The sequence below is a fragment of the Odocoileus virginianus genome, chromosome 17 (assembly GCF_023699985.2).
Source record: "Odocoileus virginianus isolate 20LAN1187 ecotype Illinois chromosome 17, Ovbor_1.2, whole genome shotgun sequence".
Lineage (NCBI taxonomy): Eukaryota > Metazoa > Chordata > Mammalia > Artiodactyla > Cervidae > Odocoileus > Odocoileus virginianus.
In genome coordinates this window covers 23914136-23982700 of record NC_069690.1, presented here as the reverse complement: position 1 = coordinate 23982700, position 68565 = coordinate 23914136, and the positions used below count along the sequence as shown (strand labels likewise).

Sequence of the window (68565 nt, the reverse complement as noted above, 5' to 3'; positions counted from 1 at the left end):
CTGCCCTGGGTTCTTCTCCCGCAGGCCCAGTCACCCACACCGCCGCAGGGCCAGGCCCTGCCATGGGAACCCCTACGGCTGCAAGCACCCCCAAAGACAAAGGCACCCTCGCAGCCTCAGGGACGGCTCTGTCAGGTCTCCTCCATGGGTCTGCAACGCCTTCAGAGCCAGTCTCCCCGTCCACAAGTCCTGAAGCCCTGGCAGCCACAGGCACCTCAGTCACGGGTCTCCTTCCCCATACACCTGAGCCATCCCCAGAAGTAACATCGCCCACCAGCGGCCCAGGGGCCCCGACAGCTGAGGGCACCCCGACAGCTGAGGGCACCCCCACCGTCAGGGAAATGCTGGCAGCCGCCACCGGCACCTCAGCAGTCTGTCTGCTTCCAGATAAGCCCGAAAAATGCCCAGAGAGCATCTCCTCCCCCACAGGCCCTGGCATCCCCATGGCTGTGTGCAGCCCCATGGTCACACATGCTCCCCCAGACTGTCTCCCTCCCGCCAAGCCTGAGATGCCTCCAGGCCCCATCTCTTCACTCATGGGCCCAGGCACTCTGGCAGTGGTGGGCATCCCCATTCTGATGGGATCCATGGCATCCATAGGTCCCCACACTGTCTCTCTCTCCCTGCATAAGCCTGAGACACCTACAGAACAAGCCACCTCCTGCACAGGCCAAGGCGCCCTGAGAGCCACGGGCACCCCAACATCTGCAGACACCCCTGCAGTCAGAGAAACTCCTGCTGTCTGTCTCCCCCCTGGCAAGTGCAAGAACCCTCCAGAGCCAGTCTCCACCCCCAGAGGAGCACACACCCGAGGGGCCCAGGGCACCTCAGCAGGCATGGGCACCCTGGCACTCTGTCTCCTTCCCCACGAGCCAGCATCCTCCCCCGCCAACCCCAGCTCCTGGGGAGCCGTGGGTATCCCTGAAGCCGGGGGTCTCCCGGCAGCATGAACCCCTGCCCACAGGTTCCAGTCCTCCCTGGAGCTGCCTTCCTGACCCACAGAGTCAGACACCCATACAGCGGCGGGCACCCGGGCAGCTTCACCCCCGGGACTTAGCGCACATCTATAGCTGGATATCCCAGCTGTCTCTGGCACCCTCACGTGCTCAGACAGCCCTACAGCCTGGCTCCTCAGGCAGAGACAGGAAGCGTCCCCACAGCCAGTCTCCTGACACACAGACCCAGGACTCCCTACAGCAGCGGGCACTACAGCCTCCTGCTCCCCCAGAGCCTGCCTCCTTTCCAGGAGATTCAAGACATTCCCACCATAGGTCTCTCTGACCACGGCTGGCACTGTCTCAGCCAGAGGCACCCCCAGAGCCTCCTGTCTAGCCCACAGGCCCGGGACACAGCAGCAGCTGGTCTGCACTCCTCCGGTCCCTGATAATCCCACCGCCTGGGACACCCCCAATGGCTGCTGTGTTCCCCACAAACTCAGGACACACCCACAGCCTGTTTCCGTCCTGGGAGCCCAAGGTACCCCTGTAGCCTGTCCTATACCCCAGTGGCCTGGAACACTGCCAGGGCCTGCTTCCTGCTCCTCGGGACCACACACTGCCCAGCCTGCAGTCTGGGCAGCTTCCCAGGATCCTGAGTTTCCCCCAGAGCCTGTCTCTGCCCACCCGGCCTGTCCCCTCTCCCTGAAGCACGGGTCACCCCCATATCGCACTCCCTCTTCAATCGCACAAGGCACCTCCACAGGCTGTCTGGTGCCCCATAGGCCAGGAAGAGCCCTGGGGCCTGTCTCCCCCACAGCGCGTCTCCTCCGCTGCACAACTGGGGCACCCACAGAGGGAGTGTCCCCTTGGGCCGCTCTGTGCACAGCTGTGGTCTGCCCTCTCCCCCACAAGCCTGGGGTGTGCCCACAGATCACCTCCTGTGCCAGAGCCCCAGGTACCTGTGCTGCCCGCTGTCTCCCCCAAGGATCCGGAGCCCCCCCACAGCAGAGCTCTCCCGCCACAGCTCTGGGTACCTCCACAGCCTCAGGCCACCCCGCGGCCCCGGGCACCCGCAGTGTCAGTCCTTTTGCTGAAGAGCTGGGGGCAACCCCATAGCCAATCCCCTCCAAGGGCCCAGGCACCCCCACAGCTTGTCCCCTCCCGGGCAGGTGTGGGGCAATCCCGGAACTTGCCTCTAGAGTCTCAGGCTCAGCCACAGGTGGCATCCTCACAGCCTGGCCCTGCCCACAGCAGCCCATGGCCCTTTCACAGCCCGCCCCTGGGCCCGGAGGGATGGATAGTCCCCGGCCCCGGGGGGCTGCCCCCGCCTGTCCTTTCACCCACGGTCCGGTGAGACCTTCACGGCTGGTCTCTACCCACGAAGCCCGACCAGGAACCCCCCTTTCAACCGGCCCCTCTCCTGCGGGCACAGGATGGAGCTCGACTCTGCTTCGTTGTCCACCACCTGAAGCTGCCCTCATAGCCTGCACTTTCAACCACAGTTCCAGAATGCTCCCATGCCCCACGGATCCCGGACGACCTTTCCTCTCACAGCCCCGGGGGCTCCTGTAAACCGTCTCCTCCTCCCCGGGGCCAGTCACCCACACAGAGCCGACAGGCCCCACCACCTGCGGTTCCCCTACAGCCCCGTTTACCCACACGGTCCCACGGTCTCGTGCAGCCTCCACCGAGCCTGCAGGGCCAGGTGTTCCCGCAGCCTCGTTCTCCGAGGCCTGGGCTCTTCCCGCTGCTTGTCTTCTCCCCCAAGGCCGCCGACGATTCGGCAGCCTGTCCGCACTCACGCAGCGCGTCTCCCGCACGAAGGACCTCGCCCGGCGCCTAGTTCCACGGCCTCGGAACATCTCTGCACCCCATCTCTTTCCCCACGGCCGCCGGACTCCGCGTCCGTACCGGCTGGGTCCCACGCATAGGCCCAGTCTCTCCGCCACGAGCTCGCGCACACCCGGCCCGGGCAAGGCCCCTTGGCCAGCCGCCCCACTCATCGCTTCAGGATGACTCCCGCCTTCCCAACGCAGCCCCGGGGCACTTTCTGTCTCAGCACCAGCTCCGAGGGAGGCTCCACACGCGCTCTCTCACACTCAGCTCCAGCCCTGCAAGCCTTCTTCCCTCCCAGCCCCCTACCCCCGCCCAGTCCCGGACGCCCGCCCCCAACTAAAGCCTCGGCAAAAGAAAAGGTAACTAGTGCCGACAAGCGGCAGGATCCGCCCCGGGTCAAAGTCTCCTCTCCCTCAGATCCCGGACTCCTAACGCAGCTTCCCAGAATCCCCCCAGCTCCAGCCGGAGCCCACCTGGCCTGGGGAGCGGCGCGGCTACCAGGAACCCGGCAGGGGGTGGGTCACGACTAGGCCCCGCTTCCGGCCGCTGGCCCAGTCGCCATAGCAACAGGCGCAGGGCAACTTGGGAGCCGTTAAAGCTCCGGAGCCACCAAAGGACTCAGGGACTGAGCCGCGGCAGGTTTTGCAGCCACTGCATATGGGGCTGGAAGCGGGACCAGACTGGCGCAGAAGCCGGGGTTTCGGAGTGCCACCGGCGCAGAAAGACCTGACAAGACAGAGCAGAGAAACTGTGCGGAGGAGTTTTGGCCCTCAGAGGATCCCGTAGCACCGCAGAGCCGGGCGGGCTCCCCCAGGTCCGGCCCTACCCCCCGCCCATTCGGAAGCTGCTTCGCCCCACCCCGCCCAGAGCCCCACCCCTCAGTGGCGGAACCCGAGACACCGCTAGCGTTCCGAAGCACGCTTTCCCGATGGCCAGCTACGAGGAGGTGAGCGTGTCCGGCTACGAGGATTTCATGCAGGTGGTGGAGCAGCACAGTGGCAAGACCATTTTCGCCTACTTTTCTGGTTCTAAGGACGCCGAAGGGAAAAGCTGGTGCCCCGACTGCGTGCAGGGTGAGGCCAGGATTCGGGAGGCAGTTGCCCAGAGGAAGTGGCTGGAAGGCCGAGGTTATAGCCAGATAGCCGGGTGGAGGGGAAGCGGAGGAAGTCTTGCTCCCGGAGTCCTGCAGGGCGATTTGAGCTTTCCTCTTGCCTTTTCCTACCCTGTTCCGACTCTCCTCAATATATTAAGACCTTCACGCCCCGCCAAAAGTGCTCTTCTAATCATTCGATCCAGGTAATCTTGGAATCTAGTGCTTTAGAACTTTTCACTTCCCCAGTATGACTAGTGTCTTGCAGGACACGTGAGATGGTCTCCTTTCCGTAATTCAGCAAAGATTTATGTCTTTGATTGTGCTGGGCACTTTGGCCTGGGGACAAATCAGGACTGAGGAGGCGGACCTTACCCTTAAAAGATTTCTGATTTCTCCAATCAGGAAAAAAAAGGAAAAGAAAAACCACCTAACTTGTGTTAACCTCAGTTAACTGCACGGTAGTCTAAGTACTTACCAACACTGAGGGAAAGGAGAGGGACGCTGTTTGTCAGCGCCTGATTGTAGAGTTGGTTTGTAATTACTTTCATTTTTATCAACTTTTTAAAAAGCTGAACCAGTCGTACGAGAGGGGCTGAAGCATGTTGGTGAAGGATGTGTGTTCATCTACTGCCAAGTAGGAGAAAAACCTTAGTAAGTGGCAATGGGTTTTCTATTTCTCAGACACACACTAGACTTGCAAACAGGCGAGAAGGGCCTTTGTGATTCAGCTTCTGAGTTCTAAGGTTCAGTCATGGATAAGTCAAGCAAGTAAAAGATATTAAATACAAATTAAAATTTTGAATGTTCAGCCATTTGTATTAGGTAAGGGCAATTCAATAATTTGGCTTGATGTTAGTTCAGAACTTAATTGTCTCTACATTTATTTTATATCTTAGTATATATTCACTTAAATGAAATTTTGCACAGGAGAATAGGTCATAGACGTCAAGGTTTTTTAAATGTTTACAACAAAAATGATTACTAACAGCTAAAGTGGGAATGTATCAAATATCAAGCAGACTTTAAGAAACCAAGTAAATGTTTTTCATGATCACTTTCTCTTTTTGAAATAGTTGGAAAGATCCAAATAATGACTTCAGGAAAAACCTGAAATTAACTGCAGTGCCTACACTACTTAAGTATGGAACAGTGAGTATCCTTCTTTAACTGTTTTGGAGATAGAATTCACCTTATCAAAACTCTTCACTTGTTCTGGATTGGAATTTGAAAAGATCTTGACATTTCATCCCAAACATCACACTGCTCTCCACAGTGCATTCAAAACAGACAACTTGGCCGTTCAACCCTATGGCCAATCCCAATAACGTATTAATAATGCAAATACTGGGGTTTTTTTCGTGACTTTTAAAAGCCACTCTTATTTTAAAATTCTGTAAGCACTGCTGAAGAAAGCTGATTCACATATAATTCCTTAAAACAGCGGCATCAATAGTTGTTTTCAACTTAATTCATAATCCTGGAGGAAATGAAAGGGCACCTCCTCTAGTCATGGCCCTGGGATTCTCAATTAGAGTTAAGGGGAAGGGGAGAAATTGGACTTGCTGTCTGCTGTTTTAGTCCACGGAACCAAGTATTTTAATGATTCACCTTAAAGTAAATAACTATTTCATAAAACTTGTTACAACTAGTTGATAGTTTCTGTATGGGATAATTTCTGTTTCAAGACTTGTGTCATTCAAAGCATAACAACTCATTCCCTTCCTAATAACATTTTTGTAACCGTGGGTTAAGATATGACTGTTCTTCTCTTACAGCCTCAAAAACTGGTAGAATCTGAGTGTCTTCAGGCCAACCTTGTGGAGATGTTGTTTTCTGAAGATTAAGATTTGCTGATGGCAAATTATGTCTATTTCCAAATTTGCTCTACTATAAAAGAAACTGTGTCTGCTTTGAATTCATGTTAACAATAAGTAAATTAATCAAGGATGATGTAAAAGAAATTGGTATATATCTAAATATTAGAGCACTATTAAAATGCTCCTGAACCCTCAAGTTTGCTTTAATATAAAGGTATTTTGGGGCTTCTCCATTGCCTTAGTGGTAAAGAATCTGCCTGCAATGCAGGGGATGTTATGGGTTCGATCCCTGGGATGGGAAGATCCCTTAGAGGAGGAAATGGCAACCCACTCCAGTATTCCTGCCTGGAAAATTCCATGGACAGAGGAGCCTGGCAGGCTATAGTCCATTGGGTCACAAAGAGCCGGACACAACTTAGTAACGAAACAATAACACGGGTATTTTTAAGCTACCATAGGTAAAGTAAGTTTTTAGGAGTGGCAGTAGTAGCACAAAGGTATTAGTGGAGATGACAAATACCTCAAAGACCCTAACAGTCCAGTAGACAGCTTCCAAATCTTGAAGGAGTTAGGATCTTTTACCTTAAATTCCATGAATTTACAAAGAATCGTTATTCCTAAAACACCTTTGGCTTTACAGTGTAGAACTTAACCTAACCACTGAAGGAAAGTCCAGCGCCATCTACTCCAGCCTCTGCCTAATGCTGGCAGTGTTGTTACAGCTCTCTGGATGTGCTTCACTGGGATGAGGTGGGTGGCCAAGAGATCAGAGACTGTATAACCTGGTGGTAGGAAGGACTCCAGGCTATGAGTCAGTCTCAATGATTATGACTAACTGTAACCCTAGGCAAGTTATTTAACCTGTCTAAACCTCAGTTTCCTCCTTTATGAACATGGATCATTCTGAGGATAAAATGAGAATGCAGCTAAGCCTAGGGCCTGGGTTTGTGGTATCTGCCAAATAAATGTCAGCTTTCTCAAATGAGTACAAGTATCTGAGGCTCCTCACCTTTGTTCTAGTCCAAGATCAAGAGTCCAATTAGTAGTTAACCACCAGTATTCTCCCTGCCATTACTAGGTCAGTGACATACCAATGATTCTTCCTTAAAGCTCTCCTGCAAAGCAGCTCATGACACAGGTATGTCTCCGGCCTGTAGAATTTAAAAACCTTAATGCAGTTCCTGGTGTCTGATGTCAAGAGGTCACTATCACTCTGCAGAGGATGGGTGGGGTAGCTGATGTGAGGGACAGCAAGGCTCCAGGAGACAGACCTGTCTCATGCCCCACTGCCTTAAATAGGTCTACAGCACCTAACATTTCTGTTCTTCAGACATTTCTGTGTTAAATACTAATAAAAGCTTACAAATCCACAGGGAAATCAAAGTAAAACAATTCTGGTTTAACAGAAATAATCTAGTAACAATAAAAGTTCAATTAAATAAGCACACTAACAGTTCTGGCTGCTACCATAATAAAGGTACGCAGGAACAGTCTTTTTTTTTTTTCCTTCACTGTACAAAAGCAATATATACATGTCTTAAGAGCCTGGTCGGGATCCAGCTTTTTATTTTCCTGATGTGTTATTCTGCTGTTGCTGCTCCGCCAGGGCTTGCTGAAGGCGCATCCGCTTCCGGGAATAGTGCTGCCAATGCAGAATTTGCTGCTCATCAATAAATTTCGCACACTGAGCATTCACCAGCTCCTTGCGGAAGTGTTCATACTGGAGCAGTTCTAACATGTGTAAACACTGAGGGTACCTGGGGTTAAGTTTATAAGTTAATGATTGACATAATAATACCACGCTCTAGTTAACTCACTTAAACATGCTTTTGCAGTCTGTCATTTCTGTAACATTAACTTGGTATACTTTGGTAATACATTTTTTTTCTGCTTATACAGAAAAGCTAATCATCAAAAGCCAGCAAAATTTTCAAATGTGAGAAAATGTAAGCTTAGAAAGATTAAATAATTTACCTAAGACCACACAGTAACTGGTAAACAGCATAACTGTCAACTGGTAACACAATAACTGGTCAACATCTGGGGGCAAATCACACTATTTTCTTCTGGTGATTTCCAAGGTAAGGAACAGGAACACTATTTTCATAATTATGTGTTTAATACCTATTAGTTTTCCATAAACTATGATAAGAAGACAGCTTTTAAAAGTGGGTCAACTTCAGGAAAAACTATGCTCAGATATTGTATTCCTGTTTTCCACAGGGATATAAAAATTCCAAAATTATGTACATATACTCTGAGGTTGAGCAAATACACTGTAAACAGAAAGCCAAACTTCTGGCTCCCAGAAAAGTAGTTTCAGATTAAGGAAGGGGGAAGGCTAGAATGAATCCTGTTATTAAGTTGGAATCAAAAACATCAGGATGAACTCACGGCTTTATACACACACACAGATATAGAAATAGATACACACAGCACATTTCTAGCTTTATGTGTTGAGAGAGCCTAGAATCAATGACACTACAGGACCAATGAGCACACCGAGTACCCAGATCATGGGTTTTAAATAGTATTATCCAGGGTGGGTTGGAGACGCAGCTGATGCTATGGCTAACACGGGGTAAGTACAAGATGAGCCTGGAGTATTACAGAGTGGCAGAAAGAGAAATGCTCGAAAAATATAGGGATATGTTGAAAGTACACAGGAGCCAATTTGAAGGGGCTCCCACTGGCTATACCCGGGATCTTCAAGAAGATACATAATTATAACCCACAAGATAAAGAATCCAGGAGTCCATACTGATGTAACTTTATAAAATGAATAAACAATCAAGAACAAGGAAACAGTCTGTACTTACAACTGAATTTCAACTAACAAATGAATAAAGAATTATGGAATTAGAAAATCACAAAAAGCTTTCAAGCAAGTATTTTCCATAGATTGCCAAAGTTAGGTGAAAGACTAAAATATGAAACAAGATATTTACATAGCCTCAAAGCATTCCCTCACAAGATAGGTATTAAATACAAAGCGAAAAACAAGTAACTTGATACAGAGAAAACTAGCAGCCACCAGCTGAACCAGGTTATCAAAAGTCTGGGGTGGAGCCTGAGCTCTGCATTTCTAACAAGCTACCAAGTGATACCGATGCTACCGGCCTGAGGACCACAGCAGGGCCCAACACCATGTTTCCTTATTAAATATTTGCTTCCTATACTCCAGAGATACGTGCTGCTGCTGCAGCTGCTAAGTTGCTCTAGTCGTGTCCAACTCTTTGCGACCCCATAGACAGCAGCCCACCAGGCTCTCCTGTCCCTGGGATTCTCCAGGCAAGAACACTGGAGTGGGTGGCCATTTCCTTCTCCAATGCATGAAAGTGAAAAGTGAAAGTGAAGTCGCTCAGTCGTGTCTGACTCTTAGCGACCCCATGGACTGCAGCCTACCAGGCTGCTCCATCCATGGGATTTTCCAGGCAAGAGTACTGGAGTGGGTTGCCATTGCCTTCTCTGCCAGAGATACATAGTTGCTTGTAATTGTCGGCAGCTAAGGCTGGAAAGCCCTACTCACACCTACTCTAGCTATTTCCTTTGCATGAGGATGTTCTATCAACAAAGACCTAGGTTTGAAACCAGCTCTGCCCATTCTCCAGCTGGGTGTCCTTGAACAGGGTACTTAATTAATCTTTCTTAAGGTTTAGTTTCTTCCTCCATAAAATAAATTAATGTGACAACCAAGAGGACTGTCTTCAAGTAACAAATGCACTTCTCAATAACTGGAACTTACACATAACAGTGATCATTTATAAGACTTGGAGAAGACCACGCTCAAAATAAGGGACTATAAGTATTTTAATAGGCTATAATTATAGCATCAACCAACAAGATGAAATAGAGGAGATACAAAAGCAAAGTTTGCATTTAGATTTTTTTAAAAACAAATGAGAAATAAATGGAGAACTCAACTAACAGCACTGATGAAAATGAGAACTGAAGGATTTTATCTGACATAAAGATCCCAGCAAATCAACAATGTGAATCCTTGACTGGAAGAGAGAAACTACAGCTGCAGGTCGTGGCTATTAGTGAAACGGTGGAGGAAATTGTCTAGAAGAGGTAGCTGCTCCTCTGCTCTAGACAATGACTGACCTGGGAGAGCAAAGACTTGGGATTACCAGATCTTCCAGAATTTCAGAGAAGCTGGAAATCTGGATCAAAATACAAAACTCTCCAATCTTTAAATGTTGGCAACTAGTAAACAAAAACCTTGTGCAGAAATGAAATGGGGGTTAATTTGCAGCCTCTCTTAAATTTAAATATCTGAATGGCTACTCTTCAAGAAGGCATAGATTGATTCTGGATTAATTAAGGGACAAAACTAAGAACATGAGTTAAAGTTACACAGAGGTATATCATGTTATAATACAAGGAGGAACTTTCTGGAATCTAGCTAACAATCTAGCTGCCCCTGAATGGAGTAGTATGTGTTCACTGGAAACCTCCAGCCAGTATACAGATGACCATTTCAGCAATGTTGTGGGTAAAACTGAAACTGACGGTGTCTAGGGCTCAGTGTCCAACAAAGTCTATAATACATACATATGACATGTTGCAATCTAGTAAAAAAAAAATCTTTTCTCTGGATTATTAAATGAATAAGTGGTTCTTTTATAAAGGGCCAGTAAGGGGGAAAAAAAGGGGGCCAGTAAAGCTGGAAAGGGTCCCACAGGCAACAGGAGGATGTGGACTTCATAAATCAGCTGTTATTAGACAGAGAAAAGTGGCTTAGCCAAAGTACAAGTCTGAAACATTCTCCTCTCAAACTTGTGTTGTTTAGGAGAAAAAAAAGGCTAGATGTTTCATCAATGCTTTTTGACTACCTATTTAAGACAAAACAGCAGTGGGAGTTCAAGGCTTATTTTTTACCATTAAAAAGACATGTTTGTGATTATAGTATGCTCCTTGCATTTCACTAAGCCTTAAAACGAGAGTATCTATTGCACAACTTGAATGATAAATTCATGTATTTATTATGTAAGATATATAAAATAAGAAAGCAGCTATTAAGCTATTAAGGGTAAGGTTACCTCCTCCAGAAACCCTTGCTTTACAAAAGTACCCCTTTCTATGTTCTTTCATTTTCAGGCTATGGTTGTCCTTGCATATATAGACTGTGGGTTCCTTGAGGTCAGAAACTCAGTGAGATACAGGGAGTGGTACAAGATAAGGTCAGAGAAGACAGGGACAGATCACTCAGGACACAGACTAGATTTTCTTCTGCATGCAATGGGAAGCAACCAAAGGATTCTAATGGAATATTATTTCTCTTCTTAAGAGACCAAGTTGGTTTCTGTGTAGAAAATGGTGGTTCTTTGTTTGGCAGTGCAGAGAGAAAGGAGGAACACCAGTGAGTAGATACTGCAGTAATCCCAATTAAGTTAGAGATGAGTGTGTCTCGTATTAAAATGGAGGCAACTGAAAGGAGAGCAGAGATTCAACAGGCATTTTTCCCAACGTGAAACTAAGAAGTCTATTAAACATCAGTGCTTTGGAGTATAATAAAGTACACACACGTTTAGGACTATAAAAATTAAACTTACTTTAGATACTTGGCATATTCTGGTTCTTTCCAGTAAAGCAAGTACTTAAGATAATTAACAAAAGCTTTATCTTTGAAGTAACCTCTTTGGGCAAGAACTGAAAGGCATAAAAAAAAAATACATCTGTAGAGCACACCAGTCCTTGGACTACTCATTTGTGACTAACATAATCGTAAAGAATTTACTTACATAACATTCCCACCACCAACACACACTGAATTCAAAACAGAAGTCCCAGTTTGCTCAATTATATATACCAGTAGAAGTCATTCCATTCTATTGAGAATGTATGAAACGAGATACTAAAGTCATCCCTCAGAACCCACAGGGAGTTGGTTCTAAGAGACCCAGCAGACTCCAGAATCCACAGATGCTCCAGTTCCTTGTACAAAACAGCAGAGTGCCATGACAGTGCTGTCACCCTCAGGATGGGCAGATTACACCAACTGAGGTTGCATTCAAGGATACAAGGGGCCAACAGGACTATGAATCTTGACTCCTCTATCAGAAATCATGACTAGCTACTCAATTCAATGAGGTGCTCAACAACTTACAGTTAAGGTAATTTGGGTTGGCTAAACACTGTACAAATTCCAACTCCAACTGAAACCGCAGTCGATTTCCAGCATCATCTAGGAGAGAAGATAGCAAAATCATCTAAAATAAATGTCATTGTATATAATACTGATTTGTAGACAGAAAACAGCAGTACAGACACCTGACTAATGCTGGGTTACATAAAGAAGAGCATGCAAATGTTTTCCTAATCTGGGTGTGGAAGAAGGAAAACCTTCCTTAGAAGTCTAAGGAAAGCAACGCCCTGATTTAAAAAAAAATAAAGGTTTATCTAAAGTTACATTATCAAAGAAAACAAGATCATACATGGAGCAGAACATTAATCACTCGTGAGCCACTATGTTGGGACTTCACAGTGATCAGTAGGATAAGCTGCAGCAATGTGCCTTGCCTTATTTTGATAATACGTTACAAGCTGTTAAGTAATCAAGCTTAGCAAAAGCAAAGTAAATGCTAAATCCATCAAGCGATGTTCAGAATGCAAGATGAAAGAGACCCTGGTGAGTATGCAAGATCAAGAAACGCGTGCTTAGGTGAGACCCGTCAGTGGCACAGTAATTCAAGAGTTCGCTGACGATATTTTAAACTTAGGCAAGCTCATCTGAGATGCAAAAAAACAACTTGAGGAAGCGATTTATAATCCAAAATCTCTCCTTTAGTCTTGCCGGAAGCCGGTGGGGCCAGTGTTTGAATAACCAACGGGGAGAAAGGATCAGCCAACAAAACAAACTCTGAAAAAGCCAAATTACCTTCGCCCTTCCAGACGCTAGAAGAGCCCTGGTCCCTCCCGCTCCGATCACTCACTCTGCCGGGAGTTGGGCCTGGATTCTCAAAAAATTCCGGGAAGCAGGTGTCTGGGCCTGGGACAGTTTCTATTTGACAAAACACGAGGCTCGGAGCGCTACTCACCTGTCTCCATAGCGACGGCCGCGGCCATCACCAGCAGTCACTCTTTAACTCCCCAGCAGCCCCACACAGCCAGGATCAGAGAAACCGGGGAGGTCCGGAAGTCGCGGCGTCCCCTTCCTGCCGCGGGGCCGTGTGGGATGCGGGGGCGGGCACAGCTTCGCAAGGGGGCGGGTGGCTCCGCCCATCCAGGGCCCGCCCCGCCCCGACCCCGCCTCCACCCGGACAGGCTCTTGACAGGCTGGGGGGCGATGCGGGGGCAGACGGTGCTCTCCAGGGGCCGAACCCAGGTTTCCCAAGGAATCTTAGGCCTCCCTGCCCCAAGATCACGGTGCCTCCACGTGGGTCGCGGGACCTTCGACCACTGCTCTGCCTGCGTCACAATGGCATGTGACGTCGTTCCTCACCTTATAAAATAATCCTTCGGGGATCGTGGGGCGGTGGGGCCTCCAAAGGTCAGCCTAGCCCCGTTACCCCTATAAGATGGCCTCACCCTTTCGGGGAAAGCCCTCTCCGGCCCGGGCGGAATCCATCCGCTCCGAGGAGACGGCGACGGTCCGCGTGGAGACCTCGTCCCACCGCGTGGAGACCTCGTCCCATCGCGTGGAGACATCCTACCGTCACGTGCGGACATCTTCCCGGCAGGTGGAGACCACCCAGCGCCGCAGCGAGGAGCCCTCCGTCTCCCCCTCTGGGAAGAGACTCCCTCGAGTCTTGGAGGTGTCCTCCCAGCACGCGGAAACCCGCTCGCAGCTCACGGAGACGGCTTCCCGCCACGTCAGGGCCTCGTCCCTGCGAGTGGAGACGTCTGTGCACCGCGTGGAGAGCCCGCCGCGGCGGGAGAAGCCTTCCGCCCGCCAGAACGTCCAAAAGGCCCGATGAAATGCTGCCTTCCTCGGGGCCACATGAGGGCCATGGCCCTTGGCCAGGGCAGAATCGCCTCCAGTTCGCAGCCTGCCTGCTGCCAGGTGGACCGATCATCTTTGGTTTCCTGGAAACAGTCCACAAATCAATTTAAGAAAGAGCCAAGCTGCGGTTCCGGAACTTAGCCAACATTCATTGACCCTCCTGCACCTTGGACCAAAGGCAAGTCTTTGACCCAGTGAACTATTTTAATTTGAAGCCAGCAGAAAAAGTTTTCAGGCTCTAGATGTGTTAAGCTGATGGAAGAGAGACTGTATGAGCCTCCAAAGCAGGTGAGTTTTTAATTTGGGGCCCCTTGAATGACCTTAGCTGCCTCAAACCTGGAGAAGGAAATGGCAACCGACTCCAGTATTCTTGCCTGGAGAATTTTGTGGACAGAGGAGCCTGGCAGGCTATAATCCATGGGGTCACAGAGAGCTGGACACGACTCAGCGACTATCACTCACTCACTGGATGACCTTGGCTGCTTCAAACTTATGGACAAGGAGCAAACAAATTATAACTGGTGGAATTAAATGCCTGCTGCAAACCTGAGGTGCAAGCAACAGACTTTCCTTAATTAATTAGTTGGCCTGTGTTTATGTTTCAATATATTTCTCTTCATACCGAGTCCTTGTGCCTGGTAGCTATGCATACAGGTTTTAATAGAGGTCACACACACAAAAAAAAATAGAGGTCACATGTAGTTCAAAGTGAAAAGTGAAGGTCAACAATCAAGAATAATCTTAGAAAGGAAACGTGACCTGTGATTTGAGGAGGTGCAGGGGAGGCATATTTATTGAGTACCTACTCTGTGCTGGGCGTGCATTTGGGCTATAGCAGTGAACAAGGCAAACAGGGTCCTGGCCCTCGGGGAGCTTACATTCTAGTGAAAAGGCAGACAACAGATGACAAACCAAGAGTTTTCTATTGTGATGAGCACTATGAAGGAAACAAACAGGTGATGTGATAGATGCTGACCGGTCCCTGTTTTTCTAAGTTAACCTGGTCAGCAACAACTGAAGGCAGGTCAGGGCTACCCCCTAGATCAGTAAATCTTAACAGATTAGTAGGTGGAGCCATTCAAGGCGGCCTTGGCTGGGAATGAAGGGACATGCCTACTTTCAACAATATGTGCTCTTTATCCCATTTAGCAGGATGTAAAGACCTGGATTCTGTGGGACCTCATTGGGAGATAGAGTACTTGCTGTTGGCAGGCACTGTGCCCAGTCATTCCTCACATTAATTTATTTAATTACAGGGGAGTGCACTGGAATAGGGCTCAGGCCAGGGGAATGTCATAAAACCCCAGAGGCACCCCTGATGCTTCTGCTTCATCAAACTTCTGCTATAGACTAAGACTTTGGAATTTTAGTCTTTGGTGAGCTTACTGTCTCTTTTTAATGTGACAGACCATGTGCATTAGATACACACTCTTAAGCAGTGTTTTTAAATGAGCACAGTGCTTGCTTTTCTTTAACTGTCCTTTATTAATGTTTTCATTACAAAAGTGATAATGTGCCTAATGTAACAAATGAAATAATTCAAGATGTGTAAAGAATCGCTTTCCATTTTCATCCTCTGGAAATAATTCATGTCAGTAACTTGGTGTATATACTTCCAGACCTTTCTGCAATAAATGCTCCTGATCTCCTTATTAGTTGTACCTAGAAAACGGGTTGAAAGGTTACTGTGAAGAAGCCAAGAACTTGATTTCTAGATGACTGACTCTCTTGGAATCTAATCCATTTGTTTTACTTAATAAGGAGACTGAGGCACAGTGTGAGAGCGCCTTGCCAGTCACATGGCACTTAGCCTACCTGCAGTAGCACTGTCCCCCCGGACTGTCAGAACAGCAAGGATTTTACCACTGCAGACTCACTCATTTCGTTGTCAGTGGCCTGTCCACAATACCGGTTAAAGATACCAAGAGAAAGGCTAGCGTAACTAAATGGTTCTTTAGTGTGTCTTTGATGAGATTCTTTACCAGTCCCAGGGCCACTTTATCCATTAGGCACAGCAGGCTGTAATCCTAGGACCTCAAAAAATGGTTGAAGCTTCAAAAATCCATTGGCTTCAACATCCAAGTAGAAGAAAATAGCAAAATTGAAATTAATAAGGGTCAATGGGCACACCTTGTAATATATGTAACATGATATGGATCAGGACCTCCAAAGATAATATCTAAGATCCAGGCTTAAAATGGCTCTGCCAAGGTAACTCCACACTGATACCTGGGCTCCAACAAGATGACAGGGTAAGGCCTCTCTCCAAAAGTGTTAAGACTGATAAGACTTTGATTCCTTTATTTCCTCTTTTCTCTCCCCTAAGCAGATTGACCTTCCCACTGACTGAGAAACTAGACCTCCAATAAGTGAATTCATCCCTCTGGGCCTCACTGCCCCCACTGAAAATGAGATGTTTGGACCAATCTTTGAATATGTGATTCCCAAAGTAAGGAATGCAGACACTGCTGGTGTGTAAGATGATTTTAGGAGGTATGAGAACATTTTTTATTTTGATAATTAAATATTTATTTCAGTGTTTTTTTTTTTTGTTCAGTCACTAACTCGTGTCTAAGTCTTTGCAACCCCATGGACTGCAGCACACCAGGCTTCCTTGTCCTTCACCATCTCCCGGAGCTTGCTCAAACTCATGTCCATTGACTTGGTGGTGCTATCTAACCGTCTCATCCTCTGTCCCTCCCTCTCCTCCTGCCCTCAGTCTTTTCCAGCATCAGGGTCTTTTCCAATGAGTTGGCTCTTTGCATCAGGGGGTCAAAGTATTGGAGCTTCAGCTTCAGCATCAGTCCTTCCAATAAATATTTAGGATTGATTTCCTTTAGGATTGACTGGTTTGATCTCCTTGCTGTCCAAGGGACTCTCAAGAGTCTTCTCCAACACCACAGTTCAAAAGCTTCAATTCGTTGGCGCTCAGCCTTCTTTATGGTCCAGCTCTCGCATCCATACACAACTACTGGAAAAGCCACCCAGACCTTTGTGGGCAAAGTGATGTTTCTGCTTTTTAATGCTCTGTCTAGGTTTGTCATAGGTTTGTCTTTTCTTCCAAAGAGCAAGCGTCTTTTAATTTTGTGGCTGCAGTCGCCGTCCACAGTGATTTTGGAGCCCAACAAAATAAAATCTGTCCCTGTTTCTACTCTTTTCCCCATCCATTTGCCATGAAGCGATAGGACCAGATGCCATGATCTTCATTTTTTGAATGTTGAATTTCAACAGTGAATTATATATAATATAAATATAAATGGATTATATACATATATATAATTTTATATATATGTATATAACTAACATTCATACTTGTTATTTCACCAATATTTTACTTAAGCTATAGTGGGCATTTTTTAATGTTTAATTGATTTAAAGAAAAAATAGATTCCATAAACAGTCGGCCTTCAGTGTGGCCAGAAATTTGAAAGTGGTATGGAACACACTGATTAGTGTTTGGGAAATGAGGCACTAATTTAGTTCCCTAAGTGAATGGATTTTTAGATGCATGAGAAAGCCTGGGACTGTGCGGTCTACTTATTGTATTGTGATCAGCATTTTTCTTACTCATGAAATAAAAAATAGAAAATATAGAACATATCAGAGAGTTCACACATAGTAAAGGTAAGAATTGCTTTGTGAAATTTTTCTGTATTGTCACAGCGTGCTAAGTTTCCTCAGTCGTGTCCGACTCTTTGCAACCCTATGGACACTGTCCTTGAGATTCTCTAGGCAAGAATACTGGAGTGGGTTGCCACGTCCTCCTCCAGGGGATCTTCCCAACCCAGGGATCGAACCCGGATCTCTTAACATCTCCTGCATTGGCAGGAGCGTTCTTTACCACTAGTACTGCCTGGGAAGCCCTGTCACAGTGTAAAATATGTTAATATTGGGAGTCACTATCCGGAAAGCTGAAAAAAGAAAATGCATCCTGTGAGTCCGTGCCAGTGTCTGAGTTTGTGCCATGACAGACCGTGGACAGCAGAGGTCAGACCATCCCCACGCCGCACGGCAGCAAAGGCTGATCCTTAGCTGAGCAGAGATCCCGGGGGCGCGCCAGGCAGCACAGAGGCCTGAGGCCAGGCCTGAGGTGACAGAAAATCACAGTTGTTAACGGACAATCCAGCTTGTTTGCCTGCGGCAGTGACCACTTCTGAGAGGGACCAGAGCGCCAGGAGCTCCCTGGCCCTCCCCAGGAGCACTCCAGGCGGCACTGCCGCAGCCACTTCCCAGCCTCCACCCGCAGGCCGCCTTCTCATCTCTGAACTTTTCCCCACACCCTGGGGATGCTTCCCTGTCTGGTGCTTCTCAGTCTAAGGCCCTGTGATTCAGGATTAGGCCCAGCCACGTTCGTCTTGAAAGTCAAAGCATCTTCGTGTGATACGCCCACACTGATTTAAGGGTGGACATTCGTGTTACACGTTCCATTCCAAAAGGAGCCTTGAGAGTGGAGACCAGCCAGCACATGGTGAGCACTCACTCTCCCCCAGGCACTGTTCAGAACACCCCTGCCTCCTTCACACCAACATGAGGTGGATCAGAACACGGGAGCACAGAGAGGTTAAGGCACCTACCCCGAGTGACCAGCCAGGAAGAAGAGGCGCTGAGACCCAAGCTGACTCCAGAGCTTGTGCCCGTAACCACTAGCTTCTGCTGACTCGAGAGGCTGGAGAGCCAGAGAGCCTTCCCAAGTCTCTTTCTTTTTTTAAATTTCTTTTTTCCCCCCAAGTCTCTTTCTGTTAATCCCAGTGTCACGTCCAGCAGCCTCTTCGGTCCACATCCTCCCTGATCCTCCTGTAGCACTTGACCCCGAAGACCATCCCCTCCTCGAAATTTTCTCCTCCATTGGTTTCCATGGAGGAGAAAATCCTGCCTGTCCGCAAAGCCCTGCCCCATTTCCACCCTCACCAAGGAGCCTGGTCTTCCACCCAACCCTGAGCCGGCTTCCCGAATCTTCTCACTCCCCACTGCTGCCCCTCTGTGTACAGCACCCATGTGATCGCTCTTTAAATTACTCCTGCTTGTTTATTCCTGTCCCTCCCATGAGACTGAAAGCACATCAAGGGCAGGGCCTATCACAAAGCCTCTTTGTGCCCAGTGACTATGCCCGGACCGAATGAACAAGGTTTGGTTTGTCTGGACACAGGCATGGTCACTGACTGTTCTCAGCCCCGCTGTAAGGCACGGGCATCCCCTGGCAGTAAGCAGGGAAACACCGGGGGGTGTAGCTTCTCCAGAGCACAATTAAGGACACATTTGCAAAGCCAGACGGTCTTTGAATAAAGACAGAATTGTTCAGTGACACATGCTCACTCATACTACATGGTCTTTTTCCCTTCTTTTTATTCACCCACGATTTATTGAATTCCTGCTCAGTGCCAGCTTCTGAGATGGTCGCCAGGAGCTAGGGGAAGATGGAAACAGGATGATTCAAGTCCAGAAGCAGATCTGTGCCTACTCTTGGGGTAGGCCAGGAAAGGTGACCCCATGAGCCCTCCTTCCCTTTGCCTTCCATCTGTTATAAATTGCCTTCACCTTATGATGCTTCAGCTGGGAGTCCAGACTGCAGCTGGCTTAAACAGATTGCTGTGCTTGCAAATAACAAGACACTTCAGAGCCTGCAAAATCAAACTTGATCCCTTTTCTTAAATAAGGATGCAACTCCACTGTGTCAGTTCGGGCTTGACTTCTTGGGGTATGACCTTGGAGTGACGCAGCGGGCATCACCCAGACTCCCTGGGGCCACCCAAGTGAGCTGTCCAGGTGGGCAGCCTCAGCTGAGACTGTCTCCCCATCAGTCTGAGGTCTGCGGATCAGGCTTCATGGTTGGAGAGCTCCAGACAGGGAGCGGCAGGGCAGATCCCTTGGGAAGACAGGAGTGTGTGAGGAGCCAAGGACCACCATTCGCCAGAAAGGGTGGGGCCACCCAAACATCCAGATGGTGGGATCATGTATGTATTATTTTTTATGTACTGATAGTTTTTATTTTCTGTTTATTTGCACATACCACAGTCTTCATATTCGCTATTTGTGTAAATATTTATAGCAGCCTTCCTATAGCCTGTTGGACAGGCTAGTTGGACGAGAACACTGCACTCGTCATCCTTTTATGTACAGGCCTGTTATTTTTCTGTTGAATTATTTCCTTGCAACCCACTCCCAGGAGTTTAATTACCACAGGCAAGAGGATGAACATTTTAATAGCTCGAGAGCCGTATTGCCTAATTCCTTCCCTAGAAGACTGTGCTAATTTGCAGGGCCCCTGACAGTGTGTTTAAGCTGGCTTTACCACAGCCTCAGAGCATGAGATGTTATCATTTCCCTAATGAGTGCTAATTTAGTAGGTGTGGAGTAGCACATTCAGCTACTCTAACGTGCGTTTCCCTGACTACATCGAGGATGATGAGCATGTTGTAGGCACTGGTCCCTTCTTTTGATGGGTTCCTGCTGCATTGTAGGCCCCGTGTGTCTGTCTCTTTCCACCTCTCACTGACGGCGTGTCGACCTCTGTCTTTCTAAGCCTGTCTCCAGCTTTCCACCTCTGAATCCTGTTTTTCTCCGGTTTCTAACTGGGCAGACACATGGCTGATTCGTGACGGTCCGGGACGAGCCCTGACAAGCTGCCGGCTGGACCCAGACGCTGGGCCCTCCCCAGTGAACTCAGACGAGGTTCTTCCTTCCAGCGGGGGCTCATCTGGGCTGACCGCCCAAGAAACGGCTGGGAATGACCAGGCTGGCCCTCCTCAGCAAGCCCCTCTCATGATGTGTGCCAGGCTCTCCATCCTCAGGACAACGCGCCAAACAGACCTGCATGTCCTGGCATTTGGGAATGTGGGGTCTGACAGAGCCGGTGAGCAGGGTCCCGGAGTCCAGCTGGGTGATGGCAGAGGGGCCCACAGAGGCCAATGGCTCCCACGAGCCCTTTGCCCAAAGTGGTAGAAAGAGCTCGCTTATCAGGCAGAAAACCCCCTCGGCCCCACGGAGATGGAGAGCACCCAGCACTCCATAGTGTGGCGGGAATGGGGGCCTGGCACACTGCTCCACTTCCAATGGTCTTGAAGCTTCTTGAGCACTTGGGAAGGTTCCAGAAAGACTTCAGAGAAGCACCTGACCTCAAGGGAAGCTATGCACTTGCACCCGGTGAACCCTGGTGCTTGGCGAGTTGCTGACCCCAGGCACCAGGCCTGCCTGCCGCCACTGGCACTGAAGGTCGACGGGCCTGGGGGGGTCTGGGTCTCTGCAGTCACCCCTCAGACTCCGTGGATGGTCCTCGAACATTAGAATCAGGGAGATTGTTAAAAGCCAGACAGGAGCTCTGACATCAAGTGTTCTGCCCTTTCATTTAATGTTTTCAACATAACTCAGCTCTTTCTAAAACTATTATTATATAACAAATGCATGGGAAAAAAGTGAACGTGTTCGTTGCTCACTTGCGTCTGACTCTTTGTGACCCCATAGACTGTAACCCTCCAGGATTCTCTGTCTATGGAATTCTCCAGGCAAGAATACTGGAGTAGGTAGCCATTCCCTTCTCCAGGGAATCGTCCTAACCCGGGGATCGAACCCCTGTCTCCATAATTCCAGGCAGATTCTTCACCGACTGAGCCACCAAGGAAGCCCATAAAAATGCATGCCCATTCTTAAATATTTGGAAAATACAGAAAACAACAAAGAAGGGAATGCAATACCATAGATTCACCAAAGATAATTTTAATTAGAAATAATATTTTTATTATCACTAAGATCATACAGTATATATTATACAATTTTGTATGTACTTTATTCACTATAAAGTATACATTATAAGCATTTTCAACATAGTGAAATATTCTTCATAAACACTTTTAATTCTTACATACAAGTTTTGAGTGAGACACACAAATAAATAAATACTGAGTTAGCCAGAAAGTTAATTTGTTCAGGGTTTACTGTGGAAAACCCTGGATGAACTTTTTGGCTAACCCAATACTTAACTGTTATCCCAATGTTTGTCATCTATGTTTTTCATTTTTCAAGGATGTAAAAACACACTGAGGTGGTGGGGAAACACTGAGGTAAAAATGTTTTAAATATAAATCTCTGTCCACAATTTGAATTTTCCCTTAGATTATTCATACTCTTAGAGTATAAACATGTTTTTAGTCTTTCAACTTTGCTTTCCAGAAGGTTGAGCTAATAACACATATTTGTCTCATCACATACAACTACATGAAGAAATGTCACTTTAAAAACATTTACTGATCCGAAAGACGATGAGTCTATCGCTTCCTTTTAATAGGTAATTTGAGACTCGGTGAGGAAAAGAGGCATGCCTGCGGTCATCCCAGGAATGTGTTATCTCATGCCATCCTCTCAACAACCTACAGTATCAGGGAGCTGAAGCACGTGGATGGGATAACCTGCCCAGACTCTCACTCAGCTCATGAGGCATGGAGCCTGTGAGTTGAATCCCACATAGTCGGGAACCCCGGGCCCTTCACCTCGGTTCTATGGCTGCTTGTTGTTCCCAGACATGATGCTGAAAGGTGGTTTGAAACCGAAAGAACTAGGAGTTTGGATGGATTTACCCTATAGACAGAGGGGCGCCATTAATGGGTCTTAAGCCTCAAGACTGTGTTTTACAAAGATATTTCTGGTAGACTGGCTGGGGGAGGCTGGAGACAGGGAGGCTGGTGGGGGAGATGCGGGGTACAGATAACATGGACGACAGAGGCCTGCGCATACCCATGTGCACGTATGCTTGTGGATTACAGGCCATGGGCAGTCGGGAACATTAAGAGTCTGGGGAGGCCTCCTGCCATGCCCTTTTCACTGGGCAAGGGCCATTTTTATCTGCTACACGTCAGGCAGAACCTGTGCCAACTGCCCAAGACTGCACCTCAAATCTAGCAAATAAGAGAGAGGATGGTGTGGATTACGTTATATTTAAAACAAGTCCACACAATGCCTGTAATTTTTTATTCTGACTCCGTAATTACAGCCCATGACCGGTCAGATCATAGTTATCCCCACACCGACCCGCTGTTGAGACACATTGAATTAAAGGCTTTGCTGCTCCTTCAGATTCTATTTTGGACGCCAAGCACTGGCAGGTAACTGGCCTTTCACGAGACCCGTCTCAGTGGAGCCCCTCCCAGAGCAGCCTGCATGAAGACCAGGTCAGCACTGGGCCCTTGAGAAGACCCCTGATGCTGTGATGCTCTGCCCAGCCCGAGCCTTGGGCCCGAGCCTTGGGCCAAAGCCAGCTCTCCAGGAGAGCTATGGAGGCACCATCCTTAGAGCAGGCCAACCTCCCATGGTCAGGCCCATCTCGGAGCTTCTGCACTCTGAAAGATTCCTGCCCCAGACCTTGACCAGGGTCCCAGGGTCAGATAGGCCAAGCCCTGGCCGTCGGGCACAGTTGTCACATATAGGCTGGCATTGCCCAAAGGGGCCTGGTTTAGAAAAGAGGAGGAAAAAACACAAAGAGCACAAGCCAGCCAGGCTCACACAGGCAGCCCCTGTGACTAACCCGGCCTGGGATCCACCAAAGATCACCTCTCAGCCCCTGATAGAGCAGGAGTGGGCTTGTCCCTGCCCACAGACCTGGAACCCCACTACCCTTCCTCCCCCTGCCCCCTGCCCTCAGACACAGGACTGCCTCCAGGTGACCCTGGCAGGGAGATCGACTAGCTCCCACTTTACGTAAACTGCAGGTCTGGGCTCTGTCGGAGGCGCTCCACTTGTATCATCCCATTTACTCATGTCACCCCTGCCAAGTAGGTGTGACTAGTGTTATCGCAGTCTCCAGTTTAGACTTGAGGACGTGGAGCTGAGAGGTCAAGCGTGGGGCTTCAGGCCACTAGTTCATATGTGAAGGAGTGGGAACCGGAGTCCGGTGGTCAACCTTCTCCCCAGATCTCATGGCTCGTCCACAGGCAGCTGACCTGAAACCACCAGGCTTGCACCCAGCTGCTGGGTGGTGGTCTCACACCCCCCGGCAACTCGGTAAGCACTTGGGCCCAAGAAAATCCAGTCCCAGTACCTGAGCACAACTCTCCTGCTACACACGGTTCCTTGCCTCAGCCAGCTCCCTGCTCCGACCCTTGCTCTCGCGTCCCGCTATAGAACAGACAGTTCCTTCCTCTGGCCTTTGATGCATCTTGCACACACTTCTGCACTTATGTTTTTACATCTAGGACATTATTGTCACTATTCACATGACTCTCCTACCAGACTTCTCAAAGGGAAGGGCCTGTATCCTGCCTCTCAGTTACTAGTTTGACACTTGGGACATAGTGGCTGCCTACTATTTGTTGTAAGAAAAAAGGAAAGTCTGAAAAACTATTCATCCTTCAAAACTATGGCTAGATGGGACCTAAATTAACTTAAAAGCTTTTGCATAGCAAAGGAAACTATAAACGAAAAGAAAAGACAATCCTCAGAATGGGAGAAGATATTTGCAAAAGCAGCAGCTGAAAAGGCATTCATTGCCAAAATATACAAACAGCTCATGTAGCTCAATACCAAGTAAATGAAGAACCCAATCAAAAGATGGTCTTCAAAAAATGGGCAGAAGACCTAAATAGACATTTCTCCCAAGAAGACGTACAGATGGCCAACAAACACATGAAGAGATGCTCAACACCACTTATTATTAAGAGAAATGCAAATCAAAACTGTAGTGAGTTATCACCTCACACCAGTCAGAATGACCGCTGTCAAAAAAATCTACAAATAACAAATGCTGGAGAGGGTGTGCAGAAAAGGGGATCCTCCTACTCTGTGGCAGGAATGTAAATATGGTGCAGTCACTATGGTGAACAGTATGGAAGTTCCCTAAAAGACTAAAAATAGAACTGCCATATTATGCCACTCCTGGGCATATACCCCAGGAAAACTGTAATTCAAAAAGATACATGCTTCCCAGTGTTCATTGCAACACTATTTACAATAGCCAGTACATGGAAGCAACCTGCATGTCCGTCAACAGAGGAATGGATAAAGAAGTGGTGCATATACACAATGGAATATTACTCAACCCGAAAGAGGAACGGAACTGTGCCATTTGCAGAGACATGGATGGACCTAGAGACTGTCATACACAACGAAGTCAAAAGGTGAAGAACAAATACCACCTCCTAACGCATGTGTGTGGAATCTAGACAAAGTGGTATAGAGGGACATACTTGAAAAGCAGAAATAGAGACACAGAGAACAAATGGACAGCTACCAAGGAGGGAAGGGGGTGGTGGGTGGGATGAATTGGGAGATTGGGATTGACATATTTACACCACTGTGTATACAATAGATAACTAATGAGCACCTACTGCACAGCCTCGGGAACTCTACTCCAGGCTCTGTGGTGGCTTAAATGGGAGAAGAGAAAATGGGAGGAAAGAGGGGATATGTTTACAGGTATAGCTAATCCACTTTGCTATACAATGAAAGCAACACAACATTGTAAAGCAACTATCCTCCAAGAAAAATAGTCAAATAATTAAAAAAAAAAAAAGTTATGCCTAGAATAGATCCTGGGAAGCCTTCCCTGATTCTGGCTGAACCCGTCTGCTCCAGGACAATCAGGAGGAGGACTGTTTACCTGGGTATACCTTTGGGGGCCGGAACAGAGCCCCAGTCTTCTCTGTGACCCCGTCTCTCAGCGCAGAGCAGGCATCTTGCAGGGGTCAGTAAACGTAGGACTGAATTGCTCTTTGCTTCAGAGACCCAGATCAAGGGCACCATGACCCGAACCAGTCAGCCACCCAAGTCACCAGGCTGAAACCACTGAGAGCTGGCGCGCCAGGGATGTTTGCTGAGGAAGGGAACACAGAAATAAAACCTGACTTTAAAAAAGAAACACGCCCCATAGGTATCCTATTTATACGAAAATCGGCTGTATTTTAGTAACTGCCCTCCCGCCTCACCTCCCCAAGGTGTGCCCTGCCTTCCCACAGGGCGCCTCTACACCCCACCCACCCGGTAATCATGGTCCTACCTGCCCCATCCCCTCCTGTTTGCTTTCTGGGGTTTCCCTCGATTGCAGGGTGAGAGCTTCCAAACGCCCTAGGGGCCTGTCCCCTGCCTGGCCCCAGACTCCCTCTCTCCCTCCCTGGACCTGCCCTCATCAGGGCCTATGGCCCGTGGGGTGGCGGAAGGGCAGGGCAGGGAGTCAGCCCCTTAACTGAGCCTTAGCAGGGCAGATCCAGGGCTCCTGGCTCCAGAAGCCAGGCCCTGCTCCTCCCAAGTCTCTGTCAAGCCACAGGACCCTACTCCCTAGTTCAGACCAAATGCAAGGTCTGCATGGTACAGTAACAGGAATGGGGCTTTGGGGTCAGGCTTGGGGTCCTCTGGCTCCTCCTGGGCTGCCAGCATCTAGCCAGCTCACCTACCTCCCACCCTCTCCCAGCCTAAGACCCCTCCCTGGCCAAACGGAGCCGCACCTGCCGCACCAGTCTGCTGAGGGCCGTGCCTCAAGGCCCGGAAAGCATGGGGCTGACTGGTCATTCGAGCGCCGGAGCCGTGTGTGAAACCTGGCAGGGTGAGAAATTCCAACTGGACAGCAGCCGCTCCATGCTGCCCATGTGCTCATCAAGAATCAGGCTCCAGGCACTTCCCTGGTGGTCCAGTGGTTAAGTGTCTGCGCTCCCAATGCAGGGGGCATGGGTTCGACCCCTGGTCAGGGAACTAAGATCCATCATGCCGCATGGTGCGGCCTAAAAAAAAAAGTGAAAAATAACTCATCATAATCTTTTTAAAAGTTATGTCTTTAAAAAAGAAGAGAGAATCGAGCCCAGGGCACCCCAGCCCTGGTTCTGTGGGCCGCCTCCTGTAGTCTCACCTTCGCCTCCTCCATCAGCTCCCTCGTCCCAGAGTCCCACTGAGCTCTTAGGGAGCACCCCGCTCTCCAGCAAGGTTCCTGCTCCTCATGGAGGGCCAACTGGGTGAGGGGTATCAGGGGGCCCTCAATATCCTGGCAGGACCCTCCTGCTTCTAGCCAGATTCTAGGAGAGACCAGGGCAAGCATGAGGCAGGAGGCTGGGGCTGAGGCTCACCATCCCGGGAAACTTCTGAGCCTCCCTCACAGCTCAGCACCCAGGCAGGCACCCAACAACCCCACAGCTGCGGTTTGCAGAGAGCCGGGCCTCCCACCGCAGGGACAGTAAGCTGAGAAGCACTGGAGCTATAAATGTGAAGTGGTGAGCCGCAGGACACTGCCGCAGCCCCATAGCGGCCAGGAGCCGGCCTCTCCCCTTCTCCCTGCCTCCCCCGCCTCCCTGCTAGCTCCAGGGCCCCGCAGCCAAGATTCTGAGACAGCCCAGGTCTGCCCACTGGCTCGGCTCCAGACTCTGAGCAGAGTTGCCACCGCATCCCCACCTCGGGAGGTCCCAGGCCTGGCTGGGGGCAGGGCAGGCAGGACACCACACAGATCTTTGTACTGTCAGGGCCTCTGGTCTCGCCCCCCAAACATCATCTTATTTCATGTTGACTTACACAACAGGAGAGAGAGAGAGTGTGTGTTCAGTCGCATCCAACTCTGTGACCCGATGGATCATAGCTCACCAGGCTCCTCAGTCCATGGGATTCTCTAGGCAAGAATACTAGGGTGGGTTGCCATGCCCCCCTCCAGGGATCAAACCCTCGTCTCCTGCATTGCAGACTGATTCTTTACTGGTGAGCCACAAGGGAAGCCCCACACAAGAGGAGAGGGGACCGTAATCTGTTGGCGCTTACTGCTTCCAAAGGTCTTACTCCAGCAGGGTGGTACCCAGTCACAGCTTCAGATCCATCTGGAGGGCACCTTGACCTTGGGCTGGACCTGAGGCTCCTGTGGTCCTGACGGGCATCCTCATAGCCCCTGCCAGAAAGGAGACTCCAAGAGCAGCAGCAATGGCTGACGATGTAAGAGGACCCCCTTCACCAAGTGCCCGCTCCCCCGTGTGCCCAGCCCAGAGCTCCCAGACCATTGTTCCACAGGCAAGAGACCACACCCAGGGAGGAGGTCCAGAGCTCCGCTGTGCCTTGGGTCTCCCCACTACTCCCACACTTCAGGCCTGGCCGGGAGTGCAGTGCGAGGTGGAGAGCAGGGGCCCATCTGGAAGGGTCTTGGGAAACAGAGAAAGGGAAGGAAGGCCCCTCTTTCTCTCCTCGCAGACAGAGCCTGCCAAGGACAGGCCAACACCCCAACACCCCTGCTTGCTGGACAGTCTGTCCACTAGCACAGACCCCTCCTGTCAGGCTGACCAGGAAAGGTAAGGCCACCCTCAGCGTGTCTGTCACCTGCCCCACACGAGAGCTCAGAACGAGCCCTTGGGTCTCCGGGGAGGCCGCACGCAGCAGAATTGTCCTGAGCCACTGTCTCTTCAATGTCCCTTAGCTGGCGCCCCTTCGGGAAGGAAGACAAAGATGGACGCCTAGGAAGGGCCCCAGCCAAGGTGGAGGCCCCACCAGGAGCCTGTGAAAAAGCTCTCTGGTCTGAGTGATGGGGAAAATGGGCAACAAGGGGCCTCTAGACATGACCACAGGCCCAAGGGTCACCAACAAAGGGAGTCACCAGGCCTGGTTCCCGGCTGACAGCCTGTCCTCCCTGCCTGTGAGCCGAGGAGTTTAGCTTCCTAAGTACACAAATAGGGGGAAACAGCCTGGGCAAATGTTTAGTGCAAAAAACATTTAGTATTTCTTACTTGTAAGTATTTCTTATTTCTTATTTTTGGTCATACCTTGAGGCATGTGGGATCTTAATTCCCGATCAGGGATCGAACCCCATATACACTGCAGTGGGAGCTCGGAGTCTTAACCACTGGACCGCCAGGGAAGTCCCCTGTTTGTAACAAATTTTAAAACTTTACAGGAGGACAAAAAGTTGTAAAGTGTGGGAAAATGCCATTTTGTTATGTAAGATGGATCAACACTGTAAAGATGGCATTTCTCATCTAACCTAGTATATAAACCTGCTGTGATTAATTTATTCCTCTAATACGTATGGAGTCATTACTATGTACTAGGTGTGTTCTAGGCATAGGGGAACATAGGAGTGAACAAAAAAATTCTTGCCTTTGTGCAGCTTACATTTTTAAAGATGGGGGAGAGAGAGACAAAGAGCTGGAGAAGTATATTATATAGTATATTAGGCAAGAAATGCAAGAGAGAAAAATCAAGGACAGTATAGAGAGCATGGGGTGGGTGGGGAGTCATAATTTAAAATAAGCTGAGTAGTAGCAACATTTGAGCAAAGATTTGGGTGGGGGGCATTGCATCAGATCTTGGCTGCATTTTTTGTTGTGGTGTACAGACTCAAGTGTGGCTCTCAGGTTTAGTTGCTTCCTGGCATGTGGCATCTTAGTTCCCCTACCAGGGATCAAACCCATGTCCCCTGCATTGCAGGGCAGATTCTGAACTGCTGGACCAGCAGGGAAGTCTTTTGAGCAGACATTTAAAGGAAGTGATGAGGCAGGCGCGTACTTGGCGTGCTCTAGGAGCAGCAAGAAGGCCTGTGTAGCTAAATGAGAGCGAGTCAGGGGTTCTCAGATATTGGGGATGCCTGGAGGCATTTTTCATGGACACAACTGGGGGTGGGAGGTGCGGGGTTCCTTCTGGCATCTGGTTAATAGAGGCCAGGGTGCTGTTAAACACCCTGCAGGGCACAGACAGCTTCCTACAACAAAGATTTGTGTCAGAATGCCAGTCATGCCGAGGTCAAGAAACCCTGGAGAGTAAGGCAAAGTTGGAGAAGAGATATCCAGAGAGGTAACTGCCAACCGTGTTTGAGCTAGAAAAGCTGATTCAGAAATTCTTATGGAAAAATATGTGAGAATAGCTGGAGGGGGCAGGAGGTGGGAAGGATTAAAAAGAAGAATTTTTTTTTTTACCAGATTTTAACATACACTATAAATATTTTGGGGCTTCCCTGGTAGCTCAGCTTGCAAAGAATCCACTTGCAATGCAGGAGACCCCAGTTTGATTCCTGGGTCGGGAAGATCCACTGGAGAATGGATAGGCTACCCCCTCCAGTATCCTGGCCTAGAGAATCCCCATGGACAGAGGAGCCTGGCAGCTTTCAGTCCATGGGGTCGCAAAGAGTCAGATGCAACTAAGCACAGCACATAAATATTTTTATAACAAATGACAAACTTGCTTAATATAGAAAGAGTTCCTATAAGTTAGTTAAAAAGGCCTTAAAAAAACATCTCAGAAAACAAGAAAAAGGGAGTTTACAAAAAAAAAGATACACAAATGGATAATAAATATGTGAAAAAATGATAAATGTTACTTGCAATTTAAATAGATGAGAGTGAAAATCATGAGAGCATTTTGAAACTATCAGAATAGCAATGATTGAGAAATTTGTTTACTTAGGATATGTGAGACTATGACTTGTTCTTGAAAATATACATTGACAGACCCTTTTTGGAAAGCAAGTTGGCAATATATGTTCCAGATTTTTTTTTTTTTTTTTTTTGAGGCTTGTTGGATCTTACTTCCCCAACCAGGGATGGAACCCCAGCCTTTGGCGTTGAAAGCACGGAGTCCTAATCACTGGACCACCAGGAATTCCCCTATGTTCCCGATTTAAAGACATAGACCTTTTCATCCAGCATGCCATTCTCGAAAAGTATTCTACTTACGTAGGTTTACAAAGGTTTAACTACAGACATGTTTACTATAGTCTTAGCAAAAGATTGGAAATGACCCAAATGTCCATCAAGTGGGGTCTTGTTTATTATACAATATACAGGTGGCTCAGTGGTAAAGAATCCACCAGTCAATGTTCAATCCCTGGCTTGGGAAGATCCCCTGGAGTAGGAAACGGCAATCCACTCCAGTATTCTTGCTTGGAAAATCCCATGGACAGGGGAGCCTGGTGGGCTACAGTTCATGGATTTGCAAAGAGTCGGACACGACTTAGCAACTACGCAAGCATACACACTTAAGATGGAATACTATGCAGCTTTTAAAAAGACTGAGGCTTACTCCTAGGCACACAGCCAAGAGAGGTGAAAACACATGTCCACAAAAAGATTTGTGCAGAGAATTTTATAACAGCTTTATTCAGGTAGTCTTCAATTAGAGCTAAACTAATGTCCATCAGAGAAAAATAAACAAATTGTGGCATAGTCATACAATGAGAAACTACTTAGCACAACAAAGAAAGGAAGGAATGCATACACACAACAGAAATGAATTTCTAAAGCGATGTGTTGCACAAAATAAATCAGACACCAGAGTGTGTACTGTATGATTCCATTGATGTGAATTTCAACAGGCAAAACCAACCCATGGTGATAGAAATCATAACAATGATTGCCTCAGGAAGGTGCAGATTCCTAGAAGGGGCAAGAGAAACTTCAGGGCATTCGGAAATGGAAATAAGGTACTGCTTACATGTTGTATACAGTGTATACAATCCCTGAATTGTACACTTCAGATCTGTGCGAGTCACATCTCATTTTACCTCACTTTAAAATCAAAACTGGGAATTCCCTGGTGGTCTAGTGGTTATGACTCGGTGCTTTCTCTGCCAGGGTTCTGGATTCAATCCCTGGTCAGGGAACTAGGATTCCACAAGCTGCAGGGAGCAGCCAAATGATAATAATTTTAAAAAATAAAAGCAAAATTAACTATTGAATGAGGGAGGGGGAGTCTAACTTCATACGTGCTGAATGGAAAGATCTCCAAATCAATTAACGGGGAGGAATATCAACAAGGACAGAAGATGCGTATAGTATGCTCCCAGAAGGAAGAACCACCATGCAGGACCACGGACATGGAAGGCTGACTGAGCTAGGCCATTTAATATAAGGGACTGGAGCATCTGCAGATTTTGGTACCCCGGGGATCCTGGAGCCAACCCTCGAGAGCTAACTGTATATGTAACACGTCTGGAAGGACATGTAAGAAACTGCTGGACAAGTGTTGCCTTTCTGGAAGGGCCTGGAGGCCCCAAGGTCTGAAGGGGAGGGGCATATCTCAGTGCTTTTTTGACTTGTTGGAATTTCTTTTTCATTGTGTTCATGTTAACTTTTTAGATATAAAAACTAGCTAAAATTTCCTGATTGGATAACAGGCTCTCCAGAGGTTGGGATGTTGTATTTCTCCACCCTTGGTAGCTGAAAAAGTGTCTGTGTGTTAGTCGCTCAGTCATGTCCAGGTCTTTGCAAGTCTAGGACTGCAGCCTGCCAGGCTCCTCTGTCCATGGAATTCTCCAGGCAAGAATGCTGTAGTGGGTTGCCATGCCCTCCTCCATGGGATCTTCTCGACCCAGGGATTGAACCCAGGTCTCCTGCATTGCAGGCTGATTCTTTACCTCTGAGCCACCAGGGAAGCTTTCTCTGGTAGCTGGAAGCAGAGACAAAACTGCTGCTCTAATACTGCCCAGCAGTGGGAGGCCTGTGTCTCTGAAAGTGGAGGTCAGCATGTGCACAAGCCTATCAGAGAAGCTCCTGGAAGGCATGCCCAGGGCAGGGAAGTGAGAACCTGAATCCTGGGTCAGGACACCATGGGAAATAAAGCAAGTATCTATCTATCTGGGCACAAGGATTTCAGCCATAAATGATAAGCTTTCTGTTGAAGAATATAAAAACCCATCCCATGATGTGGAAGATTTATCTTGATGAAGTTTTTTTTGAATGTGAAAAAATGCTTCATTGGTGGAAAGAAAACAAGGCTTTTAAGATGATATTGGACCAAGGGAGAGAGTACCCTAGGAGTTCTGAGCTAAGAATAGGACTGCCAGGTGTAGTTTTTAACCAGACAATCCAGTGTTTGGTCTTTATTTCCAGAAACAAGAATGTGCCATCAAGGGTCCTACCTGAGAATGTCTGTATTCTTTTTGAGAACTGGACTCTGTGCCACTGTGCTGACTCCCTGCAGAGCAACAGCTTTATTATCCATAATTTTTGTGCATTAGCAATGGTAGGGAGGAGACTTCACCTGCCAGGGAGATGCCCTGCTCACTGGCTTTGCCAGAGGAGGCCCTAAGGAAGTTCTCAGCTCAGAGGGACAGGGAAGGATCCCAATTCCAGGATCCAACAAGGAACCCTGGAATGCATAGGATCCTTGTGGAGTCCTAAGTGCTTGGCAAAACAGTTCAGAGAGCAACACATATGGTCAAGATATGTGTTCAGCTCACCTTGGGCCCATGTCTGATATGTGCTGAGAGAAATCAAGGGTCTTGGGTTGAACCTCTTAACAAAATGGAAGAGGCAAAATATCAATGGGGAAAATCTTTCAGAGTTTTTCAGCAAATGGCTGAGACCCAGATGGGGGCAGGGAACGCGCCATGTAACAGGCTTTAAGCTGAGACACCATGGGGCTGCACCTGGCCCAAGCAAGTGAAGGGTCAGTGGGCTAAGGGTTGACATGACTCTGGGGAAAGGCCCTCCTGACAGATGCTCTAGTCCAGCCCCTCCCTGATGGAAACTGAGGCTCAGAGACTGGGCTTACTTATTCAGTATCTGACATCAGGACTGAGCTTGGTCCATGACTCAGACTCTAGCCTCCTGAACCAGAGGTTCTCCTGGAAGTGGAGGCAGAGGTGAAATTCTTGACCAAACACTTACAGAGTGTGTTTCTACTGAATTCCATGGAAAGGGAGCCACTCAAGTACCCTGGAGTGAGGGCAGCCCTCTGAAAGAGTCATAATACCAGACCCTGGTTTATCACCTACCCAAGGGCTCCCAGCCTTTTTTTTTTCTCCTGCCAGACTCATATTTCATATTAGGTGGATATCGCTTGATTTCAGGAAACATAGGCCAATTTCCCAAGCCTAAAAGATGTATCCTAATTGGTCTCATGTATTCCAGTTCCCCTTTGTCAGTAATTGGCCTCAATGTGGGCAGATGATTTCGTTCTGGCCGACAAGACATAAAAGGAGGACTTTAGGGGCTTTCTGAGAAAACTTTTGCTTTCCTACCAAAAGGGGAAAATGCAGTATGCACTACCATCCCCCATCCCGTACACCTGCCTTCAATGCAGGTGTATATAGTGCGAGTCAAGCATGACAGTAAAGCCACAGTATCCTTAGGACGGCAGAGTGGATGGTCAGGCCTGAGTCTTTGGTGGCCCAAGTGAGCTGCTGGTCCTGTGCCAGTAACTGTCTAGCTCCAGACTTTTTGTTAAGTAGACATAAAATGCCCTTAATAGGATGGCATCATCAACTCAAGGGACATGAGTTTGAACAAACTCCAGGAGATGGTAAAGGACAGGCAAGCCTGGGACACTGCAGTCCACGGGGTCACAAAGAGTTGGCCACAACTGAGTGACAAATGCCGCCCTTAGAATTTAAGTCACTGCTAGCTAGGTTTCCTTACTTGCAGCTGAAAGCAATCCAGATCGACGCTGGCCACAAGTGTTAGTGCAACTCCAAGAGAAGCTGTTTAGAAACAGCCTTTGGTCAGCCTCCTCAACCTTGGAATCTGCTCTCCTGAAGCACCACCCAGCTTTATCATTCTTCAATCAGATGGCATCTCCCCATGCTTTCCCCCATGCCACCACATCCTCCCCCATCAGCTCGGCCAGTCTTACTCATCCTTCACTGCCCACTTGGATGACCTTCACTGACCTTGCTCACTTACCACCAGGAGTGCATCTAATTGACCATACTGATCATTTATTTACTAATCACACTTGTGGTGGCCTGCTGTAGTGCTGGCACTGGACCCAGCAGGCTGTGCAAGTCCTCACTGGGGGGGCAGGGGAGGTGGGGCGGGCAGACATATCAGCAGCAGCAATGTTGGGAGTAGTGATAAAGGGGTGGTGCGGTTTCACCCTGGTGGGAGAGCAGGTGGCCCGTTTCCATGCTGCTCTCTCCAACTAAAAGCTTTGTTTCTTCGGGCAAAGACCACCCCTGTCTGTTCCAGGACAGCCCTGAGCCCATCTCAGAGGAAGCAGCAGCAAGGGGCTCTTGTGGATGATCCCTGAGCAGGCAGGGCCTTGGGTAGACCTGCTCTTGGTCACCCACCTTTCCCTACAGGCCCTACAAGGCCAAGGCCCTTAATGGCTAGAGGAAGCAGCAGTGGACATGGCAGTGGCAGGTCTGAATCAGAACCTCAGCTGCCACTAACTGGATGTGTGACTACTGGACATGATGTGGCCTCTCTGAGCCCCAGTACTAATGAAGGACAGAGGAGGTTAATAACACCTGCCTATCTCACAGGTTGCAGCAAAGATTGAATGAGATCATTAGCAGGGCACAGGGAGGCCTGGCACACGGGAAGTGGGCAATGTGTAAGTGTTCATTCATCCACCTGCCTCTCCCCACCCCACCGTCCTGCACACAGCAGAAAGCCAGAGACAGCCGGGTGCACCTTCCATGGGAGACAGGACGGTCAGGAATCACCCCACCCCAAGGAACCAGGAGGTATAAGCTTGGTCCTCAAGGAGAGAGAATCGGGGTCCTTAGGTTCCCAGACTTTCTCCTGCTCTGAGAAATAACATCAATGGCGGAGCACAGGAAGGAAAGAAAATTGGGTTGGTGGGCAGGAGGACAGGACTCTCCCATGCTTCTCTCCCCAAGGTTCTGAGGGTTCCCAGGCCACTCTGGAGTCTTCTTCCCACAACTTCAGGTGGATGCACGCATGGGCAGGGGCTATCTGCTCGGGCACCACTGGGCGCTGCTGGTTCTCAGTGATGCTCTGCCAGTACCAGGCTTGCTGTCAAGGCCAATCAGCAAAGGGAGCTTTCCCCAGAGAAGCCCAAACTCTGGCCTGACAGACAGACTCTGAAGGAAGCCTGCTCTTGGCAGTTAACAGCTGTCCATCCCCCTGCACCTGCAGGTGAGGGCGGACCTCGGTCTCCAGCTATGGGCCCAGAGGAGCCCATGTGTAGTGTGACCCCAGCTGTCATGGAGCAGGAAAGCATCTTCTGGGAGAGCCAAACTAACCTGCTGGGGAGGATCCCGATAAATGTCAGCCAGACCACGAAGGGGTCTGAGGAGGTGTCCTGCAGAGCTGGGGAGGGGGTCTAAATCATCAGTTACAATCGAGCAGATTACAAGTGGGGTGCAGCAGGTGGTGTCATCCGGAAGTTAGCAACTCAAGTTCCTCATCCTTGAGTATGGTGGTGGCACCATACTCCCAGTGGTCCCAGGAGGCTCTCGTTCCCACTCTCACTCTAGCAGTGGGGAGCTGCCCAGGACCTGACACTCCGTCCCTGGGCTGTGGACTGACCCCTCCTAGTGCCAGGAGGGATCTGAGGCAGCCTAAGGGCAGCTGGGAGAGGCACAGGGCCTGGAAGTTTGTTTTCTCACCTCCCAAGCTGGGATCTGATTCCCATGTGGATGATAAATGAATCCCAGAGCCCAGCCCCGGGGGGCCAGCTCGAGGCTGAGTGGGAACGGGACCTTGACCATCCCAGAGGTGATGGCAGGCCCCCAGCAAAGACGGACGCCAGCATACTCACGGCAGGCTCCCTTCACTTCGGAGCCTGCCCTCTCAAAGCCCATCCCTAGCTGAGACCCCAGGCCTGGAGGAAGAGTTGGCCTGTTGGCTGGGTCTCCATAGGGTGCAGGCCTCATGGGGTCACTTTGGGACATGGACCCCAAAGCTCTGTGGCAAGTCATACTGGAAGGTTCAAGAGTCCTTGGGAGGGTGGGAGCCGTGGTCATGGTCTTGCAACTTTTCCAAAGTCTCAGTGTGCTGTCACATTAGCCCAGGTAGGGAATTGGTCCAAGTCAAATATGACCCGTCCCCAGGTGTTGATGGCCAAAAATGAACAGGTGATTCCAATGACGTTCATTATTAGTCCTGTTTTCATCTGGAAAAGAACAGGGTCAAAGTTAGCACCCTTGGTTCTGCCAGGCTGTCAGAACAAAGGTGAGTGGGACACGGGGATCCATGCTCTGGAGAAGGGAACCAAAGCTATTGGTTGGGCTTCCCATCCCCAGGCCAGACTCTGTCCTCACCCCACCCACAGGCAGCGTAACTTCACGTCCAGTGCATCCAGTACAAGTCATCACTGCTCAAAGCAGCCTGGGAAACAGGCAGGACAGGCAGACTCTTCAGGCCCACTGGGACGCCTGGAAAACTGGGCCTCAGGGAGGCAAGCGAGTTACTGAAGAGCCTGGTCTGACTCCAGGTCCAGGGCTCACCCCAGCGCCTTCGCCCTCCCACAGACGCACACCGGCCTTTCCAGAGCCTGAGCTGCCTTCTTTGCGTGGTCACTAACCACTGTCCTCAAACCGTGTGGCAGATTTTTCACTGGGGATCAGAATTGAGCCTGCAGTCCCTGGGTTCTGGGACTGCCCTCTGTGTGAGAATGCCCCCTAGAGTCCCGAAGGTACCCCGCAGTGGTGCTGAGATAACTGATGCCTGAAGGGCCGGGGGACGTTCCCTCTTCACTGGCCGCCCCTGTTTGCACACTGGCCTCTCCCCATTCTGCAGCTGCAGACCTGCCCTCCTCCTGCCAGAAGAGTCCCTCCTTTGGCTGCGTTTGTTTCTAGGGCAGCACCTGCTCCTCCCAGGCAGCGGTGTCCCATCCCCGAGCCCCGAGCCTGCCCCCCACCCACCTGCCGCCACTGCCTCCATCTATAGCCTCTTTGGCTGCCATTCGTGTATCCCCTATCCTCAGCCTCGCCCCTCCTGACTCTCCTCTTGTGTTCTTGCTAATCTGTGATGTCTACGTTGGCCATATGGGACCCCCACCCTCACCCCCTCCAAGTGCTCACTGAAGGTTCCCGTAACAGCTGCTTGGGCACCTCATGGTGGGAGATTCTGTAACCTACCTCTCAGCTTTGAGAGGCAGAACAGTCTATGAAATAAGAGATGGTGTCAGAAAGATGAAAAAGTTGCCTATAAATGCAAAGAAGGAGTTAGGTCTGGACGTTTGGTTCCAAACTGTTTAGCATCACAGGGTATCCCTCAGGACCAAAGGATCATAGCTGATGGGAGTGAACAAAAGCAGCGGCTTTACCATGTCGGAAACCTTGAGGTGTCCATAGGAAAACACGATGGCATTAGGTGGGGTGGCCACGGGCAACATGAAGGCAAAGGATGAACTCAGCGTGCAGGGGATCATGATGTACAGCGGGTTGAGGCCAATGGAACGTGACTGGGGGAAAACACAGCATCACAATGTCACAGATGCAGAAAACAAAGCTCCCGGGACCATCAGTCTGAGAGCATTTCCCTAGCATACTAAGCGCATTCCCACCTCTGTGCCTTCGTCCTGCTGAGTCCACTACCCTTTGCCACATCTGGATGGTAACTCTGCTGGACCCTGAAGGCTAAACTCCCCAACACGCCTTTTTGGACCCCCTTGATTCATTCAACATGTATTTCTTGGGCACCTACTATATGCCAGAGACTGTGCTGGATGCTCCTGCCTCCCACGTGCGCACATCTGTCTATCCTGGTGCAGACAGAGAGAGCCTGGACGGTAGGGACCACGTCTCTCACCTGTGTATGTGCCTCAGTATGTATGTGTTTCTGTACACATTTGGGTTCATTTTGTATATGGAATTTGGTATCCATCCTTTTTACTCTAAAGCTTAAAATTCAGCCACACCTACAGAGCAGACAGATGCTCATAAATATTTGTTGAATAAATCAGTGATATAATTTGTAATGTCTGTCAGTATCTACCAAAGTGAATAATCCATCATGTGGATCTACATGCACTTGAGGGCAGACACACATGCAGAGCGGTTCAGTGCAACACTGTAACAGCACGACACACAGGAAATGGTCTCAACAGCCATCAGTAGCAGGATGGTCAAATAATATATATATATACACAAACAATGGAATCGTTTGCAGCTGTTAAGAATTGAGTAGGTTTTACGTTTTAACGATGGAATGATCTCTGACATATATGATAAAATGTAATATATTAAGGTGCAGAACAGGACTAGGAAATAATGCCATTTTTTAAAAAGAGAGTGTGTGTATGCTTGCATGTATGTGTGTGTCTAACACATCCAGAAAGATATCTAAGAAATTAATAATAGGCGTTATCTCTAGGGAGGAGCCTAAAGGGTAAGAGTCTGTATGCTCTTTGTATTATTAGACGTTTTCCAGCCATGTGTATGTACACATTTTCAGCTTTGACAAATTACATGTCCCCATTTTATGAAGTATCCTTCAAGACTATGATTTTTTTAATGACTTGATAGTATTCCATTGTATGAATATATGATAACTTATTTCACCAATCCCCTACTATTATAGAAGTATTTTTTATCACAGTTCCATGATGTGCATCTTTATATATAAACTTGTAAGCATCTCTAATGATTTGCCTAAGATAGACTCCAGAACATAAAATTCCCAGAGTCAAGGGGTATGAGCGGGTTTCAGGTTACAGTTCCTGTGAGTAAACAGGTCTCGGAAAAGCCAATTTCCTGCCTGGTTTCCCCCATGATGTATGCACCCCACGTGTCTCTGGACCAAGCTGGGAAGTCACCCCCTTCCCCTTGCCCACATGTGGTGCTGAGCCAGGATTGTGAGGCCTGTGGGGAATCTAATTCAGGGCTTCTGATTCTAGAAAAGCTTGTTTCCAAAAGGCCTGACCACTTGCTCTGATGAAGACCCCCATTTATCTGACTGGTCTGGGAGTGAAAGCCAGGCCTCTGTGTGGAGGGAGCCTTCACTGCTGCGTGATCAGCATCAAAAGAGGCCCCTTGGCATCCTTTTGTTCTGGGCCCCCTGCTGAGGGGTGGGGCAGATGGGCCACTTTGCTCTTCCTAACTCTTCCATCTTCGCTTGGAAAGGAGAAAGTCACTTGAGTTTGCTTTGTATACACATGGACACCCTGGCAACTGAATGAAAATTTACCAACTTCAGTCCTGTGCTGAGGCCTTTGTAAGTCTGTCCTCCCAACTCCAGAACGTCAAAGGGTAGTGAGCCCCAGCTTCTCCCAGGCTCATTTCCCATCTACAGAGGGTTTTCATAGCCCTCAGCCTACTTGACCCTCAGCGCACGCATAGGAGAAAGAACTTGAGTGATGTGTTTGGAAGATCCTGAACTTGAACTCAGGTCTTCTGACTCTAAACCTAGGCCTTTTTTTGTGCCACCTTGAGTTGGTACTGCCATGTGATGAGTGACAGAAGGAAATGCAAGAAAAGATGGCAATCGAGCTTCCTATATGCTCTGCTTTCTTCTCAGGCCCAGCTCAAAACTACGCTTGCCCAGAGAACATAGTTCTTTAGCCTGACCCTCAGCACCCTCATCCACAAGCTCTCTGGGTTCAGGGCACACTGCTCCACGATCCCTGAGCTTGCCAAGCAGGGCTTCTGGGACTTTTCAGTCCTGCAACCATCTCCTTTACATGGGCTTTGTCCAGCTGGGTCGTCTCTGCCTTTGTCCTGCTGGGTCCACTACCCTTTGCCACTACTTGGCCTCCCGAAGGTGCCACTACTCCATCTCCGCAGAACGTCCTCTCCCCTCCCGCCATCCCCAGGCTCCAGTTCCCCCAAGATCTCTTCCTGGTGGGTTCCAGCCAGTGGTGACCCCTGTCCTGCAGCCTCCCGCTCACCTGTGCTACAGTCTGAGAGCCCCTCTATCATTCCCCCATGGGCTCCTTGGTGCCAGCGCTGCCTCCCGAGCTTGAGAAATAATCAGTTACCTTTATAAACAAATTTAGAGCACCCGGTTCTTGCTGAGCACTTCGGGTCAGCATAGAGGATACTGAGAAGAACCAGCAAAGCACTGAGGGCAGGCCCAGGGCCATGAGGGACTCAGGGACCTGGGTCTCCAAAGCCTAGCTAGGCTTGGGCCCCTGATGTCACTGCCTCTCTAGGGACCCAGTCGGCTTCCTCCGAAACGACGACTCTCCCCCAGCCGAGTTACTTACCATGGAGGCAAAGATGGGCAGGAACAGGGTGGTGGTGGCCACGTTGCTTGTGCACTCCGTGAGCACAGCAATGAGTGAGGACATGATCAGGGTGATGGCTGTCGGGGACACGGTGTGCAAGGGCTCCATCTGCTTCCCCATCCATTCTGATAGCCCGGAAGCCTGGGAAGCGCAGGGAGGGCAGTCACCACAGGGCCACTGGCTCCCAGCTCCTCCAGAGCCTGGAGGGACCTTCATCTTTCTCCGAGGAGCTCGGGCCAGCCTTCACTTCCAGCTCTCTTTCTCTGAACACATACCATAGGTGCTGTCATCCATGCCCACAGTTTCGATCTCCAACCTCACTCTGCTGTCTCTGAAATCTGTCTCCAGCCTAGCTGGTCTACTGTCTGGATTTCCACCCAGATGTCCTGGGAGCATGTCAGACTAAACACGACCCAACCTGAATTCACCCTCTCTAGCCCAGAATCTGCTCCCCCTGGGCTCCCCAACTAGGTGACTAGACTCACCTACTGTCCAACCTAGAAAGCTAAGGAGTCATCCTGGGGTCTCTCTCCCCCTTAGTCTTTATGCCCAGTGACCATGGCACCCAAAACATCTCAAGTCCATCATCTCCTCTCAGTCGCCCACAGTTCTTGAAGCTCAAGAGAGTGATTTGAGCCAGAAACTGGGAATTTATATTTAGGGCTTTAGGCTGAGAATAGATTGTACAGGGAGAGAATGAAAAGTGAACAAAGAAGAGGCTAAGGATAGAATCTTTGGGAACACTCATATTTATAGGAGAATAGAGAAAAAGTCAGCAGAGGAGGCAGAGCAGGAACAGCCAGAGTTACAAGTGGAAGAGAATGATGTTTGGGGGACCAAAAGAGGAAAGAGTTTCGAGGAGGAGAGAGTGGTCCATGGAGTCCAGTGTTCTGAAACTGTGTTAGATGAAGGCTATAGAGCATCTACTGGGTCTCCCCCAAGCCCCGCCCTTCTTAGGCCTCCACTCCAGACATCCGAGAGATTTTTTCCTAAGTGTACATCTGACCAAGTCATTTTCTGGCTTCAACTCTTCAGTAGCTGCCACCACTTTCAGAATAAAGTCCACACTCTTATCTTGACCCTCAGTGAAGCAGTTTCTGGGAGGTAACACCAGCCTTATTATCTTCTGCTGCTATTTCACACTTATTTCTTTACTGGTGTGTCACTTCTTTCTGAACTGCTCTTCCAGATATCCCCCCATCTCTAGGATGGGAAATCCTCAAGAACAGAGACTGTATCTCAATCTCCTCTGTAATTCCTATGCCTGACCTAACATAGATATAGTTGGAAGGTTTGATGATGAATGAATGAGAGATGAATAGATGGATGGATGATTGGAAGGAGAAGTGACTAAATGGATGGATATGTTCATCAAAAAAACATTTATGAACCCACTACTTGCCAGCTAGATGCTGAGCAAACAGCAATAGTAAGATAGACCAAGTTATCTATAACATTCTATCCCCGGATGGATGGACAGATGCACAGATGAATGAACAGATGGATGAAGGACAGCAGCACCAAGGCGGCTCATCCCCTCCCCCTCTAGCTCGTTTCTTCCCTATTAGGAAAGGAGGGAAGGAAGAAAGTTGCATTTTGGAGGTTATTTTCTTCCAAATGCTGTTCTCTTCCTATGTCACTACATACCTAGCTAGAGAAAAAAATTTCTAAATGGCAACAGTATCAACAAAAGAGGTCAGCAGGTAGATGAACCAAAGGAAATGGTGAAACTATTCACAAAGATTTGAAAGAAAGATTTGCCTTGAGTAAATCAAAGCAGAGATCATTATTCCCACAGCCTCCCAAGAGACTTCCCAGCGTCCCCCGCCTCTCTTGGCTAACCATGATCGTTCACTAGTCTCTGAAATCAATCAGAGAGTACTCGCTCTGTTTCAGGTACACTTCAGTGTTTGCAGATTACAAGACAGAGGCACTGTCCTCCTGAAATGTGCAGTTACGTGGAGGAGACAGACACGGAAACACAGAGGCAGAGCCCCGGGGTGCTGGGAAGGAGGGGTGCAGAGGCTCTCAGCTGCCCTCCCGGTGAAGGAAGAGGCCCTAGGCAGCCCCTCACCCTGCCCCTGCCCTGGCAGCGGAGAAGTTACCTCGCATCCTTTTGCCACAGCGAAGCCACCTCCCAGGAGAAGCACGATCCCCCAGGGCACTTTCTCCTGGGCCACCTTCCAATTCAGCAGAGGGGGTGGATAGAATGGAGTTTTCCTTTCTGAGAAGAGACGATAAAAGCACACACATACATTGGGAATTCCAGTGGTGGTCCAGTGGTCAGGACCCTGCACTTTCACTGCCGAGGGCCATGGGTTCTATCCCTGGTCGGGAAGCTAAGATTTCACAAGCCGCATGGCACAGCCAAAAAAATCACACACAACCCAAAGCAGCATTAGCAAACAAAAGAGATAAAAGTGATCTCATCAAGGGGGCATAAAAGCCTGCAAGGACAATAAGTACCATCTCATAGCTGTAAATCGGCTAAAATTTACAGTAATGACTACATTGACTGCTGGTAAAGACATGATATATTAAAGCTATTATATGCTCTGGTAGTGTTATAAATTGGTACAGCCTGTTTGAAAAGCAATCTCCCAACACATTTTAAAAGCCTTTAAGATATATATACTCTTTTACCCCAGCACCATCACTGCTAGAAATTTATCCTAAAGAAGAAACACTCTCAAAGAAAAAGCTATATATACAAAAGCATTCATTTATAATAATGAAACATTCAAAATAGCCAGAATGCTCCATAACAGGGGGATGGTTATAGCCCCCTGATACAATATAATGCCATAATTAAGAAATAAATTTGAAGGTTGCAACAGTAACAGGAAATGTTGGTAGAATAACTACAAACAAAAACATCAAAACAAAATCCAACAGAAAACAGATTGAAATATGTTTTGATTATAGCTATATAATATCTGTATGCATATTAACAAAGACTGGGAGGGAGAGAGAAACCCCCAAAATACTGATGGCATCATGGGAAATCCCTTTCTGTTCCTCTTATAAAATAAATAAGATTTCAAATGCTTAAAAAGCAAAAGAAGAGGTCTTGCACCAAACAATACCCAGGGCAGTCTTGGAAAACACCCAGTGCCCAGACTCTGTGATCGAGCCAGGCCTTTGGAACAGGGTGAGGTTTTCTCCCTCCTGGGCCCAGGGAACCTCATGGAGACCCTTGGCTACCAGGGCCCCCACCCTGATGAATGGGAGGCCAGGACAGGAGCCTTACCTTCCTCGGTCTGGCTGCAGAAGTTGAACTTGGGCTTCTGTGAAGGCATGATGAACAGCAAGATGGCCACAAAGATGGCCACGGTGGCATCGGAGGCGTACCTGGGCAGGGAAAGCACATAGGATTAGCCCGGCTTGGCTGCAGTGACAGTCACGCAACGAACCTGCTCTGTGTCTGAATGCTCCTACATGAGGAAGCTGGCTCCTCTGAGAAAGAAAAGTGATACTCCAGGACTTCCCTGGTGGTCCAGTGGCTAAGACTCTGTGCTCTCAATGCAGGGGGCCTGGGTTCAATCCCTGGTTGGGGAACTAGATCCCACATGCTGCAACTAAAGCCAAATAAATAAATAATTAAAATGAAAAGAAAGAAAGAGAGAAAGAAAATTGATACCCCAAAGGCCAAGATCAGGGATGCTGAGGCAGACTGAATCCAGGCTGGAAACCAAGACACCTATATTCTTGGCCTGGCTCTGCCACCATCTTTGAGTGACCCTGAGCAGCTCATTTCCCTCTCTCAGCCTGTGTTGCTTTATAGGTGAACTTCATGCACTCTTCTCAACCAGATTCTCTGGATTTTGGGGTCACCAGGATGACCGCAAGGACTCTGGGGCGACCCCAAGCAGATCTTCAGAATGAAATAAGGCACTGATAGGTGGCTATCTCTCAGACCACATCTTCCGCCTTTTCTAAGATATGCATGGTCTCAACTTTCCTTCCTTTCTGATCACATAACAGCCAGAAGAGAAACTCCATATTTCCCTTTGGCCAAGTCTCTTTCTAAAGAAGCTTCTGGACCCTGGATGTGCGTCTTCAGAGGGCCTCATCCGAATCTGGAGAAAGATAAGGAAGGAGAGACGGCAGAACAGAGACTGGGGAACCAGAGCACTGGGAGCCCCAGTCGTCGCCCAGCAAACTTCTGTCACAGCCTTGCTGCCCTGAGGGACCACAAGAGCACATCTGTGAGCTTGTCGGAAAGACTGGTGAGACAAAAGCAAGTCCGGAAGCCAACAGAGCATTCCAGAACTGGACGGCAGAAAAGGAGGCGAGCCATGAAAGCTGCTGCGGGAGGAGACACTTACTTTGTCTTTCCCTCTGCCCAGGCGATCGACACCCAGCCGGGCATGAAGCCGGGGTCCCGGGTGAACCAGAGGCCGACCAGCAGAAAGAAGCAGAGCAGGACGTTGATCTCAGCGAAGGAGAGGGGCCCCAGCTTCCTGTACTCCGCCCGCAGCACCTCGTGCGCAGACTTCTCCTCGCTCTTCTTTTCCAGGCTGCAGCCCCAGGACAGACTAGAGGAGGCAAAGATGACAGGGCGGGGGGAGCATGTTGGTTGGCCCCAGGGCTGGCTGAATGGAAGTGTGAACACCGGGCAGCAGAATGTGTTAGAAAGTCACAGCGGGCTGCCCATCACCAGGGGGCGTTGAGCAAGTCCCTCCCCACTCCACATCTCTGTAATCTGCCCACCCGACCCGACTTCTCAGGACGTAGTGGCAAAGTCTGTTTTGTGTGCTCAGCATATGCCCCAGGGTGTCCCCAGAACTGGAGGGTGCCCCCAAAGGAAGCCTGAGAAGGCACAGCTCAGATGGCCAGTCTAGGCCAAGACTCAGGAAGAGAGGATGGCCAGGAGGGTGGGAGACTGAGTGAAATGGAGTGGGGATGGACAGGAGTAGAGGGGGCAGAAACAAGCAGAATCGAAGCCACCTCTGGCAAGGGCGTCCTGGCCAGTATCAGTCGCCTAGGGGCCAGCTGCTGCCATCACCTAGGGGACACTGAGAAATATGGAACCAGCTCGCAGTAGAGCCAAGGCTCCCTCAAGCTCCCTGTCTTCCTTCTCCCACAGAGGCCTGGAGCTGCTTTCAATGGTACTGGCATGCCAGTCCTCATCATCAGGTGGCTCAGGAGGACACAAGGAACAAGGACAGGTCCCAGCAGACTGGGTCAGGCAGGAGCAAGGTGGGTGCTTACATTCCAAGGAGCTGAGGTAGGATTAGGGACCCAGCAGACTCGGGCGGGGGGTTGGGGGTGGAGGGGCTGGAAGTGAGTGTGGCTAAGGCAGGGGAAGAAGCCAGCCAGATCCTGCTCTTGGATAGGCTCCCAAGGGACCAGGGCCCATTGGCCAACACACCTGCCCAGGGCACCCTGCAGCACATCTCCCCGGGGAGGATACCTAGCCCTGGGGAGAGCCAAATCATAGGAAAAGACTCTGATGCTGGGAAAGATTGAGGACAGGAGAAGGGGGCAATAGAGGATGAGATGGTTGGATGGCATCACTGATTCAATGGACATGAGTCTGAGCAAACTCTGGGAGGTGGTGAAGGACAGGGAAGCCTGGCATGCTGCAGTCCATGGGGTCGCAAAGAGTCGGACACGACTGAGCGACTCAACAACAGAAGTCTTGGGGAGGGACTGGCTGGGGTCACTGGCACACAGAATACCAACCCTGAGGAATCTATCAGCCTGAAGGTGGTGGCAAGGCCAACTTGATTGTCCCTAGAGAGCCTTCCCTTCTGGGACTCCTTCCTGGGACCCTAAGTCAGACTTCCAAGGAGCACAGGAGTTGCAGAATAGGTACCCCGGTGCTGAATCCTGGAGCCAGGGCTGGATGCGAACCACCTTTAAAAGGGTAAGGGCCAGCCCGGGGATGCGACGAAGCCTCCCGTGGTGCTCAGGGGTTAGGAAAGGACGCTACAGGAGTGAGGGCTGGGAACTCAGGTCTACACAGCCTGCCAGGATCTCTGCTTTGGACAAGAGGCCAGACCGTTTGTCCCCAGGGCCACCCACCAGGGACACCTTCTAGATCATCCAGCAGGGGGATGGCTCCGCTGGGGTGGGAACTGGCCTCTCTGTCCTCGCCCCTGTGGCATGAGAGTCTGTGTTCTACCTGCCACCAATCTACTGCTTCCTGTAGTTCCTGAGACTCTGGGGCTGGGCCGGAAGCTTCAGGCTTCCAGAACAGGATAAGAGGGGACTCTGGCCACCCAGCTCTTTTCTGATGCTGGTGACACATCCTGACAACACAGCGGCTGCAGACTCTGGGGGCAGCATCATATGTTCAGTTGTCCAGTGCTGGCCCTGCCGTAATGGTGCCGCCAGGCCTTCTGGTCCCTCTGAGGCTAAGTGTTCCACGCTTATCTTTGGGTTAATCCATCTGGTGACCTCTGGGCTGGCATGAGAGAAAGGCAGGTGGATCCAGCCTTCCTGCGGGAGCCCCGGGGGGCTGGATGGGTGCACAGTGTCCTTCTGCAGTAGAATGGCCTTCCCCAAGATGCTGATGAACTGGGTAGACATGCTGCTGGAGAGGTCAAGGGACCCTGAGCCCCCTGGAAGGGGTCCAGGAGAACCCTCCTCCCTGACTCAGGGCTTAGCCTGATGAGGAGGGCTGGATGTAAGCCAGCAGCAATATCCCACGAGTCCTGAGGGGTCCTGGGGTGAGCTGCGGCCTCCTTGACTGGACATGGCCTAGGAAACTGCCCATAAACTCTGGAAGATCCATTTTTTATGAATCAGGCTGGAAGGAAAGACCCTGACATTGCTCTCCATAACCAACCAGATAAGGGATTCAAGCTGGGCAGCCAGGTGCCTAAGGGAGCAGCTTCCCTTTCACGAGGGGGTCAGGGTGGGGATGTGACGGAGGCCTAAAACCTTTATGTTTTTAATACAGCTGCTCTGATTATGGATAGAGTTGGTATTTTTTTTACTGTAGTTTTCAAAACAATTCCTCCTTCAGAAGAAGACTTAACCAAAATGCCCCTTTTCCCCCATTAACTCACAGGTTTTCATGGGCATCTTTGCCTTTCAGCTCTGAAGTCTCCTCTCTCCTGCCACATAGGCCTGTTTTTCACTATTTTTCACTGGAGCTCAAGCTCCCTGTGAATTAAGGCACAGAGCATGCGGCTCACGTAGATAAGTCCGTGCCTTTAAAAATGACAGCAACAGGGACTTCCCTGGTGGTCCAGGGGCTAAGACTCTGCGCTCCCAATGCAGGGGGCCCTGGTTCGACCCCTGGTCAGGGAACTAGATTGTGCATGCCCTTGTGAAGATCCCATCTGCCACAGCAAAGATCAAAGAATCCCAGGTGCCATAACTAAGACTGGGGGCAGTCAAATAAATAAAAACAAATTTAAAAAAAAATTTTAAATGACAACAACATTTTGAGGTGTTTGTCAGCCACACGTCATGGTTTCTGTGCAAAGCTTGGCTGCTGTCAAGGTTGACCTTGGTGAACCATGCCTGTGTGCTGGGAACCAGAAGGTAAACTTTGCAGAAGTGGCGTGCTTCTGGGAACATTGTGAGCATTCAGTAAATCTGGGCTTGGATTGATTGGGACACTCTCAGGCTATCTGCCGTGACCTGGCCTAAAAGTCACTTGCTGCCAAGTGGAAGTCTGTCCGGTTCTACACCAAACAAGCGTCTCGTTAATTGCTTTGACTCACGTTCAATGGCACACCTGCTCCTTCTCCCTGGGCTGGGTGCTGGGCGGGTGTGGGGGTCAGAGAGGACTTACTGCAGGCCCCAGAGGAGCTCGGGGTAGGGGGCGGCACTGGTGCATGACTTCAAGTGCCGGGGGTGGGCAGTGGGTTCAGAACATGGAGTGTCCAGGGAGGCCCAGAGCAGTGAGCAAGCTAGCAATCGTCAGAATCGGAATGGCGGGGGGGTGGGGGGGGTGGGAGCTGGGAAAGGAGTTGCTGAGGAAGCAGCATTTAAACTGGCCTTGAAGACTGAGGAGGTTGGAAGGGAGGAAGGCAGGGAATGGCATTCCGGGGAGAGGGAATAGCAAGTGCAAAGGCACGCGGAGTCACAGGGGTGGCAGGAAATGGAGGGCAAGCCAGCAGGAGATGGGGCTGCTGAGAAATGGTCAGAACTGGACAGGAAGCACTCTCTAGACTTAGCTGCTGAGCCAGAGGGGTTTGCTGCAGGGCCCGGCACGGTCAGACCCACTACTGTGTCACCATCTCAGACTTACTCGAATCTCATGTACATGAAGCGGAGCCACAACCAGGAGAGCAGGAGCATGATCAGCATGTTAGGGAAGGCGAATCCGAACCAGGAGGCGAAGTTCACAATGTCCTTGCTGTCCGGAAACAACCTGATGGGAGACACACCAGTCCACCCACATCTCTACCAGATGCTGGGCTGTGGAGAGTGGGTAGGCTGGACCCTCTGGGAAGAGGCTGAGCTACAGCTGGGCCCTGAGAGCTAGTCTGAAGCAGGGGGAGCTCTCCTCCTGAGGTCCAGCCACCCACACGCACCACTCGGCACTCTCTCAATCAAGCAGGGGCCCCAGAACAGAACCACGCACAAGACAAGCCTGCAGTGTGACCAGCCGACCCTCCTGGGGGTCCACACCTGGCTGAGAAGCTCATGAAAAGCAAGGCCCTTCAGTCTAGAAGAATACACCTTTGTATACACATAACTGGCCAACAGGTCCAGGGGGTCCACGGATTCCTCAGAATCACCCTGTGGGTGTGGGCTTCCACAAGAGAAGGGCCCCCTTAAAAGATCAATCTCAAAAGCTTCCCAGGGTGGGATCAGACAATGTTTCCTGGGGGCTGGAAGAGAGTCACTTCTGCCCCCAGCTCCAGGCGCTGCTCCCTTTAGCCCAAGAGTGAAGTGGCATAGCGCTTCCCTGCTGGCTCAGCAGTAAAGAATCCACCTGCCAATGCAGGAGGCATGGGCTCGATCCCCTGTAGGAGGAAATGGCAACCCACTCCAGTATTCTTGCTTGGGAAATCCCATGGCCTAAGGAGCCTGGCAGGCCACAGTGCATGGGGTTGCAAAGAATCGGACATGACTGAGCAACTAAACAACAACATAGCCACAATTTTTCTCACTCAGCCCAGACAGGCAGCTTTGCCCAGAGGAGCTCCGGGGAGAACCATAAGGCTGTCATTACAGAAACACTTGCAGAAGCAAAGCGGTCTGCTTGTTCCATCTCAAGTGCCCGCCTTGCCAGGCTGCAGGCCTGCCCTTCCCACCTCCAAGCCGCCCTCCCCACCCCTGTCCAGGGTGCTTGTCTACACAGGACGGGCGCCACCATATTTCTGTTCCTTCTCTCTGTACCTACTGCGATTTGTACTTATCTTCACTAACACATTTACATCACCCATCAGAACTCTCCAGGCACCTGCTACCCTCCCTCGCCCTTGAGTATCCCACTGGCAGGCCCAGGACCCTCTCACTTCTGTGACCCCAGCCTCACAAGACCAGGCACAGAACTACACCATCAGAGCCTGGTTCCTTTCTGGTCAAGGCTGAAAAGTTCCAAACAGCCCCCTGGTCCACCTGGAGCCACTTAAGGGCATACGTCCCCTCAAGGGCAATTAGAAGGGCCATAGTGGTGAGCCGGTGAGGCACCAGCTAACCTAACCACTAACCTTCCCCAACATCATAGAACCATCATCATTAAAGAGCAAGGTTGTGAACCGGCTTTGAGGGGAGCGTCTTTAGAGGCATCTGTTTTCTACAAGTTTTAACCAAGGACCCTGCTTCTCGAACTACGTTGTCGTTTCCCATGACGGGGTCTGGGTTCAATCCACATTCCCCTTCTGAGCAAGAATCCTGAGCCCAGGAAAGAAAGGTGGGACTTGTCCCAGGGTGAAAAGCAACCCTGTCTGTGGACATCAGCTCCCCCACTGTGGGGTCTTGAGCGTGTGCAGCGGGGCTGGGCCACAGAGGCTGAAGGCAGCACATCCTCCCTGTTCTGACATGTCCCTCTAGCCCCAGAACTCAGCTGAAGAGAAGGCAGAGGTGGGCGGGCCCCTCCAGCCCCATCCCTCTCACACTGTTATTGTCCCCAAAGTCATGGCCAGCGACTCACTCTTGCATCTGGCCCAGGAGCACCACGTTGGGTCCCGTTCCGGTCAGGGTGGCGGTGCCTCCAATGCTGGCCGAGTAACATATGCACAGGGTCAGGGCCTTGCACACGTTCTTCCTGTTGACCTCCTGCTGCCTCGCAGAGGGACCTTCCAGAGTTGCTTGGTTCCCTGTGGTGGGCACACCGCCATGAGTTGAGCCAGCCCTGGGGGCCACCTGCCCAGCTCCAGCTCCAGCTCCAGCTCCTGACCCAGCTGCTGACGTGAGGATCTGGGCGTGCCGGCTCTGCCAGCTCTTCCCCCAGGTTTTCTTTCCGCAGCCTCAAGCCCCAGGCTGTGGTCTGACCCCACCTGCCACCCACGGTCATGTCCCACGGCCCCTCAATGACTTGCGCAGAAACTCAGCGGCTTCAGACACACTCCTTTCCTTCCTGCCTCCTTGCTCTCACTGAAGATGTTCCCTTGAGTAGTCCCGATCCATCTCAGATGTCCCCTCTTCCTAGCAAGGCCTCTCCCTTTTCTGCTCTTCCTCCGTGTCTGGTTTACGGTGCTCTGTAGCCTCTCCCGAGTCAGATGAGCTGTCCGAGGGGCCCCCTGACCCCACCCCACCAGGCTCTGTGAATCTGCAGTATGAGGGTGTCTGCTTCATCTCTGCAGCCCAGGACCTGGTCCAGGGTCTGGCCATCAGCACAGGCCCCGAGAGGCCATGCAGGGCCCTGGGGATGAACGAGGCAGAGGAAAGGCACGGGCACTCTCTGACTTCCTCAATCTCAGTGTCCAGCGGGGGAGCCAAGGTGTGACCACCAGCCCCAAAACCTGTGGGAACAGAGTGGCGGAGGGACTTGGCCTGTTCAGACGAGGCCTCCCTAAGGATGAGTAGGGGTAGAAAGGATTCCAGGGCATCCAGGAGGAGCTCAAAAGATACCCAAATGAATATTCATATCAACATGTATTGATTTCTGTGATGGCAGTAACAGATGCGGGAGGAACTTGCTATAAGCTCCACGAAAAGACGGAACTTTTATGCACTAAGCACATTCCTAAAAGTTAGGAAAACAGCATTTCAAAGTATTTCTCTATGTGCTTGTAAAAAAAGAGGGCTCCAGAAAGCAGGGAGGTGGCTCACGTTTTTGGAAACAGAGGAGAAGCCTGCCCTGGCCAGGGGCTCACCTGGCAGCTCGCCGGCCTTGCCCTTTTCTGCCAGCTCCAGGGTCCCCAGGCTGGCCTCGGTGGCTGCACTCGTGGCCTCCATCTGCTGCAACACGGCCTCCACGATGGGCACCATCATGGCCGTGGTGGCCGTGTTGCTGATCCACATGGAGAGAAAGGCCGTGGCGCCCATAAAGCCCAGCATCAGCCTGCAGAGGAGGGGCAGAGAGGAAAGCCAGAGAATTCCCCACCCCCGGCCACCCCCAACCCCTAGAGAACTAGGTCCTGCCCGTGCAGGGACGCCAGGGGCCAGCACCAGGGTGCAGAAGCTGGTTTGGGACTGGATAGTCTAGGAGTGATACAGTGTTAATACCTGCCTCCCCACCTCCCTCCCTCTGCCACTCTCCACAAACATTATTGACATCTACTCTGCTGGCTACTGGGTCACCACGAGGCCTCTGCTCCCGTCGTGGCTCTAAGGAGCTCACGCTCTAGCAAGCGAAGCACAGGCACGCAGTTGGTGCCGGCAGAGCGTGGAGCAGGCCCTAGTACAACCTAGGAGCACACAGGAGGAGCAGTCCCAGCTTCCCATTTCTACCTGGAGGATTCCCAGCCCCCCAGATCCTGCTCTTCCTGAGTTCAGAAGGCCTGCGTGGAGTCAGGCTTCCAGAAGGGGGAGAGCCAGGAGGGGCCTGGGGAAGTGGGACCTCCCTTGTAGCTAACCCCCGCCCCACGTCTCCACTCACACACTGTGCCCCCCTCCACTCTGGCACGGATCAGAGCCCCAGAGAGTACTCAAAAAACATGTTCCCTTCCCGTATGGCACCCCACTTTCTACCTCTGTCCCCGCTGAGTCATCTGCCTGGAAAACTCCCCTCATGGCCCTTCAGAGCCTTCAGGCAGCACCTCTTCTCTGACGCTTCCCTCCCAACGCACACGGGGTTAGGGCTGACCACACCCTCCTCGGTCTTCTCTAGGACGCTCCTCCCTGGCTGGAGACAGAACTGTGTCCACATCTGCTCCATGAGCATGAAGGTCTGATTCTTCACCATGGGTCCCGTACACTTGGCACAAGGCCAGGAACAGAAGGCATTCCAGGGTTGGGGGGCAGGAGGGGTTTGGCTGAATGGAACTCAACTTCTTGGCCCTCAGGCCCTTCGGCAGTCAGGCCCCTCCCCAGGGCCACTCATTTATTTGCTTGTAGAAGGGTCTGGGGGCTGCCCTGCATCATGGTATAGCAGGTGTTCCTGCAGGTAGACCTCATGGCCCCCTAAGTACAAAGGCTGGAAGCCAGGCTTAGAGGAGGGGGCAGTGACAGGAGGGAGCAGAGAAGCATGAATGAATATCTTGGATTTGGTTTGGGAGCAAAATGCTCCAGCATACTCCAGAATAAGGTCCACCCGCTGATGGAGAAAAGTCTCCCACTCAAAAGGATCCTAGGAACAAGAATTCGGGGGCCTGCAAGGGCTCATGTTTCTAGGCAATCAGTTCTGATGTCACCCTGAAAACCAATCGCTGGAGGGGCTCGATGTCAAGAAGGGTCACAGGTCAAAGAGTCACAAGCCCTCACTCAAGAGAGCTGGGGTGCCAAGGGTGCTCAGACACTGGCCTCCAGGAGGGCAGGCAGGTCTCTGCCCTCAGGGCCCAGCATGGTCCTTGACACAAGGACATCGAAGGACGGACTCACTGTGAACTAACCCACCCGCCTTCCCAAGGCTGGGCTGGGTCACGGCATCATTTAGAAAGATGCATCCTGAGTTCCAGAGGGGGCATAGGGTGCCATCAGACAGGCCAGGTCCAACCCCCATGTGATGTCAGCAGACCATTCAACCCCTCTCTGCCTCAAATTCCTCATCTACAGAACAGAACATGGGTAATGAGAATAAACCCCAACTCTCAGAGGTGTGGTAAGAGAAGAGGTGATGAGTAAGCCCCTGGTATCATGCCCTGGGCACTGCAGGCACCATGGTGAGTCTGCGAGTTTAGCTCCAGACTTGGCGGGAATGGCCTGTGACTGGTAGGGAGACCTTGAAAAGGGGTGAGACCACTGAGTGGTGGGGGGAAGGTGAGGTGGGCAGCAGCTTTGCAGAGGGAATAGATGTGCCAGCTTTGGATGACTTTTCTACTCCCCCCTGAGCTAGGTAGTTGAGCCATCTCTTTCCTGCTTTTGCCACAAAACTCCTAGGGGTATCAGGTAGAGCTTGATCCAGCCTGCACCCACCTTGTGCCCTGGATCCTGCAGCCTTTCCTCCAGGAAGTCTTCTGAACATGCAGGGACCCTTGCTGAGCAGTCTTCTCTAGATTCAGAGAAACTTTACCCACTGCTGCTTACCATACACACCCCGCCCCAGTTGCTCCCCGACTCCCACCATCCTTGCATCTGGCCTCCCTAGCTAAGGTTGTAACATGACCCACCCAAGGGTCTGCCTGGCTGCCCTGCCCAGGTAAGGCCATGGTCAGCCCTTCCCTGTGAGTCCGCGCCCCATATTCCCCTCCCCAGCCCTGGGCCTAACTGTGAAAGCGAGGAGGCATAATTACTGTGCAGGCTTGGTCCCCACCCAGAGGAGCGTGCGCAGAGCAATCCTCTTGTGCAGGTTCCAGTGCTCCACAGCCACAGCCACGATGAGACCGCCAAGGAACAGCATGTTGGTATCCTTCATGTACTGGATGCTCACCTGCAGGTGGGCACAGAGGCCCTGTCAGACCCGCCCCCTGGCCACACACTCCTTGGGCTCAGGGCCACCCAAGTCCCCAGAGACAGGCGAGCAGAACAGATGCTGACTTCAGGGCAGCTTGGAGTGGGCACGGAGGGTCAAGGGTATGTCTCTCTGCCAGAGAGAGCGCACAAACAGGGTCTGATCTGGTCGTCCGGGTCCTACGCAGCTGAGAGCCGAGCTCAGAGGATGAGTCATAGGGAGAAATGTTCTGGGGCTGCTCACCTGCTTGGAGTCCAGAATCCTGAAGAGTGGGAAAAGCAAGGCAGGCAAGAGGGCGGTGATAGCCAGAGGGATGACTTCTGTGCACCAGTAAACAGCCATGATGATGATGATGTAGGCACACCTAACAAACTGGAGAGACAGCCCTGAGATCCTGCAGACTGCTGCCATCCCGCTCCCCAGCCCAGAACACTCAGCATGGCAGTGGGCATGCATGCCTGTGTGCTCGGTCACTTCAGTCGTGTCCAACTCTTTGCAACCTTGTGTACTGGAGCTCACCAGGCTCCTCTGCCCATGGCATTCTCCAGGCAAGAACACTGGAATGGGTTGCCATGTCATCTGATTTGAAAAGCCAGCTCATTGGAGAAGACCCTGAGGTGGGGAAAGGTTGAGACTAGGAGAAGGGGAAGACAGAGGATGAAATGGCTGGATGGTATCATCAACTCATTGGACATGAGTTTGAGCAAGCTCTGGGAAATGGTGAAGGATAGGGAAGCCTGGAGTGCTGTAGTCCATGGGGTTATAAAGATCTGGACAACCTCCAGGGATCTTCCTGATCCAAGGATCTAACATGCGTCTCTTATGTCTCCTGCACTGGCAGGCAGGTTCTTTACCACTAGCACCACCCAGATGCACAGCACAGCTATCTTCTAATTCAATCTTTTTACTTGCATCACTCCACAATGCTGCTTCCTTTCTTTTTTTGCAAGTCAGATCATATCACTCCTTTGTTTAAAAGCCTTTCTCTGCCTTCAGGACAGAAGCCAAATGCCCTAGCACTCTTTGGAGACCTTTCTGCCACAGAGCAGGCCCCTCCAGCCACATCTCCTTGCCCACTCCCACTTTGAGCTCCATAACCCCAGAGCCATGGTGAGAACTGAGGCCAATGCCCTGCCTCCCGCGACTGCAAGACGCTCCCTTGGCCTGGAGAGAGTGCTCCGGGCTCAGCTCACCACTGCTCCTTGGGCATCTCCCCCTTCCTGCCCCTAGCCTGGGTCTGCGCCCTTCCTCTACACCCCTGCCCCCACCCCCAGCAAGCAGCACACTTCAGTTGGCATTATTTGTTTCACTAGCACCACTCCTGACTTCCTGCCCCCACAACCCAAAGAGTGGAGTCAGCAATGGAGAGCAGAATCCATGTCACTCAGCATCCAACACAGGCCTGACACCCCAGGGACACTCAGCAAGTGCTGATTGGAGGAACGACCCGCACAGCACGGGCTGTGACAAGCGCACCTGCACAATCACGGTTTGTCATCACCCAAGATAACATGTGTTATATGCATGGAACATTGGACAAAGAGACATTCTTTGTCCGGATTGTGTTATCAGTGATAAAATACGAGCACACCAGGACACCCCCCTGCTCTGATGCAGGGTTTCTCAGCCTCAGCACTACTGATGCTTTGAGGGGGAGGGGCCTGTCCTGCGCATGGCAGGGTGTGTGGAAGCCCCCCAGCCTTCATCCCACTAGATGCCAGTGGCACTCTCCATCTGTAACAACAACAACAAAAGGTCTCCAAACTTTGCCAGATGTCCCCGAGTTGAGAAGGAGAGGGGAGTCAATGCTGCTGACAGCACTGGGCTGAAGGCAGGACAACAATGTGGTTAGAAGCCCAGCCTTTGACACCCGGCAGGCCTGATCAGTGATCATTATCTGCCATTGTGTGGCCTACCTTGTCTTTGAGGTGAGAAAGATAGGAATGATCTGCTGCAGGGGTAGGCAGTGAGGGAGTGTGCTGCAGAGATTTCAGACACCGTTGTTTAGTCACTAAGTCTTTTGCAACCCCGTGGTTGCAAAACACACCAGGCTCCTCTGTCCATGGGATTTCCCAGACAAGAATACTGGAGTGGGTTGCCGTTTCCTCCTCCAGGCATCTTCCAGACCCAGGGATTGAACCCTCATTGCTTGCATTGGCAGGCAGATCCTTCACCACTGAGCCACCAGAGAAGCCTCTTAAGCACAGTAGTACTGTCTAAACTCAGTCTCCTTATCATCAGATGATAGCAATTCTCAACAATGTCTTTGATAAAATACTCCTCCCACTCCCAACCCTGGCTGACCCCTGCTTGTTTCAAGTCCTCACGTATAAATCAAGGATTGAAGAGCACCCATCCTAAACGTACACCACATAGAAAGTGATATTTTTATTATCTAAACAGCAGGTGACACGTGTAAGCAATTTTCCCAGACAGTTCCTGGAGCCTCCAAACGTAACCAATAGAAAGCACACGAGACTAACAATCCCCTCTCCTCTTTGCTTCTATCAGGAGGCTCAGGAGATGCCCCTGAATAACGTGCTAAGTCACTTCAGTCGTGTCCAACTCTTTGTGACCCCATGGACTGTAGCCCGCCAAGCTCCTCTGTCCATGGAATTCTCCAGGCAAGAATACTGGAGTGGATTGCCATGCCCTCCCACAAAGTTGACCCTCCCTCATCTACAATGCTCCAGAGGGTTGTGGGTAGAGAAGGAAAGGACAGGTGACCTTTGAGAAGCCTGAAGAGAGGCTGGCAACCGTGCAAAATGAGATGGGTTCCAACTGCAGGTGGAAGCCTGAACCCCAGTGAGCTCAGAGCCTTCTCTGCAGCAGAGAGTATGACCAGAGGAGTACTTCAAGCTGAGCTCACTGTGGACAATGGGATTTAAAGGTCAGCACCCAGCACAGTACTGAGCACAAAGGGTAGCTCAATAAATACATTAAATGCACAACTGAAGAAAACTGTGGCTTATCATTAACCTAATTATTAAGAAGGGCATCCGGGACATGTTGTTTAATGGGAAAAGTGTAGCTAAAAGAACATACTGTGTGTACATTATGGGATTTGAAAGTATTTTCATTCAATGGGACTTCCCTGGTGGTCCAGTGGCTAAGACTCTGCACTCATAATGCAGGGGGCCCCTGTTTGAGCCCTGGTCAGGGAAATAGATCCCACATGCTGCAACTAAAAAATCCTGTATGCTGCAATGAAGACGGAAGATCCTACATGCTACAATTAAGACCTAGTACAGCCAAAAAAAAAAAAAAAAAAGTATTTTCATTTTTACTTTATACTTTCCAGACTTTAAGAATTTTTAATAATAATGAATGCATTGTTTATTTAATAAAAAGCAATTTTAAAAAAAAGAAAGAATCCAGAAAATGGGTAGAAAAGTGGAGGAGAGATGATGACTGGAAGGAAGCAAGGTGTAGGAGAAGAATAAAAGAAGGAAGCCTGCAGCAGAGAGGCTGGGGCACCAGTGGAGGGGACTCACCCTAGGAGTCGCTCCCCTCCCCTTGGACGATGCAGCCTTCCCTGCGGCTCTGCCCCCGACCCTGGGTTTCCTTGCAAACTTTGTGACCCTGGGGATGGGGGCAGGGAGCTCTTCAGTGGTGACCAAAACAGAAGCTCAAAAGGAGAAAACAAGGAGACAGGGCTCCAGGCTCCCAGGCACCTGCCCCACCACCAGGCAGGAAAAGGCAGAAAGGCAGCCTTTGGAGTGACTGTCACTGATGTCTCCCCTTCCCTCTCCTGATCCTCCCTCCCAGACTAACTTAATGACATGCAGACACAACTTGAGCTGGGGCTCCTAGCTCAGGGTCTCCACTGTATGTTGGTGGGGTGGGGGGCGGGTGGGCTTGGTCACACTCTCCTGGAGCAGGAGGGTCAGCAAAGTGACTATAATTAGGGGAACACTACTCCCACCAGCAGGACTCAAATCACAGCTCTCCTGCCTGACTCCCTCCCACAGCTGGTAACAGCCCCAGATCTCTTTTCTACAGAGGAAATACTGTGGATCACAGTTGATGTGGAAGGTCCACCCTTGTTGGACCTGCTGTCCTCAGCCCATCCAGGGTCTGTGATCAGCCTACCCAACGGCTCCTCCCCCACCTAGGAACCAGCATGACCTGTTTTGGCACCTACGGCCATAAAATGTCAAAACCAAGCCTTCTTGCTCCATTGTACAGATGAGAATATCAAGGCCCAGGGAACACAGGAGTGTGGCTAAAATCACAAGGATGGGGTGAAAGGTGGAAGTCCAGTTCTCTCAAAGCCTGGCTTCCTGATACCCAGTACAATCCCACTCCTCCAGAACTGCCTTCAGCGCGTCCCCTAAAGAGATCCTCTGTTGCCCAAACCTTCCTGGGTTGTGGAGGGGGAGCAGAGGTTTCCTGTCTGGGCTGAGAGAGTGAAAGGCTGAAAGAGGGAATGAGTAAGGAGCAGCCAGCAGCCACAAAAGGTTTCAAAGGGCTCGGGCCTCTGCCAAACGGGCCTCTCACTGCCCAGCGGGGCCCGGGCCAGCGCTCCCGGCACCGCCCCCACCCTGCGGCCAAGGCCATTCATTCTCTGCTTCCTTCCAGGGAGCCCTCGGAGGCCAGGGCTTGGGACACAGCTTCCCCGCAACCCTGGGTCGTGCCACCCAAGGCGTGAGTTCTGGGAACATGTCCTGCCTCCTGCCGGAGCCACAGTGGGCAGTGAGCAAAAGCAGGCCAACCTGACCTGCCTTTTCAGCTGGGAGTGGCAGCAAGACTCTGATTCAGCTATGGCTTCCTAGGCTTCAGAGCTGGAAAGAAATGTGCATCATAGATTGGGAAACTGAGGCTCAAAAGAGGGCCAGAGGGGGACAAAGATGGGACTCAGGATCCCCTGGTGGTTCAGACGGTAAAGAATCTGCCTGCAATGCGGGAGACCTGTGTTCGATCCCTGGGTTGGGAAGATCCCCTGGAGGAGGGCATGGCAACCCACTCCAGTATGCTTGCCTGGAGAATCCCTGTGGACCGGGGGGCCTGGTGGGCTACAGTCCATGGTGTTGCAAAGAGGCAGACACAACTGAATCACTAAGCACAGCACAGAATCCACCAAGGTCATGACTTTTTCCTGTCTGTCTCTGACTGGCCTCAGAAGCCACCTACAGCTGGGAAGTCCTCAGTCCCTAAGTGAAGAGACAGGAGCGAGAAGGAAAAGACAAGTGCCCAAGCTCCCTGTTGGCACAGGTGTCTTTTAGGGGCCCTGGGGACCGGGCTATGCACCTGGAGATTCTGAGCCTATGGATGGGCTGTGTGGCCAAGATCTGTGCTATTTTCTAGGTTTGTGTGCTTTGCCAAGACGGTTCTTGTTTGCTGGGATCTGTGAATCCCAAGATCCATGCCCCTCAGAATTCCTCACAGGGCACCTCCCACGGCATCCGCAGCTCCAGAAGGTGCGTGCCCCCGGGGAAGTCGTGCCCGCCCGGGAATCCGTGCGCTCCACCTAATGGTTCCGGGTTTGGTGCCCCAAAAGGGGCACCCGGCTCCCGGAAGTCACCGGGCTGCCCAGAGACACAACTGACCTTGGCGGGCATCAGAATGATGAGTGGCAGCAGCAGGATCGGGGTGAGGAACAAGATCACGAAGGACTTGAACTTGGAGACATAGCTCAGTGCAGAGGCCATCGCGGAGAGGGAACCTGGCAGGAGAAGCGAGAGAAGGGCAGCCAGTCGTTGCACGGGCTTAAGAAGGGGCCGCAGTCCAGGGAGGGGGTTGGAGGGGGCGGCGGCAACTCCGCCTCCCACGACGGAGCCTCCCCTCGGCTCCGGGGGCGGGGCCACCCCGCAAGGTCGGTGGGACAAGCCTGCCCCCAACTCTGCCTCTGGGCCGCCGCGGGCGGCGCCTGCGGGCTCCAGCAATTCGGGCAGGCTCTCCAGGAAGGGTCGGGTGCCCGGCACCTCCAGACTCTCCAAGCCCCAATCGCTCCCTCCTTTTCACCTGTGATGCCCTAGAGAGGAGTGCCCGAGGGCGTCCAAGCGGGAGGGATCTGTCATTCAGTCTGGGCTTAGACATTCGGGTGCCCCTCCCGCCCCCAGTCCCCTCTGCATCTTCATCTGCCTTTCCTGGACCCCGTCTGGGTCCCAGGTGAAGGTTCCCAGCGGTTTTTGAGTCTTTCAGATCCATCTCCCCAACCTCTCCCTCCTTTTCACCTGGTTACTTCTGCTCCTCACACGCCGCCGATCCCGGAGGGGTCTCTCGCAACCGCAATGACCCACCGAGCACCTAGGGCGGTCTGCTCCGGGGGCCTCTTCTCCTCGCCTCCCACCAACCCCACCACCCCCATCCGGGTCACGCTCGGCTTCCCTGCCCGGACCCCGCTGTTCTGGGCACAGGACCGGTCCCCAGCGCCCACGCTCTCTCCCACCCAGCGCATGCCGGGCACTCTCCAGCGATCGCGCAGGAGGTGAGGCCACTGTCCGGGGCTGTCCCGGCGGCTTTCGCCCTCCAGCGGATACCCGCGCAGCAGGGCCGACGCTCCGCTGGCGCTGCGTCCGCGGAAAGCCGACTGAGTCCGCCTGACAGAGAAGTTACTGTCATTCTACAAGGAAAAGAGAGTCCACAAAGGAAGGGACTTAACTGAGGCTGCACTGAGAAGGTCGTTCATTCCCTGAGCAGCCGCCTGCAGGGTACTGAGCAGCTATTGTGTTCTGAGCCCTGTTTTGTGTGCTGGAGGCACAGGGATGCAGACGCTGCCACCACCCCCAACAAGCACTTTTCTTCCTTCTCTGCCTCCCTGTCTTCTCAATCTGCAGTCTTCTTTGGAGGAGTCCTACCCCTGTTTGTGGTTTAACCGTAACCTTCTCCATAGAGATTACTATCCTCTCTCTTTAGAGGATAAGATGTCTGAAGAGGAGGACAGAGGATGAGATGGTTGGATGGTATCACCAACTCAATGGACTTGAGTTTGATCAAACTCTGGGAGATCGTGAAGTACAGGGAAGTCTAGCGTGCTGCAGTCAATGGGGTCGCAAAGACTCAGTCACACTGGTCCACTGAAGAACAACAATCCTTGATCTTCCACCTAGCTCTGATGCCAGAGTCCCAGATTCTCCATATTCCCAACGTCTTCCAGTCTGGATGTGTCTCAGGACCCTAAACTCATCACATCTTAATTCAGATTCTCAAATCTCCTGCTGTGACCTCCACCTAAGGACAGGTATTGCCCCAAGTCCTCCCTGCATCTGCCTCTCATATACCCTTCTGCTTTGTAACTCTCATTCATCTAACCCTGGCTTTCCTCCCATCCCACCCCCACCCCCTGCCCCATCCCAGGGCACTTAGCACTATTTGTACCTATTTATTTACTGGTGTGATTTTTTTTATTTGATGTCTATTTTATTCGTCCCCATATGTCCAACCAGCACCTTTCACAGTACCTGATCCAATGTGTGTGCGCAAAACTTTTTCTCTGGGATGTGTGAATAAATGCAAGTTATCAACAAAAACAGTCAAGAGTCAACCTAAGAAAACAAGGGAAATTTTTATTCCAGCCAGCTGAAGGATTATGATTCAAGGAAGTCATTCAGAAAACTCTGAGCACTGCTCTGTTAGAGGTCAAGTCACTTCAGTTTTTGAGACGAAGTGTGTTACATCAAAGTAACATGTTGATGATCTAGTCCAAGGAAGTAAATTGGTTACTGTGACCCGTTCCAGGATTGAAAGAGAAATGTTATCTCCTAAGGAATTATCTTGCTGGTGAGAAAATCTCCCTCCTTCTTTTTGAAAGTAGGCCTTCCTCTGTCCTCTAGGGGATCTAGTTAACATATAACAGGCTTCCCCGGTGGCTCAGTAGTAAAGAATCCACCTGTGCTGTAGGAGAGGCAGATTTGATTCCTGGGTTGGGAAGATCCTCTGAAGGAGGAAATGGCAACTCACTCCAGTATTCTTGCCTGGGAAATCCCATGGCTGAAGAGTCTCGTGAGTTACAGTACATGGAATGGCAAAAGAGTCAGACATGACTTAGCGACTAAACAACAATATCAAGATAGTTATCGTATAATGCAGGTGTACAACGCACACTATAGGGAAGACAGAAGTGGTTCAAACGGGCAGAGAATTCTATTTTTAAATTTTTTCCTGCCTTAAGAATAATATTATTTCATCCAAGTACACCATTTCCTTACAATGATACAACTGCTTTTGTTACCCAACTGAACTTGGGTCCATTAGGCCAACTCTATTCTGGCCTGGAGAATTCCATGGGCTGTATAGTCAGTCCATGGAGTTGCAAAGAGTCAGACATGCCTGAGCAACCTTCACTTTTCACTTTTACCAAAGCCAATCTACTGACATTAGGTTGTGGGGAATTGTGATGCTGCAGGTGCCAAGCAAGGAGATCAGGCAGCTCATGCTCAAAAAAATTCAAACACTCCAATGACTTTCAGGGAAGAGCTTTTTTTTTTTTATTAGTTGGAGGCTAATTACTTTACAATATTGTAGTGGTTTTTGTCATACATTGACATGAATCAGCCATGGAGATACATGTATTCCCCATCCGATCCCCCCTCCCACCTCCCTCTCCACCCGATCCCTCTGGGTCTTCCCAGTGCACCAGGTCCGAGCACTTGTCTCATGCATCCAACCTGGGCTGGTGATCTGTTTCACCCTAGATAATATACATGTTTCGATGCTGTTCTCTTGAAACATCCCACCCTCGCCTTCTCCTACAGAGTCCAAAAGTCTGTTCTATACATCTGTGTCTCTTTTCCTGTTTTGCATATAGGGTTATCGTTATCATCTTTCTAAATTCCATATATATGTGTTAGTATATTGTAATGGTCTTTATCTTTCTGGCTTACTTCACTCTGTATAATGGGCTCCAGTTTCATCCATCTCATTAGAACTGATTCAAATGAATTCTTTTTAATGGCTGAGTAATATTCCATGGTGTATATGTACCACAGCTTCCTTATCCATATCTGCTGATGGGCATCTAGGTTGCTTCCATGTCCTGGCAATTATAAACAGTGCTGAGATGAACATTGGGGTGCACGTGTCTCTTTCAGATCTGGTTTCCTTGGTGTGTATGCCCATAAGTGGGATTGCTGGGTCGTATGGCAGTTCTATTTCCAGTTTTTTAAGAAATCTCCACACTGTTTTCCATAGCGGCTGTACTAGTTTGCATTCCCACCAACAGTGTAAGAGGGTTCCCTTTTCTCCACACCCTCTCCAGCATTTATTGCTTGTAGACTTTTGGATAGCAGCCATCCTGACTGGCGTGTAATGGTACCTCATTGTGGTTTTGATTTGCATTTCTCTGATAATGAGTGATGTTGAGCATCTCAGGGAAGAGCTTTTAAGGGCAACGTTTGGGGTGAGAGTTGCAGGGTACATGACTTTCTTCTTGTTGGTCAGTAATGGTGAGGCAACAGGGTGGTGTTTGGGACTCTTAATCATCAACCTTCTGGTTCCAACTGTCAATTTTTAAAAAATGCACAATGTGAGAGTTGCAAGTTAAGTTTTATTTGGGGCAAAATGAGGACTGCAGCCTGGGGAGACAGCACCTCAAATAGCTCTGAGAAACTGCTCCAAAGAGCCAAGGGGGCAAGGTGAGTGTATATGTGACTTTTGGTGAAGGGGAAACACATGCAGTCAAGCACGTATTTTTCCAGAAAGTTTCTACTAGTCGAATGAAACCTTTGCTAGTTATGAGGAACAGTTGTCACCATGAAGGATTTTAGTGCTTTTTTAGATACGGGAAGATCCAAGAATTGGGCTCATAGAATCAGTTCCTGAAAATATCTGACTATCTGAAAATCTATCCTGCCAGTTTTGCCCCCAAGCACAGAGTGCCTCATTTCTGGTCTCCACCCTCAACTGCTTAAGGAGTATTGAAGGTCAGCAGCTCCAGCAGCATACAACTTAATCCTTGTAGTGGTAGATAGGTAGACGGCAAGTGCCAATTTTTAGTTGACACAAACTAGTCCGGGGTCTATGTGCTTGTGATCAACATGTATGCCCATCCTTCACCTGGTAAGAGGGGTCTTATTTCTTGCAGAACAATTCAAAGATTTGGGTCGGACTGTATGTATATCCCTTGAAGAGGTAATAATACTCTGTTTTGCTGCTGAGCTATTGTTTCTTGACTGCTTTTCTTTTGTTTCTGTGTTCCCTCACTTTCCTAGTTAGTATCTGCTTGAGTCTGCTCTGTGGAATTCAGGGAAGATCTAGGAGGCTACAGCCTTTTTCTACAAATAAGAAATGGACACAAAGGAGCTTTTTTTTTCTTTAAACCCAGGAGGGCCCCACTGGGTCTTGTTTGGTTTCAATTCCCCTTTTCTTTGATTCTCCTCGTATATCATGCTAAATGCCTGGCTGGATGACTCACAAGCTGGAATCAAGATTTCTGGGAGAAATATTAATAACCACAGATATGCCACCCTATGTCACAGGGTGACACAGATGATACCACCCTAATGGCAGAAAGCAAAGATGACCTAAAGAGCCTCTTGATGAAGGCAAAAGAAAAGAGTGAAAAAGTTGGTTTAAAACTCAGCATTCAAAATACTGAGATCGTGGCATCCAGTCCCATCACTTCATGACAAATAGATCAGGAAAAAATGAAAACAGTGACAGATTTTTTTTTCCCTTGGGCTCCAAAATCACTATGGACACTGACTGCAGCCATGAAATTAAAAGACACTTGCTCTTTGGAAGAAAAGCTATGACAAACCTAGACAGCACATTAAGAAGCAGAGACATCACTTTGCTGACAAAGGTCCATATATTCAAAGCTGTGATTTTTTCAGTAGTCATGTAAGATGTGAGAGTTGGACCATAACGTAGGCTGAGCACCAAAGAATTGATGCTTTTGAACCTTGGTGCTGGAGAAGACTCTTGAGAGCCCCTTGGACACCAAGGAGATCAAACCAGTCAATCCTAAAGGAAATCAACCCTGAATATTCATTGGAAGGACTGATGCTGAAGCTGAAGCTCCAATATTTTGGCCACCTGAGGAGAACAGCTGACTCACTGGAAAAGACCTTGATGCTGGGAAAAATTGAAGGCAGGAGGAAGAGGAGATGACAGAGGATGAGATGGTTGTATGGCACCACTGACTCAGTGGACATGAGTTTGAGCAAACTCTGGGAGATGGTTAGGCATAGGGAAGCTTAGCATGCTGCAGTCCATAGGGTCACAAAGAGTTGGACATTATTGGCGACTAAACAACAAAGGGGGATGGGGCAGGACAAGAAAGAGAATAAAGGTAACAATAGAGAGGTTAATCATAAACTCAGCAAGGGAACTCGGTTTTAGGGAGATTAGATTTTACTTTAAAGAAGGTATATGTGGTTGGGGCTTCCTAGATGGGGCCCAGTGGTAAAGAATCTGCCTGCAATGCTGGAGACTCATGTTCCATCCCTTGGTAGGGAAGATCCCTGGAGAAGAAAATGGCAACCCACTCCAGAATTCTTGGCTGGAAAATCCCATGGACAGAGGACCCTGGCAGGCTACAGTCCACGGAGCCCCAAGAGCCAGATATGACTTAGCAACTAAACAGCAACAAAGTGCAACTACAACAACAACAACAACAATAACAAAAGAGCTAATAAATGGAAAGATTATACCAAGTTCATGGATAGGAAGACTAAACATTGTAAAGATAATCATGCCTCTCAAATTAATCTATAAATTCATTTCAACCCCAATCAAAATCCCAATTGAATTTTTATTTGACAAGTTACATCTAAAGTTCTAACTTTTGCAAGAGTCAATTAAAAAAAAAAATTGCACAGCATGAAATTTGCAAGTTAAGTTTTATTTGGGGCAAAATGAGAACTGCAGACAAGGAGACAGAACCTCAGAGAGCTCTGAGAAACTGTTCCAAAGAGGCAGGGGGGAAGATCAATATGCTTGTGATTTTGGTGAAGGGGAAGCGCATACAATCAAGCACATATTTTTTCCAGAAAATCTCTGCCAGTCTCGTGAACTTTCTGCAAGTCATGAGAAACAGTCAACACCATGATGGATTTTAGTGCTTTTCTAGATATGAGGAGATACAAGAATTGGGCTCATAAAATAAGCTTCTGAAAATATCTAACTATCTGAAAACCTGTTTTGCCAGTTTTTTCCTGAGCACAGAGGGCCTCATATCTGCCCTCCACCCTGAACTCCTTTCAGGGCGTGTTGAAAATCAGCAACTGCATCAGCACATGATTTAATCCTTGCAGAGCTAGATGGCAAGACCCCATGGCCAGTGCCAATTTGTGGTTGACACACGAAGCTAAGAATGGTTGAAACAGTTCTGGAGAAGAGGAGGGAAATTGCCTAGATAGTGATTGATGTAATCATTAGCTATTGGCTATTGATTTGGGTTGGCCAACAAGTTCATTCAAGGTCAAGAGGCTGTGCTGCACTACCCAAGCAGTAAAATTCTGTTATTTAGTCACTAAGTCATGTCTGACTCTTTTGTGACCCCGTAGGCTGTAGTCTGTCAGGCTCCTCTGTCCATGGCATTTTCCAGGCAAGCATACTGGAGTGGGTTTCCATTTCCTTCTCCAGGGGCTCTTCCCAACCCAGGGATTGAACTTGGGTCTTCCACATTGGCAGGCAGATTCTTTTACCACTTTCCTGGGAAACCCAGTAAAACACAACTCAGTGGTTAAAAAAACAGAGAGAACATACTTGGATGGATCTTAAGGGCATTATGCTGAGTGTAAAAAGCCAGTTGCGAAAGGTTACAGGTGGTATGATTCCATTTACATAATATTCTGCAAGTGAAAAATTAGAGGTGGGTGGAAAAGACCAGGTGTGGTTAGGGTTGGGGGTGAATGTGACTGTAGCATTGTATCACTACTGTTATATCCTAACAGTATATTCTAACAGTGATAGACATACCAATATAGAACTACACACACACACGAGAGACACACATTGGGCATGTTGTTGTTGTTGAGTCACTAAGTCGTGTCTGCCTCTGTGACGCCTTGGACTGTAGCATGTCAGGCTCCTCTGTCCTCTACCACCTCCCAGAGTTTCATCAGATTTGTGTCCGTTGAGTCAGTGATGCTATCGAACCGCCTTAGCCTCTGACGCCCCTTACTCCTTTACTCTTCAATCTTTTGCAGCATCAGTGTCTTTTCCAATGATTCAGCTCTTCCCATCAGGTGGCCAAAGTATTGGAGCTTCAGCAACAGTCCTTCCAATAAATATTCAGCATTGATTTCCTTTAGGATTGACTGGTTTGATCTCCTTGCTGTCCAAGGGACTCTCAAGAGTCTTCTCCAGCCTCAGTTCAAAAGCATCTATTCTTCAGTGCTCAGCTTTCCTTATGGTCCAATTCTCAATTTGTACATGACTACTGGAAAAACCATAGCTTTGAATATATGAATCTTTGTCAGCAAAGTGATGTCTCTGTATGAATGTCAATTTTCTGCTTTTACTAGCATGGCCATGTGGAATGCTGTGTTGGGGCAATCTGGAGAATGGTATATAGGAACGATCTTTACTATTTTTGCAGTTCACAAGTCAAATTATGTTGAAATTTAAAAACTCTTTTAAAATTCCAGTACATTGACTAATGAATCCAATCGTTCCTTTTATATTTATATGGCTGATTTTGTAGCCAAGAAAATGGTATTACTGATGAGATGGTTACAGGCATCAGACACACCTAGGAATGCAGCTGGTGAACAGTTTTATTTAAACTTTAGATACTTTTATTTGAGTCTATTTGCATGTATTTGGGCAGGGTGTGTTAAGTATTTCTATGGATTAGGGTTGCTGCAAGAAATGGTCACCGTTACTAAAAGCAGCCATGGTTTATTCCCAGGCTTTAACTTGGGAGCAGTGTTTTATTTGTAAACAAGTTTTGGTTGCTAAAAATTCAGGGCTTTATTTGCTCAGAATATAGGATGCTGCCATTAAAAGAGAGCATTGGTCAGCTTTCACTAGGTTCGACTTGCAACAACAAATATTTACTCCAGAGCTGCAAGTCGACTGGGAGTCTGCGGTTTTCCAACTCTGCTCCCCTCTGTGGGTAGGTTGTGGGCAGCTCTATGCTCTCCTCATGCTGAACTGTGGGTCTGCTCAACTTGCTTTCTCATTCCAAGACCTAGACTGAGGCAGCGGGCACTCTTAGGACAATGCTATTCTCCAGGTGGAGAGCAGGAGCAAGAGGGCTGGTAGGAAACTTGCGGCACCTCTAGAGCCTCTGCTCAGATATGGCAGACTGCATCTCTCCCCTGCCACTAGCCAAGCAAGTCCCACGGCCA

At 49.8% G+C, this 68565-nt stretch overlaps 6 protein-coding genes across 10 annotated transcripts in view; 2 read left to right on the top strand and 4 right to left on the bottom strand.

Annotated features, from left to right (window-relative positions):
• LOC139039047 (collagen alpha-2(I) chain) overlaps positions 1-3065 on the bottom strand; it is a 3481-nt gene extending 416 nt beyond the window's left edge. The window contains exon 1 of the mRNA XM_070478872.1: positions 1-3065. This exon is cut by the window's left edge and continues 416 nt beyond it. Coding sequence (XP_070334973.1) covers positions 1-2941 — 2941 coding nt within the window. The 5' untranslated portion in view covers positions 2942-3065.
• KIAA0753 (KIAA0753 ortholog) overlaps positions 1-3344 on the bottom strand; it is a 56742-nt gene extending 53398 nt beyond the window's left edge. For both annotated transcript variants that reach the window (XM_020882850.2, XM_020882851.2), the window contains exon 1: positions 3248-3344. The gene's annotated coding sequence lies outside the window, so the exon portion shown is untranslated. The remainder of the gene's footprint in view (positions 1-3247) is intronic.
• Positions 3345-3561: 217 nt separating this feature from the next.
• TXNDC17 (thioredoxin domain containing 17) lies at positions 3562-5880 on the top strand. The gene is made up of 4 exons (XM_020882855.2): positions 3562-3847; positions 4437-4518; positions 4941-5016; positions 5643-5880. The coding sequence occupies exons 1-4, from the start codon at positions 3703-3705 to the stop codon at positions 5709-5711; spliced, it is 372 nt and encodes a 123-aa protein (XP_020738514.1). The 5' UTR covers positions 3562-3702; the 3' UTR covers positions 5712-5880.
• Positions 4720-13426, bottom strand: MED31 (mediator complex subunit 31). Of its 2 annotated transcripts, XM_070478913.1 has the most exons (5): positions 13343-13426; positions 12568-12690; positions 11797-11874; positions 11243-11339; positions 4720-7441 (listed from the first exon to the last, which is right to left on the bottom strand). In XM_070478913.1, exons 1-5 carry the CDS (start codon positions 13356-13358, stop codon positions 7249-7251), a joined length of 507 nt encoding a protein of 168 aa, XP_070335014.1. In that variant the 5' UTR covers positions 13359-13426; the 3' UTR covers positions 4720-7248. The 2 variants fall into 2 exon arrangements, with proteins under 2 accessions (XP_070335014.1, XP_020738512.1); XM_020882853.2 differs by lacking the exons at positions 12568-12690; positions 13343-13426 and adding an exon at positions 12728-12852.
• C17H17orf100 (chromosome 17 C17orf100 homolog) lies at positions 12921-21061 on the top strand. 2 transcript variants are annotated; one of them, XM_070478914.1, is made up of 3 exons: positions 12921-13920; positions 15962-16125; positions 20210-21061. In XM_070478914.1, the coding sequence occupies exon 1, from the start codon at positions 13208-13210 to the stop codon at positions 13604-13606; it is 399 nt and encodes a 132-aa protein (XP_070335015.1). In that variant the 5' UTR covers positions 12921-13207; the 3' UTR covers positions 13607-13920; positions 15962-16125; positions 20210-21061. The 2 variants fall into 2 exon arrangements, with proteins under 2 accessions (XP_070335015.1, XP_070335016.1); XM_070478915.1 differs by lacking the exon at positions 15962-16125.
• A 9579-nt stretch (positions 21062-30640) lies between these two features.
• SLC13A5 (solute carrier family 13 member 5) lies at positions 30641-60837 on the bottom strand. Of its 2 annotated transcripts, XM_070478910.1 has the most exons (13): positions 60502-60830; positions 59875-59990; positions 54569-54697; positions 54168-54304; positions 51651-51838; positions 50486-50651; positions 48632-48754; positions 44748-44957; positions 43670-43770; positions 42525-42643; positions 40399-40560; positions 37519-37656; positions 30641-36363 (listed from the first exon to the last, which is right to left on the bottom strand). In XM_070478910.1, the coding sequence occupies exons 2-13, from the start codon at positions 59974-59976 to the stop codon at positions 36238-36240; spliced, it is 1701 nt and encodes a 566-aa protein (XP_070335011.1). In that variant the 5' UTR covers positions 59977-59990; positions 60502-60830; the 3' UTR covers positions 30641-36237. The 2 variants fall into 2 exon arrangements, with proteins under 2 accessions (XP_070335011.1, XP_070335012.1); XM_070478911.1 differs by lacking the exon at positions 37519-37656 and having other exon boundaries at positions 60502-60837.
• Between the last annotated feature and the right edge of the window lie 7728 nt (positions 60838-68565).

What these genes read in the sequence shown, in the direction of transcription:
- TXNDC17 (XM_020882855.2), top strand. Translation starts at nt 3,703, where the DNA reads ATGGCCAGCTACGAGGAGGTGAGCGTGTCCGGCTACGAGGATTTCATG. An exon ending in GTGCCCCGACTGCGTGCAGG is followed by an intron (nt 3,848 to 4,436) that starts GTGAGGCCAGGA and finishes CTTTTTAAAAAG; the next exon opens with CTGAACCAGTCGTACGAGAG. An exon ending in CAAGTAGGAGAAAAACCTTA is followed by an intron (nt 4,519 to 4,940) that starts GTAAGTGGCAAT and finishes TTTTTGAAATAG; the next exon opens with TTGGAAAGATCCAAATAATG.
- C17H17orf100 (XM_070478915.1), top strand. Translation starts at nt 13,208, where the DNA reads ATGGCCTCACCCTTTCGGGGAAAGCCCTCTCCGGCCCGGGCGGAATCC.
- MED31 (XM_070478913.1), bottom strand. An exon ending in TAGCGTCTGGAAGGGCGAAG is followed by an intron (nt 11,875 to 12,567) that starts GTAATTTGGCTT and finishes CTTCTCTCCTAG; the next exon opens with ATGATGCTGGAAATCGACTG. An exon ending in GAATATGCCAAGTATCTAAA is followed by an intron (nt 7,442 to 11,242) that starts GTAAGTTTAATT and finishes ACTTAACCCCAG; the next exon opens with GTACCCTCAGTGTTTACACA.
- SLC13A5 (XM_070478910.1), bottom strand. Translation starts at nt 59,976, where the DNA reads ATGGCCTCTGCACTGAGCTATGTCTCCAAGTTCAAGTCCTTCGTGATC. An exon ending in CTGCAGCCAGACCGAGGAAG is followed by an intron (nt 42,644 to 43,669) that starts GTAAGGCTCCTG and finishes GTCTCTTCTCAG; the next exon opens with AAAGGAAAACTCCATTCTAT. An exon ending in CTGTGGCAAAAGGATGCGAG is followed by an intron (nt 40,561 to 42,524) that starts GTAACTTCTCCG and finishes TGCGCTTCCCAG; the next exon opens with GCTTCCGGGCTATCAGAATG.